The 72089-nt window shown below is 41.3% G+C and overlaps 1 protein-coding gene across 1 annotated transcript; it reads left to right on the top strand.

Annotated features, from left to right (window-relative positions):
• Positions 1 to 1068: 1068 nt before the first annotated feature.
• pcdh7a (protocadherin 7a) lies at positions 1069 to 58018 on the top strand. The gene is made up of 5 exons (XM_042485206.1): positions 1069 to 3474; positions 5265 to 6441; positions 12428 to 13210; positions 47250 to 47451; positions 54063 to 58018. The coding sequence occupies exons 1-5, from the start codon at positions 2051 to 2053 to the stop codon at positions 54599 to 54601; spliced, it is 4125 nt and encodes a 1374-aa protein (XP_042341140.1). The 5' UTR covers positions 1069 to 2050; the 3' UTR covers positions 54602 to 58018.
• The last annotated feature ends 14071 nt before the right edge of the window (positions 58019 to 72089 follow it).

Below are 72089 nucleotides of genomic sequence, written 5' to 3' on the forward strand. Positions count from 1 at the left end.
GTAGAGCGGCAGCGTGGAAGCCCCGGTAGTGTTCAATAGCAGTAGACCGATGCTGCATTGCGCTCCTCACCGAGCAGGTCGGTCCACCGAGAGACAACATCCTCACGGCTGTGTGTATGTGTGAGTGTGCATGTTTGTGTGTAGATGTAGGGTGCTGGCAACAAAGAAACACAAAGCAAGGCATGACTAAGTATATATATACACACACACAATAAGAAAAAAATATATAACATTAAATATAGGCTTTGAAATAAATAAATACATAATACAGTATAGAATAATACATTAAATAATAATGTATTACATGTAAGATATTAAATTATATATGTTTTTAAAAAGTAGGAAAAACATATTTATATACGTGAGTGTGTTTATAAACAGGAAATATATACATGTTTGGGGGTTTTTTCCAATTACAGTATTAGTTGCAGTAGTCGGATATATATATATATAAATAATGACAGTGGAATATATTAGACTGGACCATTTAACAGTGCACTATGTGTATCAGAATAAATGACTGTAGGCCGTGAGCATCATAGTAATTCCCCATCAGAGAGTATGTGACCGTTTCTGTCTCCCGCAGAAAAGAATGAATGAAGCCTTCTACACTTGCCCCGGCAAAAGAGCTGCACCAGCAGAATTGTGACTGAGCACTGAGCTGACTTGTATTAAAGCCAGATCACTTCTCTTTTCTTCCCCGTCTCTCTTTGTCCTTTGTATGAATGTGTGAATAAAGATATTTTCCCACCAGGAGCTGTCAGCAGCCGGGACACCAAGCCATTTAATCTTCCTATATGACAGGGGGGAGGTGAGGTCTGTCCCCGGTAACCGACATACACACACGGCGACCCAACACCGCCTCTGCTGCCTCTCCCGTTACAGCTCAGCGATCGAGTTACGCGGCCGGGAGAAAAAAAATGTTGCAGTAGCAGCGAGGAGAGAGAAGAGAGAGAGAGAGAGAGAGACTGCAGCATCGCTTGAGACCGGCAGCAGCAGCAGCAGTCCCAAGCAGTGCAGGTGAGAGGGGAAAAAAAGCCAGAGGAGGAGGAGGCGCATGTGGAGGAGAGAGAGAAAGAGAGAGAGAGAGAGAGAATGCGGGACTCTTGGAAAAAGACGCATCTACACTCGGGTCCATCACCGAGACATCCATCCCGAACACAGGCTCCACAGGATTACGCCAAATTGATGATGATGTCGGAATCTCCATTTTTAGCCCGCCAAGAGAGGCTCTGATTTTTTATTTTAGTTTTATGAGGGAAAAAATAGGATGAGAAACTCGCTCTGAGAAGCACACATAACTTACGTGAAGGAATCCGACGGCTTGGCACGTTGCTCCACTGCGGGAAAAAAAAGAGGAAAAAGGCAGCTGGATCTAAAGGTAAGAAAAAGATCCAGTGGCTTCATCCCAAAGACTTTATTTTTTTTTTTTAATTTTCAACCCTCTTCTGTGAGGGATGTGAGTTAATTTCCCTCATCGTCCGGAGAGCTGAGCAGTGTTGTTTTTTTTTCTCCTTTTGTGCGGTGCTGCATTGCAGTTTCTAACTGTGAAAAACGCGAGAAAAGCCGCTGTCCCGAATGTGACTGGAATAAAAAGAACTTACAAATGGCATTATGAACTGACAAGCGTGCTGGGGTGACAGCGGGATAGCTCTTACGGGAAAGAAAGAGTGAAGTGGATTAATCAAAGGCTGATGAATTAGTTGTTTCCTTTTTTTACGCAGCAGGATGGATTTTTTGATATCTTTGTGGCGTGAACAGCCCAGCAAGAAATTATTATTATAGTAGAAGTTGCGAAAAAGAGAATAAGAGGGGGGATAAAAGAAAGGAGCCCTGCACCGCTGAAGTGAAGTACAGAGAGAGTGCGGAAGCTTTTCCCCGGACCTCAGGCGGCAGTCCGCAGAGAGCGATAGGGAGAAGGTAAGAAAGGATAAATCAAACACCCACGCTGTGAGCTACACCACACCACAAAACACCAATAAAGCAAAGACAAGCCTCAGCTCAGAGGCAGACAGCGGGGAAAGGAGAGAGGCGAGAGAAGGAAGGAGCCATGCAGAGGCTTGGTGCAGTGCACTCCTCCGCGGCGCAGGCTCTCAGCCTCGTGGTCTTAGTGCTGCAGCTGCTGACTCAGCTACCGGGTGCCGACTCAGCTCTCCGGTACCGGGTGGCGGAGGAGGGCCCACCTGACGTCAAGATCGGCAACGTGGCTGCAGACCTGGGCCTCACGGCCGGTACAGGCAGCGGGGACGTCACCTTCGCCCTGGAGAGTGGCTCAGAGTTCTTCAAGATTGACAATGTGACAGGTGAGCTGACGACAGGACCAAGGCGCATCGACAGAGAGAAGCTCCCACAGTGCCAGATGATTTTTGATGAAAATGAGTGTTTCTTGGACTTTGAGGTGTCCGTGATCGGGCCGCTGCAGAGCTGGGTGGACCTGTTTGAGGGGCGTGTGGTCATAACAGACATCAATGACAACACACCTTCCTTTCCCTCACCTGTGCTCCAGCTATCAGTTGAGGAGAATCGGCCAATTGGAACTCTTTACCTTCTGCCCACTGCTACAGACAGGGATTTTGGGCGAAATGGTATTGACCGCTATGAGCTGATCCAAGATGGTGCGGCTGGATCAAGTGCAACAAGACGCACAGGAGGAGGAAGCACCATTGCTAGAGTGGATGGGCTTGGGGATCGGAGGGGCAGAAGTGGAGATAATGGAGGAGGACCCAGGAGCACTGTGTTTGAGCTACAAGTTGCAGATATACCAGATGGCGAGAAACAGCCACAGCTCATTGTGAAAGGCACATTGGATCGTGAGCAAAAGGACTCATATGAGCTTGTCCTCAGGGTTCGAGATGGAGGGAACCCACCCCGTTCCTCCCAAGCCCTGCTCCGTGTTTCCATCACTGATGTCAACGACAACAGCCCACAGTTTGAGAGGTCCACATATGAGGCAGAAATGGCCGAAAACGCTCCTCCAGGCACACCTGTCCTTCAGGTCAGAGCTTCAGACCGTGACATTGGAGTCAATGGGCAGGTGGAGTATGTCTTCGGAGCTGCCACTGAATCCGTCAGGCGACTCCTGCGGCTGGATGAAGCAACCGGATGGCTGAGTGTCCTTCACAGGATTGACAGGGAAGATGTGGCTCAACTGAGGTTCACAGTAACGGCCAGAGATCGGGGTCAGCCACCACGCACTGACCGCACCACGGTCATTTTGGCTGTCAGGGATGAAAACGACAATGTCCCAGTGGTAGAGATCCGGAAGATTGGACGGATCCCTGTTCGGGATGGAGCAGCTTTAGTGCCGGAAAACGTTCTGGTGGACACGCCAGTCGCTCTGGTGCAGGTGTCAGACCGAGACCAAGGAGAAAATGGGGCTGTGACGTGCACAGTTGTAGGAGACGTCCCATTCACACTGAAGCCAGCTGGTGAAACAGCGCTCCCACCCCTACCTGCAGATGAAGCCTTTGACAGGTGAGCCAAAACAAAGGTAACCCCCCACTGTAAGCTGCAGACACCCTCAGGCATTTTAAAGAAAGGAACTATCAAACTTATGAATAAGTAATGCCTAAATTACTCAGAATAAAGGACTATGGTCGATAACACTTGAAAACAGACTGATGAACCTGCATCTAGTAATCAGCTGCTGTCATTTGGGTAGGATGATGCACTACTTTTCTTGAGGGAACACAAAAAAATGGTTAAGTAATGATAAGGTAATCATGAAGTAATGATGCATTCTAAACAGAAATTCAGTATAATGCAGCACTTTACCTGAGGGCAGGGGGACAAAAACAGCTGTGCACATAATAAGCAAATATTATCTGGATATGTGCCATTAAGCACTGGATTCACAGATACCAGGAACAATTAATTCTAAACTGGTTATTATTCATTAAGAAAATGGCCATAATGATAAGGCACTGGTTCATTGACATGCCATTTAGCGCTGTGTTCTCAAGAGCTCTACTAAACAGTCCTTGATTAGATTTATTCAGGAACTCTACATTGATTTACAGATAGCTATTGAGTCATTCCTAGGTGACTTCCCGGGTATATATATATATATATATATATATACACCTTTTTTTGTCAAGTTTTACCAAATTCAAAACTCAGCATTCTTCATAGACAAACACTATGTCTTTTTACCAGGGGCTGGTGCTGTTTTTATACCATATGTGTTCTCTGACCTTGACATCTTCACATTCATCCTGCAGTTGCTTTGAGTCTCACCCACTCCATTGCTCTAGGAGGAATTGCTACAATTTCTCGTTTCCACAGAGAATTCAGAGAAGAGTGGAGTGTTGTTGCATGCAGATTTCATTTAAGCTTGGTTCAAGTAGTGCCACTCATTCACTAAGGCTGCAGAGTAGTTAGAATGGCATACAATCTGTAAACTTTGAGCAACTATTCATTTAAGTCAAGGGCTTTAGACTTTTTAATAATATTATTAGTGCAGTGCAGGCTGCAAATGTCAGTGCTCTTCAGGCAGTTGTAAAGATATTTCCTAAAGCTATTGAATGGAGGGAGTGAGGTAAAATAGTGAAGGCCATCTTAGGATATCACTGCCATTGCTTATGACACCTGTGCAACAAGGCTGGTTGTTGTATAGTGCTGTCCTTGACTAAAGAAATTCTTAGTCAAAGTAATAATCATGAAAGCTCTTCAGCAAATCGATAAAGACATTTAATTAAAAAAATCTGTCACAGTTTCTCCACTATTATTGTTTTACCTTGCACATGGCTGCAGTCATGCAGGAAGATCTCTAAAAATAAGGCTGTATTAAAGACCAAGCCATATTAAAGCTGAAATGTTTAGTTGGTTAATCAATTGGTCTATTGACTGAAAATTGCCTGCCAACTATTTTGACAATAGATAAAGCGTTTCAGTCATCCAAGCAAATTTTTTCAGTAAATCTCTGGATCCTAGCTTTTCGAATGAGAAGTCTGTTGCTTTTCTTTGTTTCAAATCAATGTATTTTATATATCTTTGGGCGCTGGAAAGTATTTTGGACATAAAAATAAGACTTTTTAAGGATCTCACCTTGGCCCCCTGGAATGATATTGAGAATTTTTCCACTATTTTCTGACATTTTGTGAGCATGTAATAGAACATTCCACAGGAAAAGACCAGCACAATGACTACTGGCAAAATATGTGCAATACTATTTTGTACAGCTTCCTTGAAGACAAGATCGGTAAAATTTTAATCTAAGTTTGCAGCTACATATGTAACATGTTTTATTCTAATTATTTTCACAGGAATAAGAAAAAATACTTCTTACATACTTCAGCCTTGTTGGACTACGAGGCCACCAAAGAGTACAGTGTTACCATTGTGGCAGTAGATTCTGGCAGCCCCAGTCTGTCCAGCAACAGCTCACTGATGGTAAGAGTGGTAGATATCAATGACCATGCTCCAGCCTTTGCCCAGAGCGTCGTTGAGGTCCACTTTGCTGAGAACAACTCTCCTGGTGAAAGGGTGGTCACTGTGGTGGCAACAGATGCAGACAGTGGCAAGAATGCGGAGATTGCATACTCCCTGGACCCTGCTGGCAACGGGCCATTTTACATAGATGCAGATAATGGAGATATCCGTGCCACTGGGGTTCTGGACCGTGAGCAGCGAGAAAGGTATGAACTCCGGGTTATCGCCAAGGACAAGGGTACGCCCTCTCTACAAGGCTCTGCAACTGTTGTCATTCAGGTGACCGATCGAAATGACAATGCACCAAAGTTTGTTCAGGAAATCTTTACATTCTACGTGAAAGAGAACCTGCTTGCCAACAGCCCAGTTGGCATGGTCACCGTGACTGATGCTGACGAAGGCGAGAACGCAGAACTTAGTCTGTTTGTTGAGATGGATGGAACTGATGAGAAGAAGATGGGAGGGAACACGGAAGGCGAAGGTGGTGAGAAAGAGCAAGAAGAGGTGTTTTCCATCGAGAACAACACAGGAACTATCTTCTCTTCTGCATCGTTTGACCGTGAAAAGCTTTCCACCTACACCTTCCGTGTCCGGGCCGTTGACGGAGGGGAGCCTCGTAAAACTGCCACTGCCACCATTTCGCTCTTTGTGACTGACGAAAATGACAATGCCCCCTCCGTCACCTCTCCAGCCAATGAGTCCTACACCCTCCTTCCGCCTGCAAGCAGTGCCCGCACCATCGTCAGGACTGTAACAGCCATAGACTCAGACACTGGCCCAAATGCAGACCTTCGCTATGCTCTAGTGGGAGGAAATCCCTTCAGACTGTTTGAAATTGGCCACACCAACGGAGTGATCACTCTGGCAGAACCTCTGGAGCGGCGCCACAGAGGTCTGCATCGCCTGGTTGTCCGGGTCAATGATAGTGGGGCCCCCTCTCTCTGTGCCACTGCCCTGGTCCATGTCTTCATCAACGAGAGCTTGGCCAACGCCACTCTAGTGGATGCACAGGTAATCCTTATATATAAAGATATATATTTCAGCAGAATGTCAAAAATACATGCACCTTGTATAAAAGAAGTCTTAGGTAGAAAAGGCAGTGAAACCCGGTGTGCTTTTTGGTATGTGCAGACCCCTATTGTTCCACAGAGTTGGTAAATGATAACCCATAATGACAGTGATGATATTGTCCTTTGATCCATTCAAATAATGGCCACTCTGATAACACATTACAATGAAGGAGGGTGGTAATGACAACTGATTGTGGCTGTTTAAACTAAAGCTGGTAAGAAGATTATTTTCTTGATAGAATGAGATAAATGCACAATTTCTACAGTCTGCATGGTGTTGCAATTTTCTTCCCATTTTTGAGGGAAATAATTGTGTCTATATTTGTCCCAGATAAAGAAGCTCTCTTTTGAAGGCTATTGGCAATGCCTGCTTCTTTGTAGTTTGAATGTTCTTTGTCCAGAATGCATTCTTATAATGACGATGTGGTTAAAATAACTGTTATTACTGGAGTGGCTCTTCTTTTATGGTACATTGAACTTGGAGCTGAGAGCATTAGGTGTGTGTGTGAGAGAGAGCGAGGGGGAGAGAGAGAGAGAGAGAGAGAGAGAGAGAGAGAGAGAGCATTAGGGGTGAGTGTTAGAGATGTCCCAGTTCTGGCCTTTTAATACAGAGTAGGTTGAAGTATGTTCATTTGAATAGAAGTTGTACTTTAGCAGTGTCTCTTCACTATAGCCCTGAATATTGATGAGGTTTGGGAGTCTTCATTGTGTCAGGCAGCACATTCTCAGCAGAACAGAAGTGGTCAAACTTAGAGAAAAGTAACTGAAAACCACTTGAAATTCTGAATGAATAATGTTTACAAGGGTAACAAAGGGAACATGAAAATACCTGTGTACTAACACATCCGCTATTGTTGAATAAATCTGTGTTGGTTGGTGTGTTGTGTTGGTTTAGATTAGAGGTGGCTGGACGGATCCAAATTGAAGTGAGGAGGTAATTGACTCGACTCAAAGACATTACCAAGATACCAGAAATAACACAAGTTCAAATTTAGCGTGTGTTACGCTGGCGGAAATCTTTCTCCCTTTCTGCCCTCATTGTATTAATCAAAGGAACTTCCCATTATGCTTTAAAAAATGTTCAGCTAAGCTATAAATGCTGGCAGGTAATAATTACTAAAACTTGGTCTCTAGTGTGGGCAAAGTAATTTGTATTGACTAATAATTAAATCGCCTGAGTGGCCTTGTGGTTGCAGCTTTCTGTTCTGAGACTAAAAGCTTGTGGTTTTAACCCCCCACTTGAAACTTGGTTTTAAGAACACATTCTCATATTTTCTCTGGGGAAAAGGTCTTCAGCTGTCAGGTCTGTGCATGTAACATGACGTAAGCGGTGCAAGCCTAAGTTAGCTCCGAGACATTTGTGAGGAAAAGAATAGTCACGCGGAGAAGAGGCAGAAATCTCTGAAAATGTGTCAAACACCGATTGTGTTGGGAGCCCAAAATAATGTGCCATCCCACACTCAAAAAATGTGTTTTATTACATTCTAACTTGTGTGCAGAAAGACTCCTTAGGATTGTGATCTTCAAGAACATACCTTATTATTGTGCAGATGTTTGCAGAAAGACCTTCTCAACTGAAAAGTTTGCATTTCAAGAGTGTTTCTCTGACCAAAAAATAGAAGCTCCTGGGGGAACGTATATGATTTTCAAGTACATAATTTAAACTTTGGCGCATCTTTTATTTTCAATTATGCTTCTATACAGCCATTCTAGATAGTAGCATAGCAACTACAATAACACCCTGCTATTTGTGCCTCGCCTTAGTTTCCAGTATCCTTGTTTTGAACGACACAAGCTGAATCTTGTGTTTTGGCAGGAGAAAAACACATCCTGTATAATCACAGCTTGGGAGTTTTGACTCACCTCATATGGAGACGACTTGGCCTCCAAAAAAAATGTTGTGTTTCATTGCAGTGTTGTGGTTTTTTAACAAAGACGAACAACCGAGCACAGATAGAAGGTGTCGTATTTGAGCAGCAGCCAGTATGTAGAACACCTCATGAATGTAACGCTGTCACTTAAGAGTAGAATGAAAAGTACAAATTGAACAATCAAGGGGGTGAGGATTAGAACAGAACACTTGGTAAGCGGTGGAACAATGGTGTTGACAGGTGGAATTAACTGCGGCGTGCCTAAATGACCGCGACCATTGAATCGAACAATAGGGTGTAATATGTCCAAGCCCCGATATAAAAGGCGTCTTTGATTACAATATGCATAGTTTAGTTTGATTGTAGGGAGGAACTTGGCAGAGTAATTGAGTAGAAGTCATTGAAGAGAGAATACCTCCATCTCATAATGAAGTCAAACTGAGTGGTGGATGGATGCCAGATGTAATTAGGGAAGGAAAACGTCTGCTTCTGCTGCAGCGCCGCGGCAGAAAATGACTCCAGTCTCTTCTATCCAGCAGTACTGGGTGAACCACATGTTGGGTAATTAGCTACAATATGATACTGCAGAGTTAGAGGAAGAAGGAATTAGAAATAGTTGTGGTACTTTAGATATGGTTGTCATTTGGGGAACATCAGAAGTACACTGTATTGTGATTCTTATTAAGACTCTTGGTGATATTTCACGTGCTTACAGTTTGTGTTTCATCTCAGATCAAGAGTTTTTCATCTTGATATGTGGAGTTCTGGGCAGCTTTCTATGAATATGAATAATACCTTCAGTTACCAAACTGTAGCTCTTAGTTCTGGGGATGCATTGAGCTACAACCAAGATCAGGCACCTGGGTCAATAGTGTGGTCCGGGGAGAATTTGTTGCCTCGGACGCAGCATCGGCATCTGCAGTGACATGCAGATAACAGAATCCTTGGAGAGTGGTGCAGATAGATGGTGGTGTTAAAGCCCAGCCGGAACAAAGCTCATGCAGCAGAATGGAAGATTCCACTGGGAGTTTGGGATGCGTCACAGGGATGCACTTGAACGTGGCGGTAGAGCCTACACTTGAGCCTGCTTAACAGTGTACTTCTGTAGATGCACGTATAGTATACACACCTGCACTTGGACAACTATACATAGCTCGCACTCAGCATGTGGCTTGTCTCACAGCCATACTAATGCCTCTCCCTGTTAGATATGCCTGCACACGCGCTCCCAACACATGCACAAAAACTTGGCTGTTCTGTCACATAGTATACGCACATATGGCACTGCGTCGCTATTTTCTCTGTGTTTTGCACACACAATACGGCAGACAGCGCGGGGATGCGCTAAGCCAGGGAGATGCCCAGCAGAATGAGAATGGAAAGAAGTACTGCAGGCAAAAGATGAACAATGGGGCTGAGGGGAGAGCGGAGCCTGGCGGAGAGGCCCGCTGCAGTGGAAGCGGAATAATGGAATAGAACCAAACACAACTCAGCTCAAAAACAATGAAACTTAACCCAGAGATAGGTGGTGATGAAACAATGAAATATAACACGGCCCCGTTCTTAGCTCGGGGGTAAACGGGAAGTGAGAGTGAATAATGTGGCTCTATATGAGAGAGTCTAATAATATGCCGTGGATAATGTAATAATCAAGTTATGCAGTCCTGTGAGCATAACTCTCTGGAGTATTACCAATACTCCAGGTTATACTGTAGTTTTTTATTGCAAACGAGAGCAGGGCGATATGGAGAAAATCAAATACCAAGACATTTTTGGCCAAATATCTCTACATCAGTCTTGAGATAATTTTGTAGGGTTGACTAAATGAATAATCGTCAGTAATGTGGATATAATGACAAAGGCCCAACCCCATTTCTTCATTTTACCCCTTCTCCTCATTTTCAAGTGCCCCTCTGACTGATCAGAACAGAGTTTCAAGGGTTAGTGATTGAACTCTTCCCTTATGTGGGACATAGGGGAAGAGTTCAAGACCCCGGTACCTCATTAGAAGTCATTAATAGTGTTTACGTAAACAGATGCAGCTATGGCAGTAACGGTATTATCACAGTAACATTTGCCATTTATCTGATGGAGAGAGAAAACCATGGACGGTAAAGATTTTTTCACAACTTAAGTTTCATGCTATAAATGGATCAAACAAGTCATCAAATCAAAACAAGTACTGATTCATGACCCAGCCTCTACCGGTGCTCAGCAGGCTAACATTAGCTAGCCATACTCTTATACTAACAATCTACACTAGGCCTCCTGAAAGTGTGTTGTTCTTTGAAGCCAATTTTCATTGTGGTCAAACAGTTGTATTGCATTGCTACTGCTTGGAGGGTCATGTGGCCACATGATCACTTTACCCTACCCCTCTATCCCAACAAGAATCCCAAATCCATACCCCTAGATGTGAGCGCAAAAACAGAGAGGTAAGGGCTCCTGGTTTATTGGGGTTGATGCTAAGTGGGCAAAGGCAAATAAATCAGCTAAAACAGACTGCTAAGTTAAAAAAAAATGCATCACTTAACTGTAATGCAGCCGTTAAAACCATGAAAAGACAACACTTAAAATATTACAAAAAAAAAATCTAAGATGGTATCTCGTCTCATATCACGATAGGCCATTGATGTAAAATGGATATATTGCCCATACCTATTACAAACCACAGGAGCTCAAATGTAACTTTCCTCTCTCCTCACTCTCTGTCTCTCTCCTCTTTATTCCTGTGGGCCTTATTACCCACCGTTCTTAAGGCAGCAGGGATTACACGAGTATATAATTTGCAGTCTTGACAGGCCAAAGGAATTGTCGTATGAGCTTGGAGACGAGGTGTCAGGGCTGCAGAATGAGTAGTCTCACTAACAGACAGCTTACACAATGTGTTGGCTCAGATAGCTCCATGCATACATTCCAGTGTGTGTGTGTGTGTGTGTGTGTGTGTGTGTTAGTGATTGTGTGTGTGTGTGTGTGTTTCTGTATTTTGTCTGGTCTCTGCGTAATGACTCTCCCAACATAGTTGCTATGTATTGATTAGATATATTCAGATTCATGACCCTGGCCCATATTACCAGCAGAGCTCTGCAGACCAGAACTCCACAGCCTCATTGTCTCCTGTAGAGCGAGGCTCCATAAGCAGTAATGGCTGTGTTTGTGCTTCAGCATAACCCACTTTCTTGTAATGATCCTTTTATTAGTGTACAAGCTCAGAGCATGTCTGAGTGTGTGCGTGCTCTCAGCCGTGTGTTCATAAACAGAAGGTCGTTGTTATTTGTCCCCTGTATCTTAAACCCAAACACAACATATTTTATAAGTGGAATATAAATTTGTCAAAACGGACCATTATGGATTTGCCATAAAATAAAACCATTATGCCCAACAGAACAACAACTCTAAGAGGATAAAGAAAATGTCTCTAAAATTATTCCATAGAGCGCTCACATATACAGTAGCCTTCCATGTGTCTATCCATCCAGTGCTCAGTGCAAAAAATTGTGATAACAAATCCTTAACAAATCCACGCCTACACTATCTTTTTTTTACAATAGGGACATTGTTGGTTGATGAGACAGTAGATGTGTTTGTGTTCTGGGGATACGCTCATACCATGTCTTTTGCCTTTATTTGCACATTTATCAACTGTTTCTCCTACTTTTTCTTTTTCAAGTTTCCCTGACCTTAAGTTTCCTTTTCTTCTTTTAATCAGCTTGAAACAGTCTAATCTCGGGCATTTCCTGCACCAGTGCAGATGATGCGAAATCACAAATGGAGAATTACAACTTGAAATGCTGCAACTGGGAAGCAAGAGCAATTATATATTTAGTGACATTCTATGTGTCTGGGAATAATAGAGGAGCTCCTCCACATAAAGACGGTGATGAGTTTAATTAAATGGAAGATGCTGTTTGATGTTTCTCTGTGGCTCACACCCACTGTGTCATCTTTTACAGCCGCTCTTTTAGACGTTTTTCTCATTGTCACTTTGTTTCTTTTTCTCCTTTACTCTGCAATTTCTCTCTCCTTCCTTTCTTTCCTCTCTACCTCTCACCCCAGGTGGCCCGAAGTCTGATGGCTCCGCTGTCACTGGACATTGCAGGGGACCCAGACAGCGAGCGCGCATTAGGGAAACAGCGCCTCAGTGTAGCTATTGGTGTCCTGGCGGGAGCTGCAGCGGTCATCCTGGTTATCCTCCTTGTAGTCACAGCTCGGCAATGCGGTGCTCAAGGCAAAAATGGCTACGAGGCCGGTAAGAAGGAGCCAGAAGAGGACTTCTTCAGTCCTCCGGGGGCTCAACCGCAGGCCGGCCGCAGCAGGGGGTCAGACCGTGGACGCAAACCACGGCGGGACAAGCGCAATGGAAGTGGCGGTGGTGCAGCTGCAGGAGGAGGGAAGGCGGACAGATCGCTCTACAGCGGTATTGTCACGGTCAACGGGCTGCGGCGCCACGCCAATGACGACGATGAGGAGGATTTGAGCAGCGCTAGTGAGCGCCTGGCAGCCCGCTACTGTGCAATGGACGGTGACCCCGGCAGCCCGCGGATGGGTGGCGGCAGGAGGCACCAGTCAAGCCCAGATCTGGCCAGGCACTACAAATCCAGTTCACCTCTCCCGGCAGTGAATCTACAGCCCCACTCCCCTCCAGCTGAGGGAAAGAAGCACCAAGCAGTCCAGGACCTGCCTCCCTCCAACACCTTTGTGGGCAGCGGGGGTTGTGTGGGGAGTGCCGGCTCCAGCAGCAGCAGCAGCGGGGGCAGTGGCAATGCAGATGCCATGTCCCTAGGATCTGACCAGTGCTCAGAGTATGGGTGCCAGACTGGGAACAAGTACAGCAAACAGGTAGGAGCTCTGGGGAGGGACTGGGATGACTTACTCTGTATAGATCCTCAATTTTTATGTTTTCATTATATTTACCAGTTGTGCATCTGTCCATCACATTCTTGTGAATGCATTCTCAGGAACACCTTACGTCATTTTATTTATTTTTTATTTTTTTCAAATTTGGCACAAACATCCTTAAAGTTTGACGGTTCTGGATCCAAAAACTGATGAAACAATCTGCACAATCCCGAAATGAATGTTAACCGTCTTAATTTTTCTGCTTAATGTGCTATATGTCTGTCCATTCCGTTCTCATGAAAGCGATATCTCAAGAAAGTGAGGGAATTTCTTCAAATTTGGCACAAACATCCAACATTTGGCATAACTTTGAGTTAACAATGAACAGATTAGATTTTGGTGGTCAAAAGTCAAGGTCACTGTGACTTTGTGTGTTTCATTCTCTTGAACTCAATATCTGAAGAACACCATGGGGGAATTTCCTCCATTTGGACTTAAGAATGCACTCAGAAGAATTTGGTGGACGAAGGGCAAAGATCGAGGTCAACTTACCTGGTCCCATTCTTGTGAAAGTGAAATCTCAAGAATGTGAGAGAATTTCTTTAATTTTGACACAAACAGCCTCTTAGACTTAGTGATGAACTGATTATATTTTAGTGGTCAAAGGTCAAGGTCACTGTGACCTAGTCTGTCGTGTTTTTGATATTTGAAGAACGCCCTGGGGGGAATTTCCTTCAATTTGGCACAAACGTTCACTTGGACGCGGCAATGAACTGTCCTCACAAGACATGTTTTTGGCCAAAGCTCAAAAATGCTTATTATGAAAAAAATATATAAATATGTTTAATAGAAGAAAATTATGAAGTAATAGCATTGGAAAATTCAAAAGGTCAAAGATCAGCTTCACTGACATCATAATGTTCTGAAAAAGCACTTTTTTGGCCATTACTGGATGTCATAACTCATGGACGGAAGGAGAGACATTTGGTCAGACACTGAATTGGTGACACTGATCTTGGGTGTCAGCCTTGAAACTGTGCTGATTGTACACGTCGTCTGTGCTGCCGACGGAGGGAGATGGGTGGCAAATCTAGTTTTTGTTTGCTCTGTCCCCTCTTTATTCAAATCTATCTTAAAAAAAATCTCTGTCAGCTCTTTCTGACACTTTGTCCGCTCTCTGACTCCTGATCTCTGTCTCCTCCTCCTTCTCCGCGGCTTCATCTCTTATTCGCACATCTGCTGACATACTCTACCGCACGCCCCGTCGCTAACGTCTAAACACCATTTTATCTCCACAAAATAGCTGACAGTGTGTGCGCACACATGCATGCACGCACACTTGTGTGTCTTTGTCAGCATCCTAAGCCTGTGAGCAGTGTGACGGTACCCTGCTGTCAGAGCGTGTGTGTGCTCCATGTCAAACATCAGCCCACTGTTTAGCAAGATCTAATGCAGGGGACATGAGTCAGCCCCCTACTGTAGCTGAACAATATGCGAATGTGCATCTGTGTATACATGCATGACTGCGTGCGTAAGTGCGTGCGTGTGTGTAACACATGCTTACCGTGCGTATAAACCCCTGAAGAGTTCAGTTGGAGTAAGGACACAGAGGGAGTGGGCGAATAGTTGCCTCCGACAGCGTAATTGGTCATTTCGTGTTTCAGTTTCCCTTGTCAAGCTGTTATCTTTCTTCCATTTAGCATATATGTTTATTCCGTAAACAATATTAGTTGCACAGATAATGGATGCGCTAGCTTTGGTGTTTGCTTGAGAAGCTGCAGTTAAAAGCTGGAGTCCTGCTGACAAATAAATACTGCATAGAGACGGTCACTCACCCCTCCACCCACGCACACACGCTAATACACACACACACACACACATACACACGGGCACCATCTATCATCTTGGACACACTGACACAGCAGGGTCTCCCTAGTCCATAGCGAGTGCTCCCAAGAGTGACGTTTGAGTGACAGCTAACCCTTCTTAAAGGGGCGGCGTCTCATTTCCTTGACAGACAGCTCTACATTTATCCTCCCCGTGGTGAAAAAGTGCTGATGTGGTCATTAAAGAGGAAGGAGAGGAGCTTCTTAGGCTAATCAATTCATACATGGGCTTTCTGATCCCGCTCAACACACACACACACACACACACACACACACACACACACACACAAGAATGCACGCGCACACACACACTCCAGAGGTTAATCCATTACAGAGTCAATCCTCTTAATCTGCCGTTCCCAGGGAAGGAAAATGCTTACTGGGAGAGTTTTGTGTTCATGCTTACGTGCACTCAAAACATGCCAGCACACATATGGAGACGCGTAGACACACAAACTGACAGCGTAATGAATTATTGATCGTATGGAGTAATTAACTCCTCTGCTGCAGTTGAGTGTGCCCCCGCCCTCCGCCCCTCTCATCTAAAAAAATATCCAGCAGCTAGTAGTTTCGTACACAGCTCAGCATGTGTGTGTGTGTCTAAGACTTTGGGCGCTCGTGCATGACTGCGTTCATGTACGTGTCAGAATTTGTTAACTCGAACAGTTTGGCGACACAAGCAGGTTTGTGTTGGTGGGTGCCTGTCACTGCGCTCGAGGGACTGCTTATTTCATGACGGCATATGCATTTTATATGTGAGTGCAAGTGAGAGATAGACTTGGGGAGTAATAGGTGGCGAGTATGTGCCAAATGTAGGAACTGGGGCGCTGACAGAGTTTGGAATAGCATTAGATCAGGAGTGGGAGAGAATTATAGCAGGTTAGGAGGGGAGGAAGATGGAGTAAACGAGATGGGAAGAGGGGGAACAGAGGGAGGACTTTGAATTTCAAAGCTACTTTACTGGGTCAGTGAAAACTCCAAAAACTGTTTATCTGAAGTCAGCACATCATCAGACCAACTAGGGTGCTCCAAATAGGAGAAAAAGCAAGTAATAAAAACTGGGCGTCACGGGTGAAGAGCAAGATTGCATCAAAGAGGCAACAACATGATAAAACAGCTCAGTCAACGGTATTGGGTCTTTTTTTTTTTAAATCGAAGTTGTTCACTGCGGAAAGGGAGAGGAGAGGGAAGAGGAGGAATATCAATATCAATGGGAATGAATGAATACAAAAATGAACAGGGGAAGAGAGAGGAGAGTGTGAAAGAGTGAGTAAGAGTGTGTACTCATGAGAGCACGGCAGTAGGATGGAGAGATAGATGTTGGCAGAATGGGAAGAGCGGGGTAAAGATATGTGCATGCAGAGAGGGGCAGTAAAAGAGAAAAAGCAGCATGAGCCAAGAAAAAAAGAAGTGTGTGTGTTTTGCATTTTGATCAGGGGTGGGTATCATCTGATATTTTTTGATATTAGGGCCAGTGTCATCCCTGAGTTTTAGTATGTATAAGAACATGCTACTTTTTTTAGTAGATTATGCCTAATATAAATTAGAAGACTTTGAAAAGACTTAAAAGTCTAAAGTCTGCAAGCCTCTCACATCTAAAGACATCGTGACTTTTTACTCACACTTGAAGATGTTGCAAAGACTGGAGATCATGCAGACTCTCTATTTGCAAGACTACAACTAGATTCCTTTACAGATTATTTCCCATCCTGCTCCTATCATTATGCCAAACTCCCTTTTAAAAAATGAGACATTTTAGCAATTCTTTGGGTGACCATAAAAACATAACTCAAGATAGAAGGTGTCATATGTCAACAGTCTTCTTTGTAATTCTGCATCTATATAATCCGTGAAGACAAAATCTATTGGTGTACAAACTTTATATTTTGGATTTTGTTCCCTAATCTGGCTACCAGGCACTGTTGGTTAGCTGTGCTATTTTAATGGGAGGATTAAGTAAATGAGAGACAAACTGTTTAAAAAATGAAGATTTCTAACTACAATATGTGCTGGTTGGTGGATCAGATACACATCGAATCAAACACCAACTCGTGTTCTCTCAGCTCCCTCAGATTCTCCTCCTTTTCCACAGTACAGGAGAACAAAGAGGAAGAGACACAAAACAACCACAAGGAGACAACATAAACAGGAAAAACAGAAAAAAACAAACACAAAGAGACACAAAATGACTTTAAAGAGATATGAACAACCACAAGGAGACAAAATAAACAGGTAAAACAAACGCAAAAAGACATGACTATAAATAGAGATAAAGCCACCATAGGAAGACACAAAAAACAACCAAAAAAGAGATACAATACCATTACAAAGACACAAAACATAACCACTAAGAGACACAAACCACAACAAAGGGACTCAAAACAACCACAGGTACACAAAATGAATAAAGAACAGGAAAAAACAACCTCAAAGAGACCCAAATGACTACAAAGAGACACAGAACAACCACAAGGAGACAAACATTGACTACAAAGCAAAACAAAACAATCAAAAGAAGATGCAGAGTTACTTCAGAAAGACACAAAATTACCTTAATAAGACACAAAATAACCTCAACCTCAAAAAAACGACAAAAAGACACAGAACAACCACAAGGAGACACAAAATGATTACATTAGCAACATTAAACAACCACAGACACAAAATGACTCCAAAGCAGGCAAAACACCCAAAAGGAGACACAAAATTACCTTAATAAGACAAAATTACCTCAATAAGACCCAAACGACTACAAAATAACCCATATCAACCTCAAACAGCTGGAAGGATTACAAAGCTAAACAAAATAAACATAAAAATAAAACACAAAATAAGCTCTTAGAGACCTGAACAACTACAAAAAAACACAAAACAACAAGGAGACAAAAATGACTACAAAGCAAAACAAAACGGGCAAAGAAAGAAACAAAATTATATCAGAGACACAAAATTACCCCAATAAGGCATAAAATTAACAGACCCAAACAACTACAAAATGACAAAACAAGACACAAAATGACAACAAAGAGACACAAAACGACCACAAGGAGACACAAAACACTTCAACGCAAAACAAAACAGTCAAAAGAAGACGCCAAATTAGTTTTAAGAGACAGATAACTACCTCAGTAAGACACAAAATTACCTCAAAGAGACACAAGTTACTAAAAAACAACACAAAACAACCACAAAAACACACAAAATGATTACGAAGCAAAACAAAAAGACCAAAAGAAGACACAAAATTACCTCAAAGAGACACAAAACAACCACAACTTAGGTAAAACTCATTTGTCATTTGACAGGGCAATCAATTATTACATTTAATGTTTATTTGACAGGGAAAAATACCGTAGAGAATGCGTGACAATTATCCATTGCAATGTATCATGCATCAAAATTCATTTGTTGTCAATGAACGTTATTTTGCTTCTCTACAAAAAATGTTTTATTTTATTTAACAAAAGAAGCCAAAGTTCTCAAATGTGAAATGTCATGTAAAAATAAGAAGAAAAATAAAGTCTAAAATAAGCAAAACTGTGATTTAAAACAGGCTGTATTTGATTTTTACAAAATGAGTAAACAAGTCTGCAAGCATTTGCTACTTGACAGCTTTTGATACTGAGTGCCACAGACACATTTCAGTCTGCTGCAGAACAGTATTGAGGTTCGATACCCGGCCCTGATGCTGATGGAGAAAGTGTAAAGGAGAAGGTTGGAGTACGTGCTTATAAGGGGGGACAGGCAGGGAGGAAGGGAGGGAGACAGAGCGAGAGAGAGAGGTCTGGTTTGGGTGGCAGCCAGAGAGTGAGAGTGGACTGCTGAGATGTGGGTCATCAGGATACCCGTTGGCATCAGGACACATTAATGATCACAGCAGTCACATGGCACTGCAGTCAATATGGGCAAAGTGGCCTCGTTCTACCCTCTAACCGCTACCCCACACACACACAGACACACATAACACACACCGCACCACAAAACTGCTTTTTCCTGTCTGCTGTCCTCAATCAACCACAACAAAGGTCATAGTGGCTGTTTGATCTCAGCAGTTCTGCTTTCAGCTTTGGATAGTTTTCTGTTTTTACTGCAGCGAGTCTCAATTTTGCACTTTGCACCATCCTTTTTTTTGCTTTTTCACCTCTGCTTTGGATTCTCACCCTTTTGTTCCTTTGCCGCCGTTCTCCAGCTTCCTTTGCTATACGCGTGGTCATAAATCTAAACACCCAGCCGCTGCTACCTCTGCGTCTTCCCTGCGCCACACTGACCTCTGAGAACACACCGACTCAGCGTTTTCACTAGTGCCACTTCTTCTTTTACTGTAGTGAGCACTTTCTCTCCCTGGACCCAGCGTGTGTGTGTGTGTGTGTGTGTGTGTGTGTGTGTGTATGTGTGTGTGGGGCGGGTGAGAGTGCGGTGCCACGAAGGCTGAATCGAACCAGACACACACACACACACACGCACAAAGTCTAATCAATGCTCTGTTAACAAGGCCAAGACTGCAGCAGAAACAGGTGGGTTGACGGCGCAGTTTTTTTTGTGCATTGCACACTTTCACAACGCTTTGTGAAGGTCAGCGTCAGGCTCTCATGACACGGGATGTCACAGCGTTTTCGACACCGCAAGGACAAGCTACAGAGATGACTTTGCGGCGACTCATCTGGCCATTTTCGTCCATCTAATTGGACTGTATGGACGGGCGCTGGCGGAGAGATTAGGTCTACTGGATTATAAAATTGAAAAGCAGCTTTTCATTTCAACGAAATCCCTCCAGGATTAAATATGATGAGCGTCTGTCATAGACTCGCAGTCACCGCTCCACGCAGTCGGGCTTGCCACATGATCGCATCCACTCACACACCTCCTGTGATCACATGCGGCGTGCATTAGGGTCACAGGGGTGAAGGCACTGTCAAGCAGAAACAAAACAGAAACACACACGCCAAACTCACCCCTCCCTTCCGTTCTCGGTTACACGCACACACTGTAATCGACCCGTGACCCCTGTCATGATGATACCAACGCACTGATGTATTTATTAAAAGCCACTGCGAGTTCAGGTCACGCTGCCGACCATATGCTCGCAGGGTAAGTAGGTGGGGAGGTGAGGAGGTGGGGGTAAGCGAGAGGTGAGAAGGACGAGGTAACCAAAGCGGGGATCACCCGATGAGCCAGACTGAAAACTGATCTACTGACCTGGAGACAAAGGAGGAGGGGAGGGGGGCACGGAGGAGGTGAGAGTCAGTGGGCATCAGGGAGGGAACATGAGACTGAGAGAGAGTGAGAGAGAGGTGGAGATGATGAGAGGAGATGGAGAAAAGTTCAAACATTAGGGGAAAATGGAGACAGATGTGTGTTTGTGTTAGCTGCTCGGATGTGGAAGTGGAACACATGCTTACCCTGTAAATATTGATTTTCCACTTGACCAGGATTGTATGGATGCCTAAAAATATCCTGTGTTTAAAGGTGCAGAACAGTTCCATCAACAAATCATCAAACATTGGTGCTTTTTAGCTCTAGTCTTTTTGTGTTAAAGATATACTATACAGGAATTGCATACTACTGCTTTTTAACAGTATCACCAGCTAAAGTGGAAGCCAACCCCATATTCACTTTTTTTTGGAACAAGCTTTGTACACTGGGCATTTCGCCTCACTATATTGTAGTATTTTTGCCTGCGAGTCAGGGATAGCCATGGCTTCAGGCATTATGTTTTTGGGTTATCCTTTCATTCATCCCATTTTTATAAACGCATTATCCCAAGAATGTCCTGAAGGAGTTTCTTCACATTTGGCACAAGCGTCCGCTTAGACTCAGTGATGTTCTGGTTAGAATGTGGTGGTCAAAGGTCAAGGTCAATGTGACCCTGCGTCAATCTCATTTTCATGAATGCAAAATCTCAAAAAGACCTTTAGGGTATTTAGTCAAATTTAGCACAAATGTCCACTTGCACTAAATGATGTTCTGGTCAGAACTTAATGGCCGAAGGTCAAGGTCACTGTGACACTGTGTCTGTCTCAATTGCATAAATGTGATATCTCAAGAAGGCTGTTAGGGAATTTCCTCAAATTTGGCACAAATGTCCACTTGGACTCAGTGATGAACTCATTTGAATTTTAGGAACAAAGGTTAGGGTTACTGTGACCTTGCGCCCATCTCAATCTTGTGAATGTGATATCTCAAGAACGCCTTGAGGGAATTTCTTCAAATATGGCACAAATGTCCACACATAAACTGATTGGAATTGGGTGGTCAAAGGTCAAGGTCACTGTAACCTCACCAAACATGTCTTTTTGCCATTCATTTGCTAATGATGATGGAATTTCAGACCATTCTCTAGTAGGCTCAAGGTTAGATTCTAGCCTGCGCGCTGTATCTGTAATATTCCTAAGTTCCTCTTGGATGTGTTCTACTTACAGTCTGGCATCTGGTTGCTACCTTTTTATAAAATCCCGACCCTTACCTTTGAGCTGTGCCCAGGAACATCCCTAACACAGCAAAATAAACAGAAAATGAGAAATACAGGCAGAGGGCAGAGCGTCTGCAGATGAATACACTGCCACACACTTCTAGTGGGTCAGAAGTGATGACTTGGAGGGATTTCTTTTGTGTGAGTCTCGTGTATTTTTTGTAATTTTTTTTGGACAATCCTGCAATGGATACCTTTAAACTTTTAAGCCAAGAATATTATATAATTTTGACAGATTGTTAATTGGACAGTTTTATGACCTGTTGTCCTGCAGCTTGATGAGGTCATACTGAAGCTGACCACAAGTCATGTTGCACTTTGTTGCAACTTGACTTGCAGATTGTTTTCATCCTTTCTACTTGTCACAAATATCTCTTAAATAGTTTTGATTAAAATTTACTAAGTTCTTAATTATTCGCAGATGAGAAAAAATGCATTCATGTTACCATGGTTACCAAATAATCTTTGATAACTGTGTGGGAGAGGGATCATTCCTCATTTGGTAGGATCAGCAGACAAATAAATCTTGTAAATCTGTTCAGATAAGCTTTTTAATATTTATTTAACTGTCACAAACTATCCTCAGCAAAAGAATCTGTGAATTAATTGCGTTTCATTATGGTTTAATTCATAGCTGCACAGTTGTTTGTTCTGCACCAAATGGCGTAGTTGATAAGGATTGTCACGATTTAGATTCTAAATCAAAGATCAGTTGAAACGAGCTTTCGTTTTCAGTGATTAAAATCAAAAGACAACACAGTGTAGCTCAGCCTGCAACTACATTTTCTCAGACAACACAGCCACTCCTCTCTGCGGGGTCGCAACATTTTGTCTTCCCCATTGTGTTGTGTAAACAACAGTTTTTTTTGGTTTGTTTTGTTTTGTTTTAGTGTTCCGTCTTTTTTTTCTCTCTTTCCATTCAGAAAGTGTTGTCTGACTCCCGTCTGCCTAATCCCATTTGAACGAAGCATTAGACAAAAGAAAAGACAAATCTTGATTAAAGGTCACATCTCAAAGTCTTTCTCAGCAGGTTAACTTTGCTCACTTGGAGACTGATCAGTTTTGATCATGTGATCTATGTGAAGAACTTGTGTAGATTACAGGATATTGTAATTCATTCACTTCATCACAAGATTTCATTTGAACTTCACCAAATAGATGTGAAAGTCCCTCACCCGGTACACCGGACATGTTTTAGCCACATCTTGAAACAACCTTTTTTACTTTCTGTTTTCTTTGAACTTATGTGTGAACAACACTGATTGTTTATTGGACTTTTTAAAATCTTTCCGACTGCACAGAAGCACTGCAGCCGAGTGCAGATTGTGACGAAGGACTGCAGCTACTGTTGCTCTGCTGACATGCTGCATCCACAGTGCAGCCAGAGTAGAAAAAAAAGGCATGAGTTCAGGTGTTGTCAAAATTTTATTTTGCTCACCCTCACGATAAAGGTTTTAGTTCATAATTGCATTCAGATAGAGGTAAGGGGATGCATGTAGCGGTGAGGACTGAGGTTAGTTCTAGGAGTCGTGGAATGAAAGTCGGTGCGAAATCAGAAATGTATTAAATCAAAGATATGTGTGAGTGTGTTTCTATGTGTGTGAGCTCAGGACAAAGACGGAGAGACAAAGCGAGGGGGAGAATGAGAGGGAGTGAGATTGCGGTAGGCAGAGGGAGAGAAATTGTCTGTTTCCTCACACATCAAGGTCACCCAAAGCTGGAATGTGATTGGAAGTCCCCTGTCTGTCTTGGCTGTTTACCACACAAGATAATACAGACGGGCTGTTCAGCTGATAATGTTACTGTGTTAACAACTCCTCCCTTCAGCTTTTGTTTCAAGCTCTCTGTGAAATGGCAGGAATGTGGGAATGTCATTCCGACACGCGTGCGCACAGCACGCAGATAAACCAAGGCAGGGGACGCGCACAGCAGACTCTGTCAGACGTGTGATTTTAACACACACAGACGTGCCCAGTGAAACATGCTCTTGTGTGTACATGATAGCACATAATTACACACCCTCCCAGATCCTTATGCATATACACTTTTCACCGCCAGCAGACGAACTCTGATAAGAATATGATGACACAGGAGCAGAGAGGAAAGTTTTCCGGCTCTTACATCAGTTTCTTCTTCCATTCCCTCTGGATCAAAATCACATGCACGCCAAGCCCGGGCACACTCCGTCTCCTACAATCACACACATCCGTAGAGGCTTGCAAACACACACTCTCTTAACTCCGTGACACACACACTCTAACACACACAAAGACCTACATAGCAAGCCCCTCGCTGAGATGCTTCCTTTTATTTGCTTCTTGAAGACTCTGCTCTGTATTGAACAGCTCTGCATTCAGCTCATCTGCCTTCCAGCATTACCTTAATGGCTGTCTGTGGGTTGAGCAATTTTACCCAATATTGCTAAACAAAAGCTCTCTTTCTCGCACTAGACAGGGATTCAAGACAGCTTAGTAGCCCTGTGACTGGCTTTATCCACCTACACAAAAGAATCTTCAGTGCATTAAGTGGTATTGAGCCGGGTTGAATTAAATTGACTTGAATGGATTTTTGAATTGAACTGAATTGGACTCAGCCCAACTCGGCTCAATTGAATAATTCAAATTGTGGGGAATCGAGTCGGATTGAGTCGACTCAAATTGAATCAAACTGAAGTGAAGTGAAGTGGTTTACCTTGCTAGCGAATGCAGGTTGCAGGTATCGGCACAGAGGGTAGATTCATCTAGCTGAAAACAAAGTTTTGTACTATTTTAGTTTCATTTGCTTGTACATTTAAGTTTGTTGCTCTAAACTCTGTTACAAAAAGTTAACATTCCAGTCTGTGCCTTCAGGCTTCATTTTTTAAAGTATGAGCAATTAGGTCTCTGTCTGTAAACTTCAAATTTTGTGCAACAGCTTCAATGACTTCTAATCATACAAGCTTTCTGATTAAAAAAAAAAAAAAGAATAACACAAATGCTCTGTCCTCCTCTAAAGGGCTCTGCCTGCCTGGACTGAACTGGGTCATACAACATCTTGTCCAACCATGTCTCAATACCAAGTATTTTATACTTTACCTTGCTGTTTCACACTGTCTCTGAGATCCATCTCCAAAAACTCGCCTTAAATGAAAATGAAAATGAATCAGAAAAATGAGGAAAAGTGCATCCACCTTTGGAAAGTCTCTCTTGTAGGGCATTTATAATGTACAACAAAAAGTGATACACATAGCAGAGTGAAGTCAAGTCAAAGTTTATTTGTAGAGCACATTTAAAACAACTGCAGTTGACCAAAGTGCTCAAGAGTCATAAAATACAAAACAGATAAATACAGAAGCAAACAGCAACGGGGACATAGGAGAGAATAAACATAATAGAGCAATTTGCAGCACAACAAAGGATGAGGCACAACAAAAGATTAAATCAATTTGAAGTTGTAATGCTTGAATCTCTCATATGCCAATAATAAGAGGTGGGTCCTCAGCAGGGACTTAAAGGTTTGTATTGTTGGAGCCGTTTTTATTTGCTGTTCCAGAGTTTAGGGGCAGCCACTGCAAAGGCTCACATGCTGCTGGATTTGTGCCTACATCTTGGAACATCCATGAGCATCTCAGGACTAAAAGAATTTAGTTTAACAAAGAAGTTTAAACTAGAGGTCTTCATGGGTCCAAAATGATGGCCCTTAACCCGAATAAATCTAGGAAATCCAATTGGACCAGATGATTTAAATATATGTATAACTTGACCTATTGTACTTGAGACGTAACAGACCTGACCCAGTACATTTTCCAAGGCAAGAGTCCACTTTATGGACTGAACAAACCCGGTCATTAAAATTGCTACCAAAAATTTACAAATATAAATGTTTAAACTTTTGTGAATATGGATGTGCTACAAAAGCTTAGATCAGGCATATCCAAACTTTTTTTGAATGGGGGCCAGAATAGGTATTGTGAAAATATATGGGGGCCAGCTGCTTCTCGCAATGTGTGGGCTGTTTAACCCTCACGGCCTGCTTTAATATTACACACACTCGCATCGCTCTGCACACAAAATCAAGCTTTAAAAAATATTATTAATTAATATTTTTTCACTTTAATTGAGTAAATTTTTTCATCAGTCCTAATCCGTAATATGAAATATTCATAAATTATTCAAATTTTAACTCTGAAAAAATTTTGTCATGATGCTACAATGTTTTTAGATGAAAAAAAATATATATATATATTTTTTTTCTTATTTATTTATTTATTTATTTATTTTGTTTTTTTGGGGGGGACATGTCACCTAGTGGAAATAGCATAGTATTCTTGTACATGCCAAAATGATGTCATAAATTGGAAAATAGTAAAAATGACAAATTCTAAGGGAAAGGCCCAGAATGACACCCACAAATAATACAATGTGTGTTTTTATGCCATGTTTTAGGCCATATTTTCTACCTAGCATACTAATTTCACGCAGTGGGCTTGATTTTCAGGTAGTCTGTTTTGAAAGTTATAAAACAACAATCCAACAAGACCTACATTTGACAGGAAGCATATGGAGGCCTAAATTACCACCACCAAGAAGGCTTTGTTTTTGTTTGTTTATCAGCAGGATTACGGAAAAAGCCGTGGCCTGATTTTCATGTAACTTGGTGGAAGGATATAGCATGGGCCAAGGATGAACTCAATACATTTTAGAGTCAATCTGAATCATGGGGTGGATACACAAATTATTTTTAACATTGTGAGAAAAGACATTTGGCCTTGGCAGAGGTCTGCCATCTCCAAACGCACTCCTCTTTGTTATTGGGTTCAGAATGAAGTTTTCAAAAATCAGAATGAAGTTTTCAAAAAAATCATACAGAAGTCTCAATAGTTGGTTATATATTCCGATGTGTTTGCTTTTTCTCCCCTCAGAAGCAGTTTGAATCATGGGGTGGTTAGTAATCAGTCAACCTGGTCAGAGATGTTCACATAAATAGATAATAAGAGAAGCTGCTGCAGAACTTTTAGACCCAGCAGGACGATCAAAATGATTGTTCTGCTGCTCCATCTGAAACCATAGTACTCTCTGTGCTCCAAGACTTTGGTGCAATTAATAACAGAACGGTACATACCAGTATATCCCAATAGCGCTCCTAATGAGCAGTCCTGCTTCAAAAATGTAAGATTCTGCTGCAAAATTCATGGCAGTAGAAGCTTTAATTTTGTCAGCCCACCACAAACAAATGTATGTGTGGGAAACCTTGCAGGTTAAAAAAGGGGGATACGTTTTTGTCATTTAGCTAACAAGGGGGATGGCACCCCCCCCTAAATTTCCGACTGCCACCTAATAAACCTGTCAGAAGTCTGCAGACACCTGCACATAATTTCGACCAGAAGTTTTAAAATGAAGCTTGCAGCCATGGAACTGAATGCACAATTTTTCAAGAGATTATACAGACAGGAACCCAATGTTCAGACTGAAAAAAATTAAACCCACAGGCACATGCAGATCTAAATGTACAAACTTTCTAAACAGAGTTTGCAGGTACAAAGCTAAACATACAAACTTGAGAAACTAAGATGATAAGAAAAGTACTCTATTATCTGGCTATCTATTTTCATGCACACCATAATGAATGATTGAATATTCCATAGATTAGCCACCTGCACTGTCTGCCTCTGAACCCCTTGCTCTGTAACTCATCCAATAAAAAAGTGCCTCCTTCCAACCCTCCACCCCTCCCCAAATACACACACACACACACACGCACACACCCACATCCTCCTCCGTCTGTCTTCCCTCTGATTGATCTCTCTGTTCTCCCTAAGTGGTTTCATCTCTTTTCATCACTCTCCATCTGGATCCATCTTTTCAAAACCTGTTTTTCTAATGGTTCCAAACTTTTTTTTTAATAACACTTAATAGTTTCTTTAAATTTTACAAATGGCTCTTAACAACCCTCTCCATTTTCCACTCCCCCTGCCTCCCTCTGTTTCACACCGTAGTTAAAGTCAGCTTTAATCTTTGCTTTTCATTTTTTCCGATTGGATACAATTAAGCATGCTACCAAGAATTGAGCCTAAGGTGTGAATATCCGCGCTGTGCAATATGGTTTATGCATTTTTGCTACTGGCGAATCGGAGCACATTTCTCGCCGGATATCAGCTTATTAGATCTTGCGTTGAGTGTGAAAGACTGGCCCTACTAGTGCTGTAGTCCAAAGCCAATGTTTTTGCCCCAGGCGTGGTGTAGCCATCTGTTTTAGAATTGTTGGTGGAAGATAGATAAATCGGAAGATCAAGATGGAGATAGAGGACGGGGGAGAGGGAGGAGACATAAAAATGAGTGGAGGAGGAGAAGAGAAATTCCTGGTCTGAGCCGATGGCTTAGAAAATAAAGGGGACAGTGGGGGTTTGGGTTATGAGAGCTGGGCAGGGAGATGAGGAGGCAACTGAGAGAGAAGACGACACTTCAGTGAGTGGTCGGGCGGAGATGTGAAGCTACAAGATGAGAATGTGTTCTTAGGTATCGCCTAGGGGTGGAGAGCCAATGGAGAGAATGGAGAAGGAGGAGATGGAAAAAAGATAGAAATGAGGTATATGGGTCTGGGGTTAGAAGAAGACAGGAGAGGGGAGGAGTAGAGGGGGAGCTCCACTGTGCGAATAAAGCCAGCTCAGACTCTTCGGGCTATTTGTGTGTGTGTGTGTGTGTGTGTGTGTGTGTGTGTGTAAGTGTGTGTGAGAGCTTTCTACCTGCCCTATCGAAGAAGTTACATAAATCTGAGTGGGCTGGCCTTTGCCGGCAGCGATGCCCCATATTATACCAATGTATGTGTGTATGTGAGTGTGTGTTTTTGATCCTTGTTCAGCCCCACTTGCCTGCTCATGTCAGAAATAGACCAGATAAGAGACGCTCACCTTTACATGCACATGCACACGCAGACAGGTAAAGCCGAACTACAAGAACTAGCCGGTCAAGCCGCCGGGAGAAATCCCCCTGGTGCCTTCAAACACAGGCATTAAAATAGTTTGACCCGTTTGACACACACGTACTCACACAGACTGCATAATCACACGTCCACACAGCACTGCTTTTAAGTCTCTCCCGTGGCCACTGCCAATGAATAACTTCAACTGTCGCCATCATCCGTAATATGTAAGAAAACATTTTTTTTTCTACATTCAGACCCAAACATAAACAAAGGCAACTTTGATGAATTAAACCGCACTCCAAATCGATGGCTTGCTCCTATTACAGCGCTGTAATTGCACTGCATTACAGTAAAGCTGATTCTTAATGGGTCAACGCTGCACAGGTACAAGTCAGACATACATTATTTAAGCGGCGCTGTTCTCCTGTTTCACAAATACAGAGAAATTATGAAGATGGCAACTAACAGTGCTTGGGCAAAAAGGGAAATGAGAGCAACAAAAGCAAAACAACACACTCATTGAATGTTAACGCACAGACAAACTTAAACACAAGCTCACACACAGGGGAAAAAAATTTAATCAAAGTCATGCAAATCTGTCTGCCAATTAGAGGCCCAAACAGGTTTCCATGGGGATGAAATGGCAAACTCTAATTGGCTGGATAAAAGAATGCTCACATCTGAGCCGACAACCTGAGAAGGCTTGGAAAATATACACATGCATACATACAAACAAACGCAGTGTAAGTGGGGATCACCAGCAATTTATGCATGGTTGGGGGAGTCACACACAGCAGCGGCGGTAAGATGAGAAGCAAGGATAGAGTGTGTCGACACAGATATGGCGTATTGTCAGGTGCAGGCACACACTCTCAGTGACCGGTCAGTTGCTTTTAAAAGCGTGAATAAAGCTTTGGTCGCGGTGTCGTGTTAACATGAAAGCTTTCACGGCTGTTAAAAAGAGCAGGCTTTGATTAGAATTAGATGTGTGAGAGTGTTTCTTAATGCCGGCCCTCGCTGACGACGGGCCTTTTAAATCCAGCAGAGCCATCGCAGGGAGCCTTCCATCAAAAAATATGTTGAATCGACGGTTTCACCTCAACATGCTCTCCATGGGTGTTTCCCCCCCCCCCCCCCCGCTTTTCAGAATTTTCTAAAAGGCAGGAGTCAAGCGTGCTGCTTGGCCACATTTTAAGTGGATCTCAACCACAAAGCAGCAGCCGCTGCAGCACCAGCAGTGGAGTTTCAAGGGTGATCAAACGTTGAATTCAAAATTATTGACTAAACTACTAATTGAATATCAAAGACACTGGTGTTATTTTCATGTGCGTGTTGAGTCGCTGCTGCCGAAAATGGCTCTGTGTGACTTTTACAAAGCGGTGTTACTCTCACATGGCATGATCATTACGAATGGTTTAATAATTCATTCCCTACTCCCATATGGGGCTTTATGTAGAATATGTGTCTGAGATCTGGATTGTTAGGAATTCAGTTTACACACAGCACGTTCTAACTTGCGTAGACATTAGCTTGTGCACTTACGTCTACAAAGTGCTCTATTTAAAGACTGAGCTTTTTGCAAAGAGTTAAATTATGCAAATATTACATACACAAGAGGCGGTCCCATAAAAAAAAAAAAACGTATATCTTGGTGATTTTTCAGTTTTCAGATAAAGTGGAGGATTAAGAGTTGACAGCTTTATAGAGACATTGTTTAGAGTTATTAGAAACATTAGTTTAGAGCTGAAATGATTATTCAACATATCAAGCATTTGCTCAACAGAAACTTTATGTTAATAACCATTTAACTGTTTGTCATTTTATGTCCGTAAGGAAGTAAGTACCAAAAATTTACAGGTTGTAAATATTGAAATACGATCCAAAATTAGGGAGAAATTAACAGCATCTGCAACAAAGACTGGATGTTTCAGTGACATTAGCATGTACCTATATATAGCAGTGTACATGCAGCCAGGGGAATGACTGTAACAGAAAATCGCAGCACTTTCTACCATGAAATATCATCCATAAAAGATGCCAAACTAAAAACTTTAGATTTTAGTAAGATTACAATATAAAATTGGGGAGAAATTAACAATTTAGGCAACCAAGATTGCTCATTTCCCTGACAAAAGCATGTAGCTGCATGTGGCAATGTCTTTGCAGCCAGGCAATGACTGTAATGAAGTATAGGTGTATGTTCTACCATGAAAAATTAAGAAGTAAAGCTCCTAAACCAAAATCTTCACAACTGGACATGTTCCACTGAGAATATGATCTGAATTTGGGGAGAAATTAACAACATTGCCAATGAAGATTACATGTTTCCCTGAAACTTGGATGTAGCTGCATGCAGCAGTGTACTTGCTGCTAGTGAATAACTGTAACAGGCACTTAATGCACTATAACGTTACCAATGAAAAACAAAATCTTCACAGCTGTGTGTTTCATGAGAAATATGATCAAATTTTTGGGAGAAATCACCAACACCAGCAACCGAGATGGCATGTTTCCCTGACACTAGCATGTAGCTCCATGTAGCAGCGTAGGTACTTACAAACCCAACAAGACTGTAACGGGGTCAAGCTGTACTTTTTACTCTGAAAAATCCTCAATTAAATCCTCTAACCGAAAACACTGGTGGACATGTCCCAGCAGAAATATGATCCAAAATTAGGGAGAAACTAAAGTTGCCAATCAAGGTTATGCTGATGATAGCATATAGCTACATGTAGCAGTGAATGTCATGTAAACACTTGCAGCAGTGTACCTGGAGCAGTCAACCATCCAAAGAAATCCATCAGGAGCTGACAGCAGTTTGTCTTGAAAGTAGAAAAAAATATTGGAAACAGTATTCAGAACTGTATGAAGCCTGAGGCTATTGACGTTTACATATGTTTACCTCATTATTTAAAACTTTTACCACGTTTAAAATGAACATTTAACTTTGTAACAATAACCATATGACAGAAAATAAGGAAAAGCATAAAAAGTCTCCTTTAAAGCCTTATATCCCCAAATGACCCCCTGCTAGTAGGCGAGGTAAACATACAGTATATTAATATACTGTTAGAGAATATACATTGACTCATTATGCGTAGGTAATTAGTGCAGAGTATACCTGTAGTTTTAGTATGCAGCAAACATGTTTTCAGCTGCAGCGTAACTACTTTACTGCAGTAGCTGTGGAATAATTTGCATTTTTAAACATTCTTTTTTTTAATGCCAGGAGTCGCATAATCATCAGGCTGACTCCTCAGCAAAGGCTCGGCTCTGTGAAACTCTGCTGGATATGACTTCACTGAAGTCGTTTCTTAACCCTAATGCTGAACCATAATTTTCAAAGGCGGCTGCAAATATGGAGCCAATGTACGTATACGCTTGAAGTGTGGTGTGAGGTTATCGATGAGAACGGGTCGGATTCTCCCCTGCTTTCTCATTAACTCTCCTCCTTCCCTCTTCCTTCCGCTCAATGGCCCGACGCTGCACTCGGTCTCTGGTGTATCGAACAGCACAAACACACAATCACGCTCACACACACACACACACACACACATATGCACACTCACATGCAAGAAGTCTGTTTGCATACCAAAAGCATACTTCATAGCTCAAAGAAAATGAAAGCTGTATTAATTATACAGTCCGTGCTTGCACACACACACACACACACAGAAAAAGAGAGAGAGTGAGTGAGGGAGCAGTTGTTTTATGTTTTTCCTCTGCGTCAAAGGAGACAGAGTGTGAGAATGATTGAGTCTCTCTGCGTCAGGGAGAGAGGGAATGAGAAATAGCGCAGAGGGAGAGAAAGAGTGCACTGTCTTGCCTCTTTAATGTGTGTGTGTGTGTGTGTGTAGTGTGTGTGTGTGCGTGCGTGCGTGCATGCCGTCTACCCAGCATAACGCCCCCTCTGTGTCCCCGAGTCACTCTCTGTCACTCACACACACTGAGACTATTGTCAAGACATTGGGCGAGGCGCCCCAAGACATTTCTGTGGCACTGTGTCTGTCACGGGGGTGATAGGGCTGGGATGGGGTTCACACACACACACGCACACACAGATATCCAATTCTCATACACAGATATGCCGTATTACCATTTTAGGTCATGTAGGTGGCTGAGTTAATGCGGTCTCCTCCAGGAGTGCGGAGTGTGTGAGCGTACTTTATGGCTTATACGTGCACTTGTGTGTTTGTGTGCGTAGTGCAATAAGGCCTGTGTGCTGTTTGTTTGTGTCTGACAGCACATTAGGCAAAGCTATCTTTAACCTTGTCAAATGACTGACACTGATTCTAAACTGACAGGATGGATTTCAGTTTGCCGTGGCGTTCCACCGTGTCAGCCTCTGTCAGCTCAGCCCCGTCCGCCCATTTTACAAAAGACAGGAGCGCCACAAAGGAGAGAGAGAGAGAGAGAGAGAAAGAGAAGAAGAAAACGAGAGCGATACAAAGCAAGCCGGGGTCAGATAAGATAAACAAAATTGTTTGGAAAGTGGAGGAGAACGAGCCATTTTAGTGGCGATAAAAAAAGGAAAAAAAATAACAGTGTCCAGGATGCGGAGAAAGAGAGAAAATATGGGGGAGGAAACGGAGGTTGAGGTGGAGGTGGAGAGGGGATGGGGGAGTGGAGGGATAGAGACCTTGCGCTTGTATCCGGATGTCTCCGAGGTCCTTTATTGACTCTGTCTATTGTTCACAGCAGCACTCCTAATCACTCTCAACAGGGAGGTTGTGTTTTTGTGTGTGTGTGTGTGTGTGTGTGTGTGAGTTTGCGCCTGTCCGCCAGCCTTGTGTGTGTAAGAACTACGCATCTTTAGCCTCATCCTCACTTTTACTCTTTCATACACTGGCCCCCACAGTGAAGCCATTGTTCACTCTCCTCTGGTCAACCTTAATGGACAATAGCAGTGGGTGGGAAAAGTCTGCTCCTTACACGCATACTATTTGTCTAATGGTCCACACACACTCCATACACACACACAGAATAGGCAGTAAAATGCCATCTAAATAGCACGCATACATATGCATGCTATCCCTTACTCATGCGCGCACACAGAAGGCCAGTTGTACGCCACCATCCTGTTTGCATCTTTCCGGACAATGGCCGCTGTCATGGATATTAAGAGAGATGACTGTTTTAGAGACTGGCAGTGGAAAGCGATGATCATAACACACACACACAAACACGCCAACAAAGGGAGCTAATCTGAATCATGGGCATTTGTCCGGTAAGCCTCGCTTTACGTCTCACTCTATGAGCTTTTTGTTTCTGTTTTGTTCATCCCCCTATGGACAGCCACGGCCGCACAAAAGGATAAACATTTCAAAGGCCCCCATGAATAGAGTCAGTGATTTTCAATGTGTATCTGCAGGGTGGAGAGCCCAGATGGAGGCAGGGAGAAGGGAGAAAGCTCAATGCCAGAGTGGACAGCTTGATGGTAACAAAGCTGTGGTGGATGGCGATGCAGTAGACCCGCATGCGGTGAAGCGCTCTTTTTCTTTCTGCACTGCAAACACACTACAAGCCAAACACACACGGAGTAACTAGTTAGAGAAATGATAATGAGAAGTGGCCGCAGGCTTTTGCCTTTAATTGCTCCCTGTAAGAGAAAGTGATTTATGGACAGCAGGGCTGCAGCAAATTACATACATACTGCAATAACTGTTTAGCGGGCCAGGCGTGCCGATGGACGGCGTGGACGGTAGTTCCGCCAGCATCCACGGGGGGGCCGGCAGCAGACTGCAGCAGTGTGAAGAGGAGAAGGGAGAGAGAGAGGGACCGCATAGTGCCGATCAGATGACCTCGCTGCTGCAGTTAATGTTCTCTGGCGCTCAGACACAAGGCTAAGGCTCTCCCTCATACTGCGGGGCTGCTGTACTACAAGCTATTGTGGTGGTAGGGGTGGTGTTGTGTGTGTGTGCAGGAGGGGAAAGTGGTGCTTGTGTTCAGGGGAGAGAGGGTGCACGACACAGAGGAGGTATACGTTACTAAAGCAGTGCTCGATTGCTGTAATCCTCTCTTTCTTTCTTCTCTTTGTCCCACTCTCTTGCCCCCATCCTCGCTTTATTTTGCCCCCTCTTTTTCGACTGCCGCACTTGCCCCCCTTTCTCTCTACCTCGTGCCCCCCTTTCCCTCTCCTCCCCTCTCTCCCTGTATCTCCCTTGCTCCCTCTCTTCTTTCTCTCTCTGCAGTGCAGCACAGTGATTATCATTCCTCTCACAGAGTCAGGCCTGATAGTCAGATACTGCTGAGCACCCTTCTACATCACCTGCTTCTAGAGGGAGCAATGGAGAGAGAGAGAGAGAGACAGAAGGAAGGGTAGGAAAGAAGAGAAGGAGGAGGGGTGGACTGCAGAAGAAGAAGGATGAAAGGGGAAAGAGGAGAGGAAAGGGGAAATGAGAGACGGGAGAGTGAACGAGGGGTGAGAGGAAGCAGAGAAATATGGGAGGAGGTGGGGGGAAGAAAGCTGAAGCATGGAGAAGGGAGGATTGCTTTTACTGCAGAGGTGGCCCCGCTGCAACATACACGCTGCATAGTTAGAAATGCACCCACCTGAAGGTGTGAGCATAAGCAGAGCAGGTGTGCCTAATGTGTGTATTGGCTGGTATCTGCATGGAAGCTGCCGCGACTGTTTGTGTTGTGGTAACGAGGCGCCTTTGCTCATCAACATCTGCGAGTCAGACAGCTGAAGAAATGCTGCTCATATTGCTTAACCCCCCCAAGCTGAGTTTCAACCTGCTCCAAACCATTTTCTGCATTCTGCAAATACCACCACAGACCACCCTCTCTTCTCTTGTAGAGCGTTCTTTGTCTCTTCACACAGTCTGTGGTTAGTTTTACAAGTCTGTCCCTTTCTTCTTGGAGTATTTGTACCCCGCCACACATGCTGATTAAGAGTCGTTTTTTTCCTTCCATTATCCATTTCTCAGTTGCTTTATTCATCATGTCACCCTCTGTCTCCCGACACTTGTCTTTACCTGTCTACTTGACCCTAATGGGTACATATAAACAGGACGTCTGCTCTTTTCAGCATGGCCTCGGGACACCGCATTCCAACACTGCACACGTCACCCCATGTTACACACAGCACCGGATTTTCAACACAGTTTTAGATCAGTTCTATATTTAAATAACCAGTGTAAATATATCATCGTCAAAATGAATTGTTAACACGTCTGTCCTGTTCACACACACAGCCCCTGCGAGATGCTTTCTGTCAGCATATTTTACCGTTTCCCCTCGCCTGCCTTTGATGCATAACTTAACAGTCGACAGCAAAGGGTTTCAAAGGATTCTCAGGCAGAGATTTTTGAGTAGATGTAACCTAAGAACAGAGACATCTGACCAGTTAACTCAATTGCTTAGTCAAAGTTTAGTTAAAGTAATTGGCCTCATTGGTATTGTGATAAATCACAGAGGAACAGCAGTGGGGGGAAAAAAGTGTTTGTGTAGATGAGATAAAAAAAAAAACAGCCAAGATATTCATGAGATTTTTCACCACTGAAGTTCACACTTTAGGTGCGTGTAAAAAAATGCTGTTAAAAATGGAGACATCTGGAGTGGATGTGAGAATCTGAATGGTAACACAATTAAAATGCTGGAAAACAATTGTAAAGAGGCATGGAAAATCATTTTTTTAAAGTCCTGGGTCTTCAACAGGGGGGCTGCAGGGTGTCCCAAAATAATTGTCTGGTGATTTAAGTTTTATTTTAAGTTGGGTTTTTTTTCTTTGTTTTTAAAAATTAAATATGTCTAAAAATACGCACATTATCCAACATATTTTAGCAGATCTAAATTGGCTAATTATTTTTCAAAAAGCCATTTAATTTACAGTACATAATTTTTATGATGGGCTACTTTTACCCATGACTTCTTGTGCAATCATTATAGCTTGCTAATGCTAAGTTGCTGCGCAATACCTGTCCAAGCCAGCGAGGCAAACTAGTTGGCTAACAGTTACTTAAAAGTGAAGCATATTGGCCAATAGACCGCTCCAGGGATGACGTTTTTCTGTCTGGCAAATGCAAATGTTGTAAATAAATAAATGTCGCCTTGGTTCCCTCATCAAAAAGTCTATGGGAATTTTCCATTGGATTATGGATTATTGGAGATAATAAGCACTGTGGCAAACATACATTTATAATACTTATATGTTTTGGTCAGCAAGATAATCTTTGCAAATGAACACTACTTTTATGATATTTGAAGCCTAAATGCAAAGAAGTAAAAAGCTAAAGCGTTGGTTTAATCGAAGCTCTGTCGTCTTATGTTGTCACTATTTAGCAACTGCCTTTTTTAAAACATGTAAAAGCTTCAAAATTTATGAATATGGTATTCACCGCCATATTTTATGTCGTGGAACAAAAGGAGAGAGTCTGTTTTGCTTTTGTTAACAACAGACCTTCTAGCATTTAATCAAAAACCCATTTGAAAATCCAATTGACTTTGGGATGATTGACTTAGGACTTATGACGTGTATTATTTTAAGTGTATTGACATTCTTTTTAGCCACAAGGAGAGGCTGTAGCTCAGGAGGTAGAGTGGGTTGTGCACTAATCAGAAAGTTATTGGTTCAATCCACAGTTCCTCCAGTCAAGTATCGTTGGGCTAGATACTGAAGCCCAAATTGCTCCCAATGGCTGTGCAGTCATGTATTAATATTGGGGAAAAAAATTAGTAGCAGATGGCGCCTAGGCCACCAGTTATTAATGTATGTGTGAATGGGTTAATGTGACTTGTAGTGTGAGGGCCCTTTTAGTGGTCCAACAACTAGAGAAGCGCTATACAAGTGCAGGTCCATTACTGCAATGGATTGTTTTTGCAGCTTTTTAAGCAAGAGATTCTTAAATAATGTCCACCCCAGAAACAAATCAATCTAATAAAATGCCAATTATTATTATTCTAAGAGCTTTGTATTGTAAGCACCATAAAAGAGTATTTTTATACATGGCACCTTAGGCTGCTCTACATGTTATTCCAGGCCCAGTTTCATATGCAACTTAATTTTTTACAATATTAGTCGTAGGGGGTCCCTGCTCTTCCTCTTTGTCAGCTAAGGGGGGCCGAAAAAATTGAAACCCCTGTTTAAGATTAAATGCAGGCAATGAAACATGTCATCAGAAGAGCCACTTTCCCTTTGTATATACAGATTAGACAATAGTGTGCAATCAATCCATGTAGTTAGTGTTGCCACACAAAGCATCTTTACATGACAGTTCAATCATGCAAAGTGGCAGCATTCCCGTCTTTAAACTGCTCAACAATTTGAATAGAAAAACAGTCGATACAAACACATTATTTTCCAATAATATTTGAATAATAACAAACTCGTAGTTTACTTATTCATTGCAACACTCACTCCACACTAAGCACATCTACATTTGCCGGCTGCATTAGCACAACACAATTTCTAAAACAAGAGAGCAGAGGCAAAGGTCATTTTGACTGATCAGCATTCCAGATATGAAGTCTGGGACTATACCCATGTGGTGTCAACAGAGGCATATTAGTTTTCACTGTGTGTTGTGGTAGCAGAGTGCAATATCACCTTACATATTCTGCACAGTTATAGCTGTAATATGCAGAAGACTTGACATTTTATCAGCTCAATTATTTTTAGGTAGTAAATAAGCTATCGCATTCTAAGAAACAGGATGGGGCGACATAATTTGATGATATAAATAGTGATGTTAGACTGTTACATTGATCATGCATTGCAGATCAGATATCTGCTTGTCCAGCAGAGATTTCCTCAAAGCTACATCAACATATTCTAAAAGTGTTGTCACTTTTTTTTGTAGTAATTATTTGCTGAAACTATATCTTGGGTTTTAATGCCAGGGTTGTTTTAAACATTCAATAGGTCATCCTGCCAACTAGAGCTGTCAAGACTCTTCATGAATTCCATAAGTCTGGCCTTTAATTGAGATGTTGAGTATCCCATGAGGGTCACACAGTCCTATTTCTGGCATGAAAATAATCACATTTAGAAATATTGACGCTTGGCATTAAATATCATGCACCCACAGGCTGAAATCACCACTGACGGACAACTGGCAGGGATATTAGCACGCAAAGCTACACCCCTCAGTCAACGTTAGGAAAATTCCAGGTGTCTGGAGGGAGTGATTACAAATTGGTTGTCAGGTGTCTGCTTGATTGACATTTGGCTCGCAAAACTGTCCAACGTCTGCCTGCCTCAACACAAAAACATAGCCATTACAAAGAAAAGTTTTTTTTCTCCCTTTTCCCACCTCCAGTTGCTCATTTCAGCACAGAAGGGAATGCAAACATGTGGCATCATGGAGGGAAGCAAGCGGAATGCCAGATGAAGAAAATATAAAAGCCTGATCCATCACTGGTGATGCCGGCCGATGTGCATCAGAATAGCTAACAGCATCGTAACTGATGAACGTTTGTGAAATATTAGAAAATAGCATCTCTCATTCTCAGTCATTAAAAGGTTGGAATTCTTTCTACCACAGTCTGATACATTTTTAATAAAGAAAAGCAAGCAGGCAAGAAAACCCACATATTTTATGTAATTAAAATCTAAGAGCTGTTTAGTCCAAATGTAATTATTGAACAGCCTCTGTCAACTAATTTAGATACATCCACTCTATCAAATATCAATTCAGTAGCAAAAAGCTATCACACACTGTCAGTGGATATTGATCATAAACAAATGTTGTTGTCAGCGCCTAAATAAGCTGTATCAGTCAAATGTCAATAGTATTTTGGGGTAGAAATTGAATGTTATGAATTCGCTTGGTCTGTATTTAGTATGGTTAATGTTGACTGTAAGGGGCATGTTGTGGTATATCTAAAATGGGATATGTTGGTCTGTGCACTATAGACAGTTATGGATTATGCATGACATCCTCCCTCTGCTTGCATGCAACATGACTTTAGTGAATGGTTCAACAGATAAGTGCCAGCAGTGGGAGTCTCCAATCAGAGCATTGGTATGACCAAAATACTTGTTATGTACTAAAGAGGAACCAAACAATGCAATGTATATGGAACAAACAGGGCTGTTCTCATCCATGTATTGCACTATAATTCATTTATAACGCATGAATTGCGAGCCAGGTGGCTGTGAACACATGACCTATGTAATGCAGGCTGTCGTCCATCATATGACACTCACAAGCAAGCGCGCACACACACACCAATTCATACGTAAACAGGTCTTTACTACTTACTGGGGACCACACTCTTCCTATTATTTTTAAGGACACCCATTCTCATTTTCAGGACCTCAACAGCAGCTTGGTTGATGGTTGATGGCCCTTGGCCTCTCATACCAATGCAAGAGGCATCCTATAGTGTCTGTATGAGACTCCAACATAAACCCATAACGTAGCAGAAAGAGCACGTTAGCAAGTAGTGGTGGTCAGGTCATACAAACATAGGACTTTCACCCAGGAGATCCAACTCCCATGTGAAACCAAAAGTCAATGTTTTGTTTTTTAAGTTATGTTAAGTATGCAACATGACAATATCCTATCATGATTTTTTTTCCTAAACGCAATCTAACCAGTAGGGGCACTAATATATAAGATATCATGTAAATTGTGTGCATAGGTTTTCATAAGATAGCATAATAACTGTTGTATGAGGATACCTTGAACAAACTAATAAATAATAGAATCAGCCATTACACAGTGACTCTTCACCGAACCTCGATGATGTCAAAAATGAATGAGACTGAGCAGGCAGCCAAAGGGAAATGTGGCTTTAGTTCTACAGCCATATTTGTATTTTTGGTTTATGCATAAGCCACATCCTGTCAGTCAATTCATTATGCAGATCAGAGTGTACCAGGGCATAGACAAACATGAACACACTCACATCCACATGGGCTCACACATGCACAAATAGTCAGATGTGCAGATGTTGCACATGCACACGTGCACACATGTGTTGAATATGCAGACACATGTAACGAGAAGAGAGGGAGACTGTTAATTAACTAGAGCTCGTTAATTCTCTTTGAACCGACAGCAAGGAGGTTTACACACTAATTACCTTGATGACTGAGCCAACCTGTGCACGCACACACACATGCACGTCCTTACACTACAAGTGCGCGCACACACACACACACGTGTGTGTGTCTTTTCATAGGCTGACATAACACATCTTGCAGGCTTTGAAAGTCTCACACTCATACACAGCCGTTAAAAAAACACAAACATAAAGGTGCGAAGTCTCACTCATACGCATAAGCATATGCACACACACGCGTGCGCCACAACACACTCTTGCCCTGAAATGAAAGCTATATTAGGAATTCTTTTTTTCACAGTGTGTTCAGAGCTGCAAAATTCAGATGGTTAAGTTTATTCCAAGTTCAGACCCATCATGCATTTGTTTGATTCGTACCTTTCTGCCAGAAATAACTTCACAGTAACTCCCATACTGTATTAAGATACTTGTACAGTACAGTTGCATTACATGCACACACACACACACCCACTCAAACACTCTCTGCCTTGCAAATGAGTGAAGCTCCCATGTCAGTATTGAACTGTAATGGCCCGTGTCAGATTAAGGGGAAGGTTTTTTATGTCCTCCGTCAAACTCAATTAATATTCCATCAGGCATGAATTCATAGGCCACACTGGACCTTAGCCAATTCATCCGTATGTGTCTGTGTTCAGAAGTGTGTGTGTGCTCACACGTATGAGCACGTGTCCACATTCAGCAGATATTTCGGATATTCAGTAATCTGGCTTTATTGGAAATGCTCAGCCAAATAATAGAAGGCATGCACACGGACAAACATGCTTTGTGAGTCAGGTTGGAAAACATTGAGGGGCACTTGGTTGCAAAGAGGTTTTTTTTGGGGGGGGGGGGTTGTTTTTTTTTAGAGGAAGGTAGAAGCTCCTAAACAAAGAGGGAATATAAATCATTTAAGGTGTGAGCAAAGAAGACAGAGATTTAAAAAGCTTTTAAAAAATCCAAATTGATGGGAAATGTTTGAATGAGTATTGAGTAGTAGAGGCAGAACTAAAAGAAAAGTGAGACAACAATGATATGAGGCCAAGGGGACAGGGCCAGAATGTGTAGACTGCACAATTAGTAAAATTTAATGACTAAAACATGCCAAAATATGGGATTTGGCAAAAGAATACTAGACAGAGATACTAGAGCAAAAGACTTTAGAGAGAGAGAAGACGGAGGATGAGAGGAAAAAGGGGGAAAGGGGGTTAGGGAGTGTCGGGGAGTTATGGGTCAATAAAGCCTGCTGTGGGGAAGAGGAGAGGGACTCATAACGAGGTCAAGGACACATCATCGATCGCCACATCATAAAGATGACGGGCAAGAGAAGAAGGGACGGGGGTGGGGGGAGTGAGAGGGAGGAAGAGAGAAAAGAGGGAGAGTTACAGCTGTGAAAAGCAGAGCTGACTGCAGGATCATCCAAAGGAAGAGAGGAAAGAGGAGAGAAACAGAAAATAAAATTATCAGGATGAAAGAACGAAAGGGGGCAGCTCTGGCCAGAAAGAGGGTTAGGGGGAAATTGAATTAGATGGAATCGTGGCTGAACAGATGAATTCGGTGAGAGAACACACACACACACACACAGAGCAACCAGCAGGCTTCCAATAGTAGTAACTCTCTTTTTCTGTCAATCAAGTCCAGCCCTGTGGCACAGGCTGGATTTCTGCATTTATATAGTAATCCTGTAGTCACAGTTTGGGCTCTCATGTATTATCATTGCATTTGAGTCAGAGTTAAACATCCATTGTTCAAAAATATAAATACACAGTGATGTTTGAAAAGACGGCTTTTGGCAGGGTCTTGCCATCATCAGGACCAGAACTGCAACAGTGAACTTATTAGTCGTCAACTACAAAATTAATTGCCAGCAAATTTCACAAAGGATTAATTGGATTGAGTAAGTTTTTAAGAAAAAGCTTTTAAAAAAATCTCTGATTCTAGCTTCTCAAATGTGGATATTTTCTGAATTCTTTAAACTGACTATCTTTGAGAAAGTCATTGTGGAGTTTGTGAAACACTGATTAATTGACAATGAATATAGTCCAGTGCAATCCTAATAAGGACAATATTTAAATCCATCCAATAGGCTGCTAGGCCTAATACTAAATGAGAATCCTTTCAGCCTGAGCTGTAATTTGTGTTTTGAGCCTAATTAACAAATGACTAAGACAATCAGTCTGGTAAACATTATACCTGCTTAGCATCACCATGTTAGCTTTGTCTTTATGAGCATGTTAGCATGCTGACACTTGAGTTAGTGTCAAAGCACCACTGTGCCAAAGTACAGATTCACAGAGCTGATAGCATAGCTGTAACCTCTTGTTTAACACTTACTGCTGCTCTGATTTTTCCAGAATCCCCAAAGACTCTTCTAGCCATGTGGATTAAAATATATATATATTGTTGCACAATATGACATCTATTCATTCTTAACATGTTTCTCAGGTTGTGTAGCCTATTTACCATTCCAGGTTGCTAAAAAGTCCACATCCTTGTTGTTTAAATAAATCAAGCAAAATATGAATGTGATTTTGTAAACATAAAATACTGGAAAGTAGCATCAATGCATATCAGTATAACTGAAAGTGAATTTTAATTTTGGTTCACAGTGTTAAAGTTGATTAAGAAGATACATATTTCATTTCCAGTGGTGCTTTGCCAATGTTCTGATGACTCATTATTCCAATTGGATCAAAACACCATATGTCTGAAAGCCCAGTATCTCATAAACAAATTTGTATTACTTAAAAATAGCCACGCATTCTCCCAGACAGAAGCACATTGTATTATTTTTCAAAATGACATCATCGGACATTCCTACTATCAATTCATGACCCACCCTGTTCTGCCTGTTATTGGTTTACTCTGATATTCCTACCCTAACCTTAACCAGTCTTAATCCCCATGCCCAAATCTAACAAACTCAACTAATAAAGGTAACATGTACCAGTCAAAAAGAGACATAGTAAGGCAAGTCTTGCCTTCCTAATAATAACAAGGTCCGATGACATCATGCTGCGTAATAAATAGCCATGTGCTTCTGTTTGGGAGGCGATTAGCAAAGGCAGTATTGCCTTACTCAGCGTCTGATTGGCTTACCTTGACATTCTTACCTTACCCGAACCAGTCCTACTCATCTTGCTTAAACCTGACCAATCCAAAAAACAAAGATACACATACTAGCTAATCACTGGTAGAATAGTGTGGATCATTCCTTCTCTATCCTAGGATTTGCAAATTTGTGTTTGGGAGAGTAGTATATAGGCTAAATGGCTCGTCAGACCAATTGGCTTTTGTTTTCAGTATAACAAGCTGATGTACAACTGGGCTTTTGGTCCAATGCAATATTTTTCAGACTATTGGGGCTTCGAAATCAGTCCCCTTTCCAGCTACTGTCATTGTTTTGATCGGGAAAAAAGAGGCACAACTCCGGAAATGGGATGAAAATTATAGAATATCCTTTCCTCCAGATGGTTAGAAGAGATGGCTGGAGAGCAAACATTTGTAGAGAAATAATCTCTCTTGTGTCAGAAATAATTATCATTGTACACCATTATTATCATGAAATAATTATTCTGTTATTGTGAAAAAAAAAAAAATTTTGCCATGATGAGATGTTATTATGCTATGATCCTAAGAAAACAGTTTTGACAGCCTGTTGAGTCAAGAAATAGAGAAATTAGTTGTGATGTCGACATCACTGATTTTTTTTTTTTTTAAGTGTATTAGGGGTAGCTCAAACAATTAACTTCTTTCTCATTGCAGAGAATCCAAAATTATCTTTACTCGTGCCCTCTCTGGCCGTCTTTACTCAGCCTTTTATGCATGTTCACCCACTTTTTCTTCTCCGTGCCGTCGCCCCTGGTCTGAAGGAGTTGAAAAGAGGTTGGACCGCTTCGTCTAAACTAATGCTCTAAAAATACACTGCTCTCTCTGTGGAGAGTTAAGTTGAAGCCACTGAGATTCCAAGAACTGCTCCTTTTCCATTAGAATCTAATATCTTGTCCTCCTCCTCAGTCTTGCTTGTGCTCACAATCTCGGCTGTCTGAGTCACTTTCTCTCATCCCTTTTTCATCTAAGCCTTGTCAAGAAATGGCGGAAGAAACAAGTGCTCCGTTAATTTCCCCCCCTCCTGCTTAATTAACTTTGCTTGTGTTCCTCTCTCCTCTTGTCTTGCATGTTCATTAGGTGAAATGTTCAAATGCTCCTGTCTCTTTTGGTGTTTGGAAGAAGAAGAATTGGTTCAGTTCGGGCTTTCATGCCAGCCGTCCATCCGTTTCCCTCCAGATTATCCCGAGGCGACGTTCCGAGCTGAAGTTTTTACCGCCTTAATCTGCGTCTCCCCTCTGTTCCACTCACTTCCTCGCTGTACGCCGCGCGATTCAAAGCAGATCTAAATTGAAAGGGTTATAATTTTGCGAGCAGATAAATGAGTATGAGAGGAGATAGGAGGGGTGTTGTATAGAAACGGGCTTCCTGGTGCAGAGTGATCCCTCCAGGCCAGACGGAGTCATTTAACTCCCTCTGATATTCTCTCAGCATGGACTTATTACAGTCTTTTTTTTCCCTCTCCAAAGTGAAAACTGGTCTTCTAACTAGACTGGGGTGATTTGTGTGGTGAAGTCACAGCAGGTGTGATGCTCAGTTTGAGTGAATGATGTGATTCGTTACTGAATCACCACCGCTTCCACTGCAGGACTCGGAGATTTGTCAGTAGTGGTAGATGGCCTGGTGGTCTGTGTTCACGGTGATGGGTGCGGCTTGTTTTTCTGAGGCACATGGTTACATTCAAAGCTTTCACAAAATGTTATTGTTCAGATCCCAATTACTTTAACATAGCGGTTTCTTAAAGGAAGACTTTATTGCCCACAAAATGACAATTTGTAAATCAGCTGTTCACAACGAGTTACCTTGAATTCAAGATATAACTTTGTTTTTTCTTGGATGAAACCACAGGGAATGAAGAATAAAATAAAAAGAAGTAAATACGGACCGCATTTAAAAACAGCAAAACTATATCAAAACATCCGTTTACAAATTCTCACAGAATTTATGCGACACATTTTAAGTCTTATTTATCCACTTCTATGAGCAGTACTTCCCAAACACATGCATTTTCGCTAAAACATTACGATTTAAACCACATCAGTGCAAACGGTCTCATACGTGCCTGTGCACATGTGCGTTTGAACTCTGCTCAGATCTCATTTGTATAGGGAATACGGAAATGTTTTATATTGTAATGTTTTGTGTTGTAATGTTTTAGGGAAAATGTGTTTTGAGCATACAGCGGGATAAATGAGACTTGGATTACACTGCACAAATTGTGTGCATAGGTGTGGATTTGGGGATGTGGACGCAACCCTTTTAATATTTTAAACATGGGCATTTGTCCCCAGAAAAGCCACAAACCGGAAAAAAAATTCACCAGAATGCGGGAAGTTAAGTGATTGATGTTCAAAGTTTTCAGGCAGAGGACTCCCAAACCCCCAACTTAACATGTCCCTCCCAGTGTTGAAACAAAACCCACACCATTGGCTGTGTGACAGTTTGTAAATGGATGTTTTGACATTGTTTTTCTATTGTTCAATACAGACCCCACTGACTTCAACTAACAAAGAATGTTCACATTTTGTGGATTCTGTGTTCACCATGGAGGCATTCAAGAAAAACAGTGTTTTCTTTAAGAATTTAAGCTATTACAAAGTGATTAATTGATATATAAATTGTCATTATTCAGTTGAGGTATTCATTTATGGGTAAACGATAAAACATGATAAACAATGATAAAACAGTTTACCAATCAAGAGAGCTCAAAGGATAAGACTAACAACTTTCTTTATTTTTGTTGTTGTTAACAAATCAAATGAAAAGACTAAAACCAACAATGCATTAATCCGTCTCAGTAGTTTCCAACTTTCCCACCCTGTCTGTGGCACTCAGCCGAAAGCCCATTTGTTCCTTCTGAAGATGCAGATCTTTAAAAACAGGTCATAAATATAAAGTATTTTCAGTGTTTTATAAAGATTAGATAATTTCCTAAAATAGCCAGACTCTGTAGCCTAGTTTCAGCAAAATTTACTCAAAACAGGAGTAAATAGTGTTGTTGTTGTTGGGTACTTTGCAGATTAACACACATCTGTTTAGTAAGTATTTAAACACAGTAGTTGGGATTGACTTAAAATAGACCACCGTGTCCATGTTATTTTTTATGAAGGAATGTGTCATTGATTGCAATGGTATGGCTAGGTGTTTTAACTGACAATATGGGGTTTTATCAGGATTTGGATATGCAGTCAAGACTTGGTAATAACATCAGTGCATTGTTGGTTTTGTTTTTTCAGTGGGATTTGTTGACAGTAATACAAACAGACTATCACAACTCTTTTTTTTTCATCTTTCACTTATTGTAATAGAGCACACAGTCAGTGTTTTTGAGAATGGACTCTATTACCCAGCTGCTGCTACTGGGCGCCATTCCAGACGAAAAATAAGTGTCTCCGGGCGGGCCAGAGGTTTGTAAACATCAGCCGTGTCCAGCAGCATTAATCTAAACTGGGATTAAAAGCCAACTGAAAACTTTGAAAGACCTCCATGATTGGTTGATGACTATTACCCTGCATTGTAGCAGCTAAGCTTATAATCAAGTCGAACACGATCAGATAATCTCAATATGTCTTTGCAGACCCCTGCCCACCAGCCTAATCCCCAGATTTAGAATCTCAGATTAGGAATGCAGGATGATTAATCCCATATTGTGTGTGTATGTTCCCCGCAGGGGACCCTTCGCCGGGTGACCTTCTCGGTGGTGAGCCAGCCCCAGGATGGCGGTTGCTATGACAGTGGCCTGGAGGACTCAGAGACGCCGAGCAGCAAGAGTTCATCAGGGCCGCGGCTGGGTGCCCTGCCGCTGCCCGAAGAAGGCTACGAACGGACCACACCGGAGGGCAGTGTAGGAGAGGAGGAGCACGTGGAGAATGGTTAGAGCAACCACACACACACACACACACACACACACACACAGAAATCATACAATAAACAGCCAAAACAATTCACTGAAATCATTCAGTTGTTTATTTGTGGTCAAGAGGCTACCAGATACATTTGCTTTCTAATGTCTCTTATGTCTCTCAAGGCTTCATGGGCTGTATTCTCTGAATGCCTTAGACATGTTTTGATTATACACTCACCTTCAATCACACGTATACAACCACACACACACACAGTCAAACAATTTGAGACCTTGACTTGCTGTCAAGATTTGAAGCTTTTTTCTCTCTTTTACAGAGTAAAGCAATTGTCCTGTGTGTGCATGCATGTGCCGAACATATGTTTGTGTGACAGCTTGTGTGTTATGTGAAGAGCTTTTTTGAAAAGCTAATGTGCGGCAGTGTGCCGTGCCAGAAGCTCGTCTGTGGCCTTGCCGCCAGTCAGCAGCCCAAATCTTCCCTTTCACCAATGAAATTATGTTTTTACCTTTTTTCAACTGGGTCTTTGTCAAGGATGGAGAGAAGCAAAGAAAAAAAGGTCTTTTATTCTATCTCTCTTTTTATATGGCCAAGCCAGTGTGTGGAAGACTATGGCAACACACCAAGGTCACAGTGACCTTGGTGACCAACTAGTCTTCTGGGGTTAAATTCTGCTTTTTTCCCTGATTTGTGAAGTCTTAAAGATGTTTGTGGAGTTTAATGTGTTTTCTTCACGGTCAGATGGAGAGAGGGATTGAACAGAAAATTCATTGTGTTGGTTATAATTATACTGTATAATGATGTGCTTGTTTGGTTTCACATGAATTTGCTGCTGCTGCCGCTGCTGCTGTACATAAGCAACCAAAGTGGAATGAGTTTGCAGAGTAAGACAGAAATATTTAATATCTTGTGTTTAATTCAAGTAAAATCAGTGGATAAATTTGTTTTCGGTTGCTCATTGGATGCGCATGGAATGTATTACTTTACCTACACTCATATTAATAAAGGCGCCAACTAGAACCATTTGCACTTCTTAGGCTTGTCCAATTAGGGGAACCCTATTTGGCTCCTTTGAACCCTTTGAGATGGTTCAAAATAGAACCAAACATACCTGGAACCATCTGTGAAAGGTTCCAACCAGAACCTGAGGTTTTACAGAGAATACTTCTATAGTGTAATGGTTTCACCCATAACCTCTCTTACCCCTTTCCCACCAAATTAGATGTGATTCTTGAATTGGTTCTGTTCAGGATCTTTGGTTCTATCTGGTGAATCACTCTGCATTTACACTTGTTTTACACAGAACCATTGTAATCTAGGAAGTGCTATCACCGGAGGGTAAACAAGCATGAACCAACTATTAATAAGTCCACTGCATGCTCTTTTTTTGCTGACGATTTCTTACGTGACTTTTCTATTGTTGCCCTCTCCATCCTCTCTTTCTAACTAAAGAATACAGCATGCCCTCTGAGGTTGTCATGGTTCACACTTCAGGTCAAGAAAAACGTGATTTTTCAGTTCCAACTGAGAAGCAATTTTCATGTTCTGAACCAATTTATTTTTTGTCAAAATGCCCTGAACAGTTTGGAATTAGATGCTGTAACCACAGCAGATTCAGTTCCATGGGGGTATTTGGGAGTTCTATCCAGAACCTTTTCACCTTCAAAGCATGCCAACAAGACCCCACCCAAGAAATCCTACTGCAAAACCTTTTATATTCCAATGGGTGTCATCTTGAATCCACCCAAAGGGGCTCCAAAACAAGTAATTGACATTACCTATAAATCTCTCTTCCACTAATCATAGTTTTAGATTAACAGGTTAGCCTGGGACCAATGCTACCGCACTCAGCAGCCTAAGACTTTATGAGGCTCCTAACGGGGTGTAGCTTATGTGGTCCAGCATAACTAACAACAATCATAGTTCACAATCACAGGTTAAGAGGGTGGAGATTTCATGGAATCACTACTAGTCCAGCCTTTAGATAACGCCAAGTATTGGGTACCCATGAAAATAAAAAAAGAACTGGTCAGACCACATGGTATTTTATGGCATGAAATTATGGTAAAGGATGCAGCTACATTTAAAAACACAATTTGAAACATGGGCAAACATTTGAATATTTTAGGGAGGGTATCTTTTAACACCCATTCTTTTAGCGATCCGCAAAAAACTTTTCCAAAAAGGGTTCTTTGAATGAAAAGGGTTCTTAGTGAAGCTCTTACAAAGAACCACTGGAGAACCATTTCTTTAAAAAAGGGTTCTCAAAGAATAATTTCCTCAAAAATGTTTTTTTTCAGAAGCAAATGGTTCTGGGTAGAACCCTAGCCGTTCAGGAAGAACCCTTTTGGAACCCCTTTTTCTCAGAGTGTATGCGCAGCATGACTGAACAACTTCAGTAATTGATAGGAGAGTCACAGTAACTCATCTATCATCGTTATTTTTCCTGTCTCCATTGAACACCATGTCAGTATTGATTCATAAATGACTAGTTTACATAGATAATAACCAGAGCCTTTGACACTTGCCTTTGTAGGACATCAGCATCAGCATCTCTGGTGGCCTCACTAACCTTTTGAACTAACACTCGTTGCACTTATTCATCCTCTTGCATGTAAAGAAATTTAGATTTGTCACTCAAATTTCTGACAATCATCTTTAGTTTGGCTTCGATGGTTGTTTGTTCTGACCTCACCTTTCACCTTTCATGTAATGCTGAGCACAGCTCAGATTTTTTTAAGCATTATTTTGAAGTCAGCAGTTTTCATTTTGCTCTAACAGCATTTTTCTTGCTTTCTTGCTTCCTTCAAATTACATCCTCTCCCTTATAACCTTTGTCCCCTGTTTTTTAACCAATTTTTCTTTCTCCTGATTTCCTCAATGTTTAACTCATCTCTTTCTCTTTGTACTTTACCCGACTGCTTTCCTTATGCTTTTGTAGTTGTCCAGGGTTCTCACAGTTATGATATTCCTGGGGTAAAATGGAAAAAACTGTTTTCCAGGCCTGTGGTTAGGATTCACCAAATGTTTTGGGAAAGATATGAATTTGCATTGTTTTGGCTTTTGTTTAAAATACGTTACACAAAAATCTTTTCTAGTAATACTAATTTAAAAATCTAGTGCTTTGCTGTGTGACTGTTGAAACATCATTATTTTAATGTGATACACATTAGGCTTCCATTAACCCTCAAATTGCACAAATTGAAATTACAAATATAAAATACACCTAAGAAACTCCCAAAAAACTCCCATTTATTGCAAGTCATTCGGAAGTTTTAAATCCACAATTCCTCTGTGAAATCGTGGACTTTCGGCTCCCAGAAATCCCTCATACGTGGTCGCTCTCATGTAGAAGGGGCTTGCTTTTTCATTATCACTCACATAACATGCGAACTTCGCCTCAATGTAAATAATGACGGCTAGTGTGGTGGCTGCAATAAAACTAAACCTGCTAATGTTGTGAACATCCATCACCATGCTTCTTGGAATATTATTGCAAGAGGACAAGTTGCATAACATCACTCAGTGGAAATACAAACATCTTGCAACTGTGTTTTATGGACATTTTGAAAATATTGCTTAATTTTTGCACAAATCTGTTATGGAAACCTGCCAGTTGACCAGACTGGCATTGCATCATTGCCAAAGCTCAGTCCCCTCTTTGCAGAGAGAGACGTGCCGTCACATCAGGACAGAATCAAGAAAATGCAGAAGACCCGTTCTGCAGTGGGTTAACCGAGGTTTTCACACTGAGATTTGAGGCACATGAGATACATGAATACTCACTGGCTGTGTGGTAAATCACTAAATGAGCCGTTGTCAGTTACTACTGATGGATAGCTAACTTTAGTTTGAGTGGGAGGCTGCTGCAGTGAGTTAATGTCATACAGTAGCTGCATCAAACCATCATCTCCAACTAAATATCAGCTTGTAGATCAAACTGGGGGCTATAACAGGTTGGTTATTTACAGACCGAGAGCTGATGATTCGACCAAGTATACATTTGTGATTGAATCACCAGGTATTGCGATCCGCACAGCATTACATGAAATATCCGCCCACTGGGTTGAGTCATTGATCTACTTGTAAAGGGTAATCCTGAGGGAGCACCACGGCGATCAACCTGAATTTATTTTATTATTTATCTTACACAAGATTGTGCGCTTTAAAGTCATTTGCTGCACAAAAGAGATCAGTGCAGAGGTGCTTGTGCATTGTAGCAACGCCCACTTTCCCATCATGCCTTGATCTGGACTGAGTTGTTTTAAGTTTGCATTTAAGTTTTCTGTTTTGTAAATGCAAATGTCATTTTGTTGTCAGCATTTAAAGTGTGTCTGTTCAGAACATGGTGGTTATTGCTGGTTATTGTCATCTTTGTGTAAATTTATAGTTTACATCACAAGTGAGGTGCCTGCTACTTTTCATATCAGCTATTTGCCGCCATTTTGAGTTCCACAACATTATTTCGCTGACATTTGTTGTAAATGCCCTTCAATTCTGCTGGTCCTGTGTTTGATGAGTGTTGCTATCACTGTAGAGTTTTGTTAGTGCAGTGGTTAGGAAGTGGTGAAGTGATATTTTTAGTGAAGAGGAAGGTGTGTTTTCATGCAGATTTGAGCGCATTCTAAATGTCTTGCTGACCATTTAGATTGCTTGGCCGGAACAACTTGTATAACAGTTATTAAACATGTTTACAAAACAAACACTTTTAAGCATACATAATGCATACAAACATGTCAAAAGTATAATCCAAACACATGTCAAATCGCATTGACATCTATATAGTCTCAATATCCAAAACTGTCATCACATATTGCTGCTTTGTAGTGAACCTCCACGTCTCAATATTAAGCTCTAGGTATCTTTCTGAGTGTGCTGGCTACATTCTGGGATGCTACTACTGTGCTGATGTCAACAAATGCACATGTTGAGATTACACTGAATGTAGTTATGTTTAGGCAACAACAGCACATGATAACCAATGCCAGAACGTCAACCAACACACATGCTGGCATGGGTGGTTTGGGCGACAAAGTCACAGATGGTTAGGGTTAGGAGGCACATGGGTAGGTGTAGGAAAAAAACATCACTCCTGCATGAAAGTCCGGCATTTGTTGGATCTATCGTTCTTTTTATTACATCTGTACTGGCAGCGTTTCAACCTCATGCGCACACTACAGGTTCTGTCCAGCTGCGTTTGCAAGTGAGGCCACCCATGCACATACCCGGCGTACCTGTGTTTAAAACTGCAATCAGTTCTGGCCATGGTCTCACCAGACGCCATCCAGTGGTGTTTCATATGCACACGAAAACCTTTTGGCATTGTGCTCATACACCAAAAGCACTGATAAAGAGGCACTATTTAACAAGTTTGGATCGATAACGATCTTAAAGATCTGGTTTTCTATCCCCAAAAAGGGGCATGGTCGAATTTTGTGAAGTGACCATATGTGCCAGTCAGGTCAGTGGGTTTATGCAGTTGGTGGTGGGAATGTCTAACAAGCATGTAATGTTAACACTCACCACCAGTTTATCCAGTTCAGTCAGGACCACTTAGTGAAGAAAAACATTTCTTAGCACCTTTTAGATTTAGCTTATTGCAGTTATTAATATTTGGCAATATGGCTCTGTTCTGGGGACCCCCTGCCCTTCCACGTGCTCACGTGGAAAGCGTTAAACAGGAACAGCACACGTTCCTGAGGCAGGGAGAGCAGCAGCAGCAAAAAGAAAAGAACAAGGTTTCTCCTCCTCCATGGCAAATAGAGGCTCAGCATGTCTGGCTTGAGGTTGCCTTTTCAAGTTACACCTCATGGAAGACACAGGACAAAAGCAGTATTTCTTTTTTTCAGATAGCAGAATTGTTGTTCCTTCTTTGGCCCTATCAGTCATTGAATGCTTAAGGAAAATAGAAAAAATAGTGTGCATTAATCTTAACATCGGGTGTGGTGAGGTCTTGGAAGGATTGAAACTTCCCTGCGTGAAGTGGATTCACCACCTCTGAGAAACCCATAAAAGGGCGTGAAAAACACAGTTTCTAATAACAAATTACAATAGGACCAACAGAATTCATTTCCTTCACCAGTGCTTTCCCCACAAAAGACAGGCAATAACCACGGGATATACTCCATGAGTGCATAAGAAGAAACATAGGTTGGCAATGATAGCAGTTCTTTTGGCCATACATAGCAAACCACTGATTCTTGAAAACCCCTAAAACCAACGAAAGGGGCAGCATCCATATAAAGCCGAAAAGCAGGAGAGGACCCAAGAGCGCCATCACAAAGGAAAGGAACACTCACTACTAGTTTATCCAGTTTATGACTGTATCTATGTATAGACCCACCCATTTTAAAATTCTTGAATAAAGTCATGGAAATGGGGTTAAGTATTATGGAAAAGTTTTCAAAATGTGTTGCATTGTCTCTTCTCAGGGTGTCCCGGTGATTAGGACACACACTGTATAATTGCAGCATTCCCAGTTTGATTCTGGTTGTGTATGTTGGTTTCATGTGGTACCTCTCCCCATATCTCCTGTCCATGTCTTTAGTGAAGACTATCCAATAAAGGTAGCAAAAATCATACATTTTCTTCTCTTTTTTTCCCTCTTCTATCTCTCTATCCAGACGCCAGACAGCTGCCAGACGTGGCTTTGACAGGAAAGTGTACCAGAGAGTGCGATGAGTTCGGCCACTCTGACACTTGCTGGATGCCCGTCCGCCCCTCACCTCGCCAGCGTCAGCGCCACGGCAGCGATCCCCCACGGCTCTCCACCTTTGCCCCCGGAGACGATAATAACAATCTCCGTGGCAACGACCATGAGAGTGACAGCGAGAGTGCTGGCAGTGCGGGGAGCTCAGAACCCGGGGTGGTCGTCGGTGGTGAAGGTCAGAGATTACCCTTAGCCAACGGAGATCCTCTCGGCACCCTGGGCAGTGGAGACCGCAACAGGAACATGGGCGATCACAACCGGAACCTCCTGAACCGCAAGATGACTTCGGCATCCTATGACACGTTTAGCAGCGCTGGCTTCGGGAGGCGCCAGCAGGAGGAGGAAGGAGGAGAAGGCCAGAACCCTCCAGAGGTCATACCACTGACGCGGACAGGAGGGGACTACAAGACCACGTCCTGCCTCACGTTGTCACGCCGAGAGGTCTACCTGTGACGGCCTCGCAACAGAGAAGTCATCCCCACGCCGCTCCCTTCTCTGAAAATCAGGGAGGGCTAAGACTTTACTGGAAAGTCGTCAGTTTGGAAGGCCTTTTAATATACCCACGAAGATGTGAATATGTCAGAAAAGATGTTTTCCAAAATATCAAATTGGAACTTTTGGATTCTGACTATTATTTATAGGCACCTAAGCAAGGGGCGGATCGACTGTTCGGAGAGCCCTGACCAGGAGTACTTTCTAAAATAAAGAAGTCTTTTTTAACTACTAGCAGAAGTTACCCACAGGCAAATATCCTATTATGTCCATGTGGAGGAGGACAACTTCATCTCTTCTTCTTTTTACCTGAATCCAATGCATGCCTGACCCCCCTGCCATGGAGGGATCTGAGTGAAGAAGAGAGAGACTGAGTAAATCCTGATGCTATAAATGCCTCGGTGCATGTTAAAACTTTCACCGAGGCTCCAGCAGGCAAGATTTGGACTCAACTGGTGAAACATCTGCTGAAAAAATAACCCCACAGAGGTCTTATCCGGTCGAAAATAGATGAAAAGAAGTTAACGGGTCTTTGATTGAGTTCTTTGGATCTAATTCAAACCAATCAAACTTTGTAATGCCTAATCGACTCTATCGTAACACAAGACGGGGATATTAACCGATCAGATCCCGTGAGAATCTTAACAAGTCGTGAACAGAGTATCAAAGTACTGACAAAAGTGCGGCCACTGTACAGTTACACGGTAGAAAAAAATGTGCTGATCTCTAAAATCAGGTATCTTTGAAAACAAGAACAAACTGCAACAATGTGAATACACTTTTGTTTTTTTGTTTTTTTACAGTAATCAACTGTAATTCAGAACGCAAGGTTCTCATAGAGTGTCCGTAGTGCCACAGAATTCCGGTGTGTGTGAAAATACGTGTTTATTATTTTTGCCTTCACACCCAGTCTGTATGTATATATCGTATGTGTGTATTTGCCGAGACGGCGGCGTTATCTCGCCACTGCCGTTTTAATGTAGACTGAGGTGCTGAGTTCACCACAGTATCCTAACAGTGTTCATGTATCATAAATGTTCTTTCGCACACACACACACACACACACACACACACACACATACTCACATGCACGCACAGACTTAAGCATGTAAACACAAACTCATACAGTGCATTTACAGAATGTGAACATGCGTAGAGCCACACTTTATGACATGATGCGGTGGCCGTGTAACATAACGTATATAATAACTTGCATTAACTTTCATACACACAAACACACACACACACATACAGCAAAAGTAAAGACACAAAACCATGTTAAGATGTGCGCAATCCATATGCACTATGTGTGTATGTGTTCTTAATCATCATTTTTTAACATATTGCCTCTCATTGAACTAGCTGTAGCATTTTGCCTGCTCCCCCTTCAGCCAGTATTTAAACATGAAATGTATTTAAATAATAATTACTCATTTCTCTGACTGATGGCTCCATTAAAGAGAATTTCAGACATTTCATCTATGTAATGATAGACAATGTGGGATTATGGGATGTTCTGCATACTGTAAGTATAGAAAAACCAAATTTCTGTAAGAAAAAAACTGCATGAACGAAAGATAATGCTAACTTTTTGTCTTTTTTAAAACCACACGCCTTTTTTGGATACCACGCCTATTTGGATAAATCTGTATTATATGTGTGTGCGTAAGGGGAGATGGAGATAATGACGGCAGCAAGGGAGTCAGTGGATTTAATTGTTCCTTCTTTATTGTGGAGCAAGTTTTTGGGGGGTTAACCTTGGGCCTTTTTCTCTCCCGAGTTGGCACGAAAGGGTGCCACAGGCTGTAACAAAAAAAAAGAACACAATGTAGTGGGAGCGCAGAGTTTTGCTGCAACCCCCCGTTTTCACCGCGCAGTGCCGACCTGAACACGCCCATGCTGCTGTGCTGAACTGCGCAGATAACAGACTCCTTCACATTTGTCCTTCCCAGCAGCTACCGCACGACTCCAGACACACTCTGCTGCACTGGGCTGAAGAGTGGGTGTGGATCGAGGCCAGCACATCTTAATTCCCATCATCAGTGTGTGGTTCAGTGGTGTGATAGGGATAATAGGGTTAGGTCGTCCCTGTGGTCTTAATGAGTTTCCTTTCTCCTCTCTTCTCCTCCCTTGATCTGCACTGATCTCATTAATGTCTGGATTGGCGAATGTAACACTGCTGGAAATTGCCAGTAAGTGTGTCTCTTCATTTTTTTTTGGCTTGTTTTGGACGAGATGAGGCGAGGGAGGCATGCTTGTTAAAGGCAATTCTAGTTCCTCGATTCTGGTAGAATGAAGAGCAACACTCAGGTAAGATGTGCGACAAAACTTGTTGACTTGTGGTGTTTTGGCCACACACAAACCCCACACACTGTTGCTGCTTGACTGTCCCCTCGCTGGAAGGTAACTCAAGGTGAGAACACGGTAGAGTCCTGTGCTTTCATTTTTACAATAGCTATCATCTGGAGAAATGGGTGTGCTCCATGTGTGTGATTCCGCTTTGTATACCTGTATATACCTTCAACTTTACAATTCTGACTGACTCCCTCTAGCTTGTTTTAGGCCACTGATGTACTTACTCCCTTAAGCCTTCATTACCCCCAAATCCCCAACATGGCTGTTTACTGAGCTCTGTTATTGATGGACTGTGCTGTGGACGTAACCAAACGCATGGAGTTAATCTGTTCATGGATGGTTAAAAAGGGATTGGTGAAAACAATCACTTAAAGACACAAGGACACAAGCTCTTTCTCTGGGAGAAAGACTAGCGTGTCTCAATCCCTTTGGACACCGGACAGGTCTTGAAGTTATGGAATGAGACTCTTGACACAGCCCTGCCTCTTCAAAGTGGCAGATGTTTTCTTCAAACTGCTGTTTTATGGCAGCATCATCATGGCACCTTTCAAACCCTCCCGTCCAGATTTAAAAGGAACTCGCTGTACATGAATCTGTGTGGGTGTGTATCTTTTTTTATACTGCACGTTTAAAAAACCTGAATATCTTTCAGTCTACTGCAAAACAGAGAGGGGAGACAGACAGAGACGAGCGTTGACCATCACCCACTAATCGAGACATTTTTAAGACACTTGAGTGCACATCATGTACCTGTCATCCCCCTCGTGCTGTTACCCCCCTTATAGCCATGTACAGATAAAACTACACTGTAGAACAGACAACTGGAAACTGTAACAGACAATGGCATGCCTAAGGTCTTCGAATCTGCACTAGAGAAAAAAAAGAAAAAAAAACGGTTATTTTTTATTTTCCTCTTCTTTGTTTTCTTTTCTTACGGGGGCTGGCTCTGTTTTTTTGCTGCTCCCTTCCTGTAATTACATAATGAACTAATTGCATTTGCTATGACGAGGAAGAGGAGGAGCTGTCGACGAATAGTTTGGTATGAAGATGAATCATGTAAAAGTTTGACTTTGACATTAAAAACTTCAAACACTCTTGCTTGTCTGTGAACTTTTGGAAAAAAAATCCCACAATAACTACCTAGCTGCCAATGAACATTAATTTGACATCATAAAGTCATTGGACTCTTACGTCAGACAGATGTTATGTTTTAGTTTGACAGAAAATCAGGTTCACAACATTTTCAATGTCTAGCGACGTTAAAATTTTAGGATGTGTGAACATTAACATGATGACATTTTCCAGACGTTGGATTTTGTTCTCAATATGTTATGACTAAATGTAGTCATTCTACATCATGAGAGGTTTGAAAGACTTTAGGTATTGGTTACATGACAACACAACTTAAAACCTACAAAATATTGATGTCGTCTGTATTAAGTATTCTACATCGAGTTGACTTTGGGAGTAGACATTGTCCTGACATCGAATTCACCTGATGTAACACACTGAATTCAACCAATTATCAAGGTCTAATAATGTTGGTGGCAAGCCGAGTATGAGATACACAGTAGTCTGGGATCTCATAACTCAAAAATACATATTTGCCTCAAGAACATTAGCTTGATATAACAAAAGCTGTTGCGTTGCTCACAATTGAATTTTTGGTACCACTTTATGACAAGGCACCCTTTACAATGGATTTACAATGTGTAAATTATGGTTAATAAACATTAACTCATGTTTTATAGAACTGTTAAATGCTACTAAATGAACTTTTTAAGGTTGTAAGGTCATAGAAAATCATTTTTTGATTACTTACCTTCTAAGGAAGGATTGCAGACGTCCGTACCAACTTAATTCATTGACAACTCGTACAAGCCTGACGCCAACAACTTTTCAAGCTACTTCACTGAACCAGTGTTAAAATAAAATTATTATTTTACCTCAGTTTCTGCCATTCCAATGATCTCAATCATTTGCTGTGAAGTGTTCACATTATCGTAAGTTTTTAGTCTTGAGACAGCAAATACTGAAGTTCAATGACGTGGTCATTGTCAACAACCAATAGTTGTGCTCTCTCCAACACCAAACAGGAAGCAGCAGACAAGGAAGACAGTACACATGAAAGGGGCCCCTGGGAGGTGCAAGGATGTGAACAAGTCTCTTGGATGGTAGAAAAGGAGAAGAAATTGGTGGAGTTGTGGAGTGAACAAGAGATTAGTGTTTAATTTGACCTGGATCCAAACCACCAGCTAGCTCTCATTTTAGTGAGATATCTTAACTTTTGAAATAGTTCACCTATCATTCCCAGTGTCTTATCACAGTAAAATAGCACTATTAACCAACAGAGGTTGATAGTGAGTTGACAAGCGAGCGTGAAAATCCAAAATGTAAAGTTTGTACTCAAATAACAGTTCTTCTTTATGGACAATACTGAAGCTAAAATGATAGGAATACTTCCAGCATAAGCTGCCTTTAATTTTGTGTCTGGAGACATAGTCATGTAAGATATTGTTAAGATGTCACATTTCCTAAAACCAGTTTGGTGTTTTATTTTCTAACTAGGAGCAGAATGGAAAATAATCTCAAAAGGAATCTAATGTAGCTTTACAAACACTGACTCGGTAAGATCCCTTTGCTAAATCTTAGAGTGTGTCACTAAGCACTTACATTCTTTTTAGATGTGATAGGGTGTTTGACTTTAGTCTTTTAAGTCTTTTTAAAGGCCTCTAGTGTATGGTAGGCAATGACATTTACAACTGCAATCTTGATAAAAAGCTGTAGAAGCTCTTTAGAAATGACTGACATTAATAATTGCTGGTGACTGACTGGCTTTTGCTGATAGCTCATGAGAACATGAAAATGTTTGACCTTTTATTCATACCTCACCAACAATTACAACCTACAGGGTGCCTTGTCAGAAAGTGGTACTATACTGCATGGCAGCAGTCTCTGCTCACTTATTCACTTCTTCAGCCTTTTGATTGTTGATGTCCACACTTCCGTGACAACTGAGCAAACTTCATCTGCCACAGAAGACCATGTGACTGAGGGGACTTTGAACAGCGATCATATTGACGTCTTCTGTTTCTAAGGTCAAGAACAAACAAATTTTTAAACAGATTTCATGAACCAAAATCCCTCCATTAAGAAGAATGATGCCTTGATGCTCTTATTTAATGTGTAGTGTCAATTGGTGGCAAGCTGAAAATGCCAGCTGAATAAAATATATTTTGAGAATCATTAAAAATGTGGCACAATCCGTCAGCTTTATCTTTGAAAGGTGAATTCTCTTAACTAGATCCAACTGCAAAAAAAAAAAAAATGTAGAGGGCAATTTGGACTTAGACTTATCAGAAAACGCTTCTGAGGTGTTAACTGCTGCAAAGATTAGTGTGAAGGACTCAAAATGTCAAAAAAAGTCCCGCAATCTGTATTCCCTGTTGTCCAGTATGCAACACTGACACCATGTGGTCATGAATAAGTATTTCTTCAGTTTTCTGGCAGTGCACGTGGTCTTCTCATGTTGTAAGCAGTTCTCCTTTGTTTCAAATTCATTTCAGTCAGAGTGAAGGACAGAATGAGAAAAGCAGAAGGACAGGAAATGAGTATATCTAAATATAGTTCAGTAACTGCAACTAGTTTTCAGGAGCTATAAATACATTTCTTTGCATGTTCAGTTAAAGGCTACTTCTTTCGAGTCGACAGCTGGAAGATCCACCTGCCACTTTAATTTATAGCAACGTGGAGAATTTACGAGTAGAAGGTTTTTCATATTTCACCATTTATGTCATATCAGATATAACAATGGATAATAGGTGCATGATGCATTTAGTGTAGGTGCAATTCAGAAGTGTAAGTGTGAGAAAAAGTGAGGGAGCTGTGGCCGCCTGGATGATTAAGATGTTATATGCATTAAGATATGAAAGGCTAATAAGCAGGGTAATCATTTATTCCCATATATGTACAGCAAAAAACACCATTACAAATAATATCAACCAGGGACGTAATAGAATATTTAACATCAGGGGTTAGCATTTTTAGTAGGCACCTTCTGAGATCCAAACCTTTGGGAAAGTCTGCAAGGAATTCCCCTGAGGGTCAATTTTTGTAATCTTAACAGCCAATCTGATCATTTTAGAGCATTTTGAAACAAAAATCTCAGATCAGAGGTTTCAAAGTTTTGACAACTCAGGGCTATTTTAGGGAGCAAGCAGGACCACACAGGAAAAGTTCACACATTGACTTTTTTTGCAATTTTTTTCCTCACATTATACTACAACATATTTAACGACTGTTCCATTACATAGTATATTATGACGTTTCTATTTTTTTTTAATGTTATACTAACACTAACCCTAACCCAGACAATGGTTGAACCTACCAATAGCCGAGGTTACGGCAATGCCACTTGCACAAACCAGAACTGCAGTGCACCGTATATAAGTAATAATAGTATTGTTATAATAATGATAATTTGTTAAATTCATTTGTGATTATGATTACATTTGCAAATTATTTTTTCAGACAATGGTGCTTGGTTGACTTACAGGCTGTCCTAATGCACTGTATGCTTTCCTAAGAAAGATAATGCACCAAAATTTTGAGATATCAAAAGTAATCATGAGCAGGTGATTCCTGTAGAACCCATGTACTTTGAAATTCTGCGATCACATGACCAACAGGAAGGAGGAAGGCTGGACTTTCCTCTGGAAGTTTCCTTAGAACAAAGTTGTTTGAACCATGTGAACTTTGAGTCACTTTTAAGGTACGTCATCACCACGGTCTATTTCCAAAACCTGGAAATGGTAACTTTTTTCCAGTAACTTTACTAACCTTAGTCTAACCTACATAACTTTATGTTAATCACAGTTTTACGTTAAGTACATAACGTCATTTCTGGGACACTTATTCATAGTATATCATAGAAACAGTTGTGTGCATTTTCATACATACCGTTGTGTGAGGATACGCAATTTTTTTAGGTATATTTTTAACCTATTCAAAAACACACTGACTTAGAGATAAAATGCTAAAATGCCAACTCATATCCAGGTTTTAAGACTTATTCCTGAAGCACTTTATTGGGGGGACATTTTGAACAAAACTGAATAATGGGAGGGGATACCCTCCCCCTAATATATATTAAAATTACTCCTTTGACTCACAAAAACATAATCTTTAAATGTTAAATTACCTATTATCTTTATAAAAACAACCAAAAAGCAATATCTACACTACTTTATTCATTTTAACAGGCCAGGAAATTGGTCTGCACTTTGTAGTAGCCAAAAGGTCCATCATTTAATGCAGATCCACTGCTGCCTACAAATTAGATTTTTCAAACAATTCCAACTTAATATTCACATCGCAGGTTCAATGAATTATGTTGTTTGAGGAAAGGTTTGAAATTGTTAAATTGTTTTTCTAGGCTGACGGGGGCTTGGTTGAAATGTCAATTCATGACATCCAAGGCCATATAATTTTGCATCCTCATTATCTGCAATTAGTGTAATCACTTGTATTAAAACGCCAGCTTGTGTCACATCCAATAAAAGTCTGTTTTCAACTGAAAAATTATGAATTACTAACCACAATTTTAGGTCTTCGAGAGAGAACAGGCCAGACATTGCCATCCCCCGAAGGAGCAATTGTTCTGCAGCCTGCAATAAAGTCATAAAAACACACATAAAAGAGAAATCATTACACCACACAATAAAAGGTATTAGCAACCTTTTTTGAAACATCAAAAGCATCAGGTATCACATCAATCAGCGTCTTGTCGTAAGTCATTTCATATAAGTGCCGACCATAAAAGGCTTTGTAAATAAATCACACAGTTTCGCCAGATAAATGGACAAGGAGTTGTCAGCGCTGCAAAAAAAAAAGGATGTCAGTGTCTTTGAACTCTTAATTAAATCCCGGGGATAGACCCAGCGGATGTGCATTTTATGGATTTTATAAAGATAGAGAAAAAGGTTGCAAGGGAGGCGCCTGGTGAAGTAAACCGCAGAATGTTAACCTCCTCACGCACTCTCCAGTATATCAAATGGTCTTTGGAGTTGTCAGATGCTTTCAGGGGCTTAAGCAAACTCCTTTTTCCGAGTAAAAGTGAGCTGAAGTGAATCGCTTTTGCATGCAGAGAGAGGGCTCAAGGCTTCAAAGTAGAAGAGATAGAATCATGTAATATGTTGAAATGTTTTCTGATGTCCAGTCAGTTAACACCCTCCCAACACCAAAGTAACATGCAAGCATCACAGCTGAACATAAAGCTTTGCAGATGTGATAAATTCTGCCAGTACTGTGTTCCTCTGTTCAGGAAAGCCTTGCAGCTGAGCTGTAAACATTCTTTCTCCCTGATACGCGGGCGGTTGATGTGAGATTTGATCCTTCCTGTGTTCCTCTGTAGGCTGTCGTTTATGTCTCTACATCTTTTCATGGTCACATCAGTTTGAACTCATCAAAGCTGCACCGTCAGTATTCCTGGTAAAATAGTAGGAAATAACACAAACACAGCATGATATTACATGAAAGCGTACCTCAGGATGAAATATATACACTATGTATGAGCTACAAAGAAAGACACCCTCTGATAACAAAAAAAAGAGTTACCCATATTATTAGATATTGAGGGGGTAAAAAATGTGTTCACGTTGAAAGAATCTGTCACAGGAAAATATTTTGGCTTGCTCTTTTTTCCGTCATTAACTCTCTATATAAATAAATAAAGCATAGATGTTTCACAGTGGTCTGTCGAAGATTAAACAGTGACTCTGCTTTTACAAACCAAATCGCCAGAGTAAATGTTGGCATTGCACATTTCTGCAAACCACAAATGTGTTACATTTGTGTGTTACTATTTAGCAGATACATTGAAACTTTATGTTTCACGTCAATGTGGCAAATGTGTACTTTGCTTCAGGCACTAAAACCACTTTCTTATGGTTAGGAAGACATCATGTTTTGGTTTAAAATACCCAGTTTTAGGGGGTAAAACTCCCACCCAATGTCTCTGAAAAATAACTGCTTTTTGTGATGCTATCCCAGCTGGTAAACAGCAATGGGTCCATAGACTGTATAGGTTTATCCAGCATTTCAGTTAAAGCCATCTTGTTTTTTTTTTTTGGAGCCAGAAGTGACCACATGGAAGAGAAGGTAGATCTGTGGAGGAACGAGGCATGGATCTAACTCGCACACTGCAGCAATGCCTTACAGACAGCCTATTATTTCAGTGCCCCTCCTTATACATCCATAACTCTCGACATTAAAAACATCAACAGGTGAGTTGATCACCCCTGTACAGATGTCATGAATGTTGCAAATAGCTATAGAGACCAAAATCATTTTGTTTATACCAGGCTGTAAACATGCTATTTTGGCTGTAAAGTTGGACATTTTAAAGTAGGAGTCTGTGGGGGATATACTTTGTTTTGGAGTCGGCCTCAAGTGGCCATTCGATGAACTGTAGTTTTTTGGCACTTCTGCTTTGGCTTCATTTTTCTGCCTCGCTGGTTGCCGCTTGGATGGGTTGCTAAGAAACACACAAATTTGGTGCCTAAAATGTTGCTGGAAACACAGCAATGACTCACTAAATCACAACCGGTTGTTGTTTTGTCTCAAACTGTGGTCCACAGCTATGCAGTTGGGCAGGTGTGAATTCACATTCCTAAGTATGGTGAATGAATGACCTGCCCTACTCTGCGTTACTCTGCTTGAAAATCTTAACCTAACTCTGACGTATCCTACTTCTGTTGTCTAAACTTAATCAATCTGACCAGCAGAGGCAACAAATACTAGACCAACAGAGAAAGAGTTGGTTGGTTCTTTCCTTTGCTATTCTTGGAAACACAAATTTGTTTGGCAGGTGTCTCACCAATAGGTGTCACACCACCCACTATCACCTCAACATCACGATGACAAAGTTAGTTCATGCCACACCACTTTAGAAAAGTTGATAAGTATGAAAAGTGCAAATGTAACATATTCATGGTTGCAAAAACTTACAATGCCAGTATTTTCATCTTGCAAGAACAGACTGTCCTCACACGTACCCTGAGATCATGGTCCTCAGAAAGAAATACAGACTTGAATGGATGTACATGTGTACGTGTATTGGTGTGTGTGTGTGCGCGTGTGTGTGTGTGTAGCTGATGACCTGCAGGTGCTGATGGGTGATTCAAGTGATTGCAGAGGTGAGTCTCATCTGCTGATTGGAAGATAGTTGACAGATTGTGGCTTTAAAAGTCCAGAAAGGACAATCACTCTGTGGTTCCACTAGCTCTGTCTCCTTCTCTTTCTCTTTTTCCTCAATGAGAGCGCAGCTATTCAACTGTTGTGTGGTTTAACTGCTAATTGTTAAAGTTTTGGGCTTGTTTGCAGACAAGTGACAGCTTCATGCTGCAGTTGTGACAGCAGTGATTTGTAGGTAGGTATTAGGCAGCTCAAGCAGCCATCTTTTGTAACCAAGTGTGTTTCTTTGCTTTTGGGCATAATTTAACTTGACTTGCTTCTCACAATAGAAATAAAAACTGCTCCTCGAAACCTTCATATAAACTGGTCAGCCTTGGGAGAATTTGGTGAGTCTAACCAAGTCATGTCAGTCAAGTCAGGTTCACCCAGGCTGAGGCAAAGTAAATTTTTTATAAACGTGTCATGAATTTTCATCCATCTACTGCAAGGCTGCCTGGAGTATAGGATTGACCTTTTAACAAAGCTCAACGTGGACACCAACTGGACAAAAGGGAGTGTTACAGCCTCAATATCATGCAGAGTAGGAGAGCTTCCCCAGTTGATTTCATGCTTCAGCTTCAGAGGAGAAGTGGTTCATAACCTGCTGTGAAAAATACTTTGAAATGTACTGGGCAAAGAAAGTCCAAAATGTATAATTACTGGGTCAGTGAAGTCAAACAATAAATCTTTGTAGAATGATTATGTTGAGACAAAGAAAACCTAAAGCACTACAGTGCATTAATCTAAAGCACAAGATTTAGATGATATGATCATAGTAACACTTATGGCACTTAATAGCTGTAACCAATGTCAGATTTGCCAGTGTCAGACACCTTTCACAAGTATTTAAACCTTTGAATCCTGAGAAAATTGATGTAATTTCTGCCACAAACCTGGTGAAAAAGGCAGCAAGCAACTTGAAATGTTCCACAAATTTCAAGAAATTCTAGATTAATAGATAATAGATTAAGAAAATCTTAAAATCTATCTGAAAAACACGAGGGAAAAAAAAAGAAAGAAAAGAAAAGCTTGGGCAAAGCTATATTTTTCGCGTATGTTTAAAATTATGAGAATTGTCATGATTTTTAATCCCTTTTTCCAGGTCATTTCTTTTTTTAAATTTATTTATTATTTATGTTTTCATTTTTTTCTTTTCTTTTTTTAAAACCAATTTTCATTTCATTTCTTCTTTTGTTGCTCATTGCCTTCCTCCCAGGTTTTTTTTCTTTTCATACCTAAAAGTAAGCAAAAAACATACTATTGACAGTAAAAAACATTATTATATTCCCCTGAAATTATTGTTAAATCTTTTGAATATCTACTGAAGATCAATGCACAACCGTATTGTTAGTTTTTGATTGGATCTTATTTACAGTGTGGCTGCATTCAGAAGAAAAATAAAGTCTTATTTTTTTGTTTATTGCACAGTTGCTGGATGCGGCTCAGATATGCACAGTGGGGACCTTGGGGACCTTCAGTTGTAGAAGAACGGCACAGCTGGCTCAGTAATTTGCCTGGATTCAGTCGACCCCCCTGTTATTCCCAAACATCAGCCCGTTCCTTACAGAGGATGGGAAGTCTCTGCATTGTTATGGCACCTGTTCAGACTTCTGTATACCCTAAACACACACACACACACTGTTTTCCACTGTTTTCCATTTCTGTGATTTCATGACCCGCTGCAGAGAACGGGAAACTTGCATAATCTCAGTCTCACAAGCTCAATATTACATCGCTTTGGTTTGCTCCCAGAGCAGATGGCAGCAGCAGAATGTAGGTCTCTGTTGGTTTCTGTGAAGGTGATGTCTGGAATCAGTTCATCTGGAGAAGGAGCCGGAAAATGTTCTTTTCACATATCTGAATGTTATAAATAGAAAACATCTGAGGCTAGTCGACTTTAAGAGGCTTCACTGGGGAGATCACGTAACTGCAGAAATGTCAAGCTACTGTATGTGCTATAGCTACTCTGCTGTGCATTGGAGCGTGCCTTTACCATTTGTTAAAAGGGATAAACATGGGTTAAACATTATTTTCTACTATTTCAGATATAGCCTAGTAAACTGAATTTTTTGTGATCTTTTTACTTTATGATCATGTAAAACAGGAACAATCCAGTCACAAAAAAAAGTTGCATTGTACTTTTCTGAAGGCCACAGATATGTTAACATTTGCACGTTTATTAGAGGTCAACAAGCGGCTGTGCCCTTTTCCTTGCCTGTTTTCTGTTTCTTTTTTGTGTGCGCTTCTCCAGGTGCCACCCTCCTTTCTCCTCACCATGCAGAGAGTGATTGAGCACACCTGTGCTTGATCTGCTGATAAGGAGCGTGCAGTATTTAAGGACAAAGGAAGCCAAATATCAGAGCCAGTGCATCAGTGTGACAGCCGGCATGTTAGATTGAAGACGAAAGCAAGACTAGTTGGAGCACTGGGATTTGTGATCTTTACTCCTGTTTTGGAGGGAGGGTAGTGAACTTTTTGTGTATTTATTAATTTAGTTCTTTAATCAATTTGGTGATGCATTCTTTGTTTTTTTAAGGAAGTAGTGCTTGTTTTGTTTTTATTTTACATTTCTTTACAGATCTTCTTTAACACCTTTATTGCTTGGGGTTTTTTTACATAAAGTACAACATTTGCTTATACACACATTTCTGCTTGCCTTTTTTCTTTTTTCCAGTTTCACTTTTTAATTGTTACTCCCCTCATCCCCTGAGACTGATTGGAGAATATGATGTTATTATGGAGCAGATATGTTGACATTTTTTTATGTTAACATGTGGTTAGGTTTAGGCACAAAGAGCACTTGTTTGTGGTTTGGAAGAAGATTTTGTTTTGGCTGAAAATGACCATTTTGGGGACACAATCCTGCTAGAAAAAACATGCACTTTTGGTGCCTGCATCCCGCCAGGAAAAGAAGTAATGTCTCTATGAAAAGCAATTGCTTTTCATGCCAATAACCCGGCAGGACATGCAGTAATGTCAGGGTAAAAAACACAAATGCTTTTAATGCCACTTTCCTGGAAGGAAAAGCTTTGATATATGGGGAAAAAAAACAACTGCTTTTGGTATTCTTGCTGGAAAAACAGCCACAGGACACAACTTAACACCCACACATGCAGCTCTGCAGGCATCTCACCTTCACCTAAGCATCACACCATCCACCATCCACTTAACCACCAGATGACAAAGTCAGCTTATATGCCATGTTGGTTTGCAGCAATGCATTCAGATATTTTGCTCTGGTGACTGGGCTGATAAGAAATGTGTTCCCTCCTTTGTAAGGCAAGACCCCACAATTCATCTCAGCATGATGCTTGATGCTGCAAATGTATAGTGTGTCAAGCATTAAAGGTGGGATAGAAATTACACATCTAATCGCACATACTGTCAATGTCATCATTTTCCTGCCTGGTCTTTAACCATACAAATGCAATCATGTGAAAAATCTTAGCAGAAAAAAACAACATTCAAATAGACCTTCAAGGGTGTCACAGTTTATGAAAGAGTGTATTTTTATGTGAAACCTATCATAATATCTATGCATGAATAACACCTCGTACAAACTCCTCTTCCGAAGAGTTTTCCTTTGAGAAAACACTCAAGAACAAGTGCTGCCAATCTCTGCCAGATGAAACGTGAAAAATAAGTGAAGTAAATTAGCTGTTATTGTAAGGGACTACAATAAAGGGAAACATTCCTCTGGGACCACAGATGGGTGTAGATATACTACAGATGCAGCATAATTAATGATATACAGTGTTGTGAAACATTGAAAGTGAAAGCGCTTTAAAGGTGATAACAAGCTGACAACTACAGCATATAACAAGACAAAAAGTTTTGTGATATATGTCTTGTTAAAAAAGCTCCACTAATTTTGAGACTGTAACCAAATTGCACTTGTGACAGTTTGCGTGTGAGATTGTGATGCATTATCAGTGAAAACTGAGATCTTAGAAGAATAAAGCATTAGAGTTTTATTGAAGAACATAAAGTTCCAAAATATTCCCAAATATTGTACAATATGTTTGAAACGCTGCTGGATTTAAGTTACTGACTTTGGCAGTGGTATGATATCTGACACAATATAATATAGGGAGCTCGAAAGTCCCTATAAGGCATTCAGGAAGGAAGGTGGATGGGTCAAACAAACCGCTGACTTTCACCCATGATGTTTTTTTTTCCTAAACCTAAACCACATGCTTTTGTTGCAGGAGAAAATAAATGTAAATATGAGGTTTTTCACCAATGTTTGAAGTTTATTTTAAAAAACACTATGCATATAACAAGTAAAAACTGAACATTTTCTTGTGAAAATCAAGGTATATCTTGAAAAGACACAATATAAGTAACAGGAGTACACTGACCAATAACAAACGCAAGAGAATACCCAGTGTGTCATGTAATGGAAATAGTTCACCTACCAAGTGGAAATATTTGTTGGTTGGGATGAGAAGGATTTGCCCTGTTCGGCAATTAACTTATTTCCACTCCTGTATGAGTCCTCACCTTAACCACTTTACTGATTGCAAACCTGGTATTATCCCTTCAACCAGCCCTGTTACCTGCTTACCTCTGCTGGGTGCGAAAAACAACAAGTCATAGTTTACCAGCAAATCTGACTAATTCTTTACAGGCTGAAAGATTTAGCTCTGCTCATGCCTCTTACTCTAAGTATACAAAACTGGGTTTATGTCACACTAAAAAGAACTACATAGCTTAAACCATATGAACCGCTGGGGTTGTTTTACAACTCACTAAACATTTTACTGAGCTCTAACTGACCATTTATGATAGCCATTAGCCATCTCCAGTTTTGTGACTGGCAGAGGTAATACACTAAAACTGCTAAATGTCTTTCAGTTTAGTAGCAAATGTCATTGCAGTCTGGAAGGGAGTTTGTCGAGACATCTTTCTGAAAGTGTTGAACAGAGGGTCAGACTTTGCCTCAGAACCCACCACTTGGGGAAAAGAGTGCTCAGTGTGTTGATAACATTGTTTGCACTGAGGTTATCTTCTCACTCTTCACACACAAAGCAAGCAGGGAAAGAATAAAACGACCACTTTGCTGAGCTGCATGTAAAGTAAAATGTCAAATGTATTTAATCTTATTGATTAATGTTTTTGCACAGTTTAATGTGCTATGTGTGCAAAAAAGTATTAATGGAGGTGTTGTGCAAAATTTAAAATAACATTTTTCTAACATGCTAACAGCTTTGTAAAGCTTCGACCTGATTCTCCAGCACACTGATCCACCTTAAGGCCCTGACGCACCAACCCAACGTTTGTTGTCAGTCAAAGTTGGGCTGTCTGTGAGCTTCTTCCGTCCTAGTCTTTGCATTATGTCTGTCACCATTGGCTCTTGCTGGTCCTTGTGTGCTTTTTTTACCCGCTGATTTAACATGTTTAATCAGCATTGGAGACGCAGAGCCCGCCAGTCAATGAAGTCACTCTCAATTGCAGTTCTAGGTGGGGTTGTTGGAGCTCTTTGCCATTGAGCCCTTACCAGAAATATTTTGTAGTGGTTTGCTGGCACACAGTAAAAGTCATTTGTCCTTTAAACATTGGGTTGTGTTGTTAATGATCTAACTGGCAAAAAGGCCTTTTGAATCCGTCCTGTTAGTTTTCTGGTTTCTCTTTTTGAATGATGAATACAGACTAAAGCTGAATCATGCATAGCTGCAGCTACCTACCATTCGAAGTCTACAAAGCATTAGAACTGCCTAGTCTAGCATTTAGTCCAGCGCCTACCTCTCATCAAAATATGGTCAACAACATAGCCAAAAAGCTTAACTCAAGCTTCAGCTTTTGTCGCTGCTAGTTCTTTGATGTGGCTTTGGTGTGTCTGGGCCCTAAAATCAGTCTGTGTCTGTCCTGTCCTTATTCTGTTTATTTATTTCCCCAACAGGTACAAAAAAATTTAATCAAAGTATTTTTTCAATTCAATTTGTCCCAATGAATTTCTGAAATGAAGCACAGAACTAATGCCCTTGCCTCAGAGCATTTATAATGTGTTAACAACCTACATGAAACCCTTTCTCCTGCCTACTGTCTTTTATGTGCCTCTGCTCCTGATGCTGTATTTGAAGATCATTTTAATTACTCTGTTAATCCTTCTATTCTAACCCCTCTTTTCTTTCACCATCTTTTTATTCCTTCTCCCCACACGAAACTAAATTCACTGCCACAAACCTTTTAGAATGTCATTATAGCCTACCTTCAATCTGGAGCCATGAAAAATGTTATTATACAGTGTATTATTTGCTTCTGAGGTAACAGATTTCTGGTTTTAGTCATTTGTGTACAATTTACCACATTTCTGGTTGTTTTATTGCTGTTATGCATGTGTGTCTAAATCAGCCCACTGTTATGAACCAAATTGAAAAGAGTGTTCATTAAAACTGAAGGTTGATGGTGCAGACTCCCTTTAGGTTTCAGTTTGTATGAGGTTCACCTTATTATTTTGCCTGATAACAAACAGAATCAACAACACATTACACGTTTCCAATGTTCATCTCAACTCGAGTTGGTGGAGTGGGTGGATTCCAAGGTCTGGACCCAGGCAACCTTTTATCCTCATTGTCATCACAAACTTTCAATGCTCTAACACACTTTCCCTTTTCAAATAAGAATCGATTCCTGGCAACTATCAGATGCACCCTGTGGTGACAGTGACAACACAAAAATCCCCTGATTACATTTTTACCAGAACAAAGTCTTTGTCTGCTGATAAGTCTAGTGTGGAGGATATTGTGGCATCTAGTGGTGAGGCTGCAGACTGCAAACAGCTGAAACTTCTGCCTGTCAGAGAACTACAGCAGCCAAAAACATGAATGGCCCCATCTAGCACAAGTGGTTTGACTGTTCT

The sequence above is a fragment of the Plectropomus leopardus genome, chromosome 4 (assembly GCF_008729295.1).
Source record: "Plectropomus leopardus isolate mb chromosome 4, YSFRI_Pleo_2.0, whole genome shotgun sequence".
In the NCBI taxonomy this organism is placed as follows: Eukaryota; Metazoa; Chordata; class Actinopteri; order Perciformes; family Serranidae; genus Plectropomus; species Plectropomus leopardus.

Coding starts and splice junctions, on each gene's coding strand:
- pcdh7a (XM_042485206.1), top strand. CDS start 2,051: ATGCAGAGGCTTGGTGCAGTGCACTCCTCCGCGGCGCAGGCTCTCAGC. Junction 3,475..5,264: donor GCAGATGAAGCCTTTGACAG/GTGAGCCAAAAC, acceptor TTATTTTCACAG/GAATAAGAAAAAATACTTCT. Junction 13,211..47,249: donor GGAACAAGTACAGCAAACAG/GTAGGAGCTCTG, acceptor TGTTCCCCGCAG/GGGACCCTTCGCCGGGTGAC.